The sequence below is a fragment of the Lolium rigidum genome, chromosome 1 (genome assembly GCF_022539505.1).
Source record: "Lolium rigidum isolate FL_2022 chromosome 1, APGP_CSIRO_Lrig_0.1, whole genome shotgun sequence".
In the NCBI taxonomy this organism is placed as follows: domain Eukaryota; kingdom Viridiplantae; phylum Streptophyta; class Magnoliopsida; order Poales; family Poaceae; genus Lolium; species Lolium rigidum.
In genome coordinates this window covers 268,582,823-268,654,253 of record NC_061508.1, presented here as the reverse complement: position 1 = coordinate 268,654,253, position 71,431 = coordinate 268,582,823, and the positions used below count along the sequence as shown (strand labels likewise).

The following is a 71,431-nucleotide window of genomic DNA, read 5'->3' as shown; positions in this document are numbered from 1 at the left end:
GATTTTAGAAATGCACAAGCCTTTGAAATTGAAGTAGCAGATGATTCAAAGTCCGCACATGAGTTGGCTAGTCGCCAATTTGGTGGGACAATTAATCTTTCCTACACTTATTGTGATCATAAAAACCATTTGCAGAGGAGTCGTTAGGGGGAGTAGGCATATGGTCAAGAAGGAAATATGTTGAAGTATTTTCAGGATAAGAATACCGAGAACACTTGGTTCTAATATACTTTGCAGTTGGATTGTGAAGAAAACATATTCACCATATTTTGGATTGTTGCCAAAATAATCATTGATTATGCACACTTGCACATGGAAGCGTTCGTGGTTGCACACTTGCATATGGAAGCAGACAGCTCGCCCACCGTGCTACTGCTAAGCGTAGCCTCGTCAGTGTCTTCAGGGATGGATCTCACTCTCAGTCCCCATCGCCGTGCGTCGCATCTCATATCCTGCTGGTGACGGATGAATGGACGGACGGATAAGTGCAGCGCCGTCTAGAGACGATAGGTGCTGCGGAAAAGAAGAACCAACGTCTCACGTAGTCACGTTTCAGTTCAGCTTTGCCTTCTCCTCCAACATCGATCGTAGCCTCGTAATTGGCATTGCTTATTCTTGGGTACAACAAAGGAAACCAAGATTTTGTCTAGCCGACGTTAGCTAGCTGGTCAAGTCGCTATCGGAATATCGGCAACCATAGTTTCTGTTCAACTAACCATTGAAATTTCCCTGACTCGAAAGAAAAATATGTATGTTCGTTTAGCTTGTCATCATTTAAGGATCTTATGAAATCCTAAAGGTACCCCTCATTTGGTCCTAAATGCTAGAATGTTATGTCATGTGACTGGTGATGCTTTTACAAGAGTTTCTATTAGCGTCTTACAAGAGTTATACTAACAACCACATTCAAGAGATGGAACTGATGGATCGTCGAATTTTTTTTGGGTTCTTTTGTGGTACCCTCAAATGAATAATAGCCATTAATTTTCGTGCATCCGATGGCTCAAATACTTTCATACCACAGTCCAAAAGTTGAGAGGTATGTTACATACCTGAGCAAATTTTCGCATATACATAAAAAAGAAGAAGATGGGCCTGGCCCAATAGACGGACCTAGCCCAGTAGACTGGTCCAGTCCCCATGTTCTGCCGAACACAGGGTGGAGATTGCTCGTTCTTCCGTGACTTTGTTGCGAGACGTTCCGCCGCCGTTCTCTCCATTCCCCAACTCCGGCGCCACCGCCCCAGATGGAGAGGAAGACGACGGTGTGCAGCGACTCCTCGGCCAGCTTCCTCACCATCGCCATGGAGGATCTCTGCCTCCTCGTCCCCACCCCGACTCCATCGTCTGCGCCAACTGTCGGCGTCCTGGTAGTCCTCGCCATGGACGAGGCCGACTGCTGATGCGCCATGTCCTTGACGAACCTAGCGCTAGCGACGCCCTCCCGCACGGCCTGCATCACCCGTGCGCCCATCGACCCCCGTCCACCGTCCGCTGTCCCCGTCCAATTACTGTTCCGGCGGCGGCGTTGGCCCCATGTGGATCCAAGATCGATGACGTCGTCCTCTTCGCTCGCCAAGGCCAAGCCCACCAGGCAGTTCCGTGAACGCTGCCTGGCTATCATCGCGGCGCGCCGCTCATGTCGTCTTGGCGGTGGCTATCGTCCCGGCGCGTGTTTGGGTGGTCGCCGGCGCGTCCATGTTCTTGTCTGCGTGCTGCTCCATGTAAGTGACTTTGTGGTGCCAGTTTTCCATTAGCACATAAAGCATACACATCAACAGCTTGTCAATGTGGATCCGAATGGCCTAATTGCACTAGTTCTAGAGTTCCAGGCCTCCCAAAGTTTCCTATAGGTTCTATCTGTTGGGTTACTTGACAATTTGAGATCAAGGACAACATAGGATTAGGCAGCAAGTTAGACTCACACTTTGCTCCCAAAACAGTTGATTAGGTTTTTGAGGAATGAATTCAGATTGCATATTATGCAAGTACTAGTAATCTTGCACGCGCAATGCGCGCGTCACTAATATAAATTCTGCAAAAGCAAATTATATGCCCATTAGTAAAAATATATCAAATTAACCATCAATGTCTTTGTGAATCTCATGCCTTCTGGTGGCACTTGAACAAAGATGATTTGCACCTTCTTTATTATACAAGTTTCATGTATCATCTTATATCAAAACAAACAATAAGTTATGATGATGAACAACTATGATATGCTCTTATAACTTCAAATCTTACACGTAAACCCACGTACTATAGACAGGTAATCACTTTCATATGAACATAATATCGTTCTCTTGGTGACATGACAGAATCTAAATGTCCATCCAGAGATAGTCAAAACATGAAGGAAATAATCAGTTTCACAATACAGCTGTAAAAGAAATAGTCTCACAGCAAGATGCATAAATGGAGCAAATAATCAGTCTCACAATAAGATACAACATGTTTCAAGTAGCTAAGTATTTGTTTTGATGCATTTTGGTTCAACAAAGCTAACAAAAAGGCTGAAATAAACCCAAATGAGAAAAATGGCAGTTATATTGTGTGCAAAGTGGGAAATACCAAAATCCCAAAATCCTGAATGAAGAATACACGCCCAAAGAAAAATAAATCTGTCTGGTATAATCTGCAATAAAAATGTATAGTCCAACTACCAGCTAAATGATCTTACCTTTTTTGCTTGTACATTGCATGTGAGACTCAAACCTTTCATTTGTTCATTCTTCTTTAAGTTATAACCTGCATCTAGGAAGGGGCATGACTTAATGTGAAATGGATGAGCGGAAAGAGCTATTTCTGAAAGTAGGCTACAACCAGGAGGTGCAGTTCACCGCCCAACCTCCCTTACGCCTCTTCTATTTAACACCCAACATAATATGCTGCACCGGTATTGACAATCATAGGGCGCACCATCTTGCAGTTCAAGAGGCTCTTAATATGAATGAATCTGAACTGCATGGTCGTCAGATCAAGCTTAGAATTATTCAGCAGACTTTCATTGAGCCTCAAGTTCCAGTACCTCTTTTGAACAATGTCTTGCTCTTGAATTAACTCAACCTTCACTCTGCTCAACAGGTTTCAGCAAAGAGTACCAATGTCCCTCGGATGAAGCAGCATCCACCACGCGGAGCATTTAATCCATACCATGGATACCCTTATTGATCATATGGGTTACCATATTTTCCACCTTACGGTGGTTATGGGTGAGTTTTGCAGCCTTTGTACAATGTACATGTCCAATTGTATGTTCCTTTGTAACTCTCATCTTCTTTGTGCCCTTTCAGGAGAGTTCCCAGATTCCGTCAGCCAACCCGCTAGAGGCCTTACTACTGAAGTATGACGTTTCATGAAGCGCTATACCAACCATAGTCGATGTGCGGAATAATTAGTCTACATGCCGTTTAGATAAATTTATGTGCAGCCATGGCCAACTTAGCTTCTTCAGTGGTAACTGAATGCAATCTGGCAGCTAAGTTAGTTATGTTGCTTGATTCAGAATACTCTTTATCCTGCTTTTTTAATTGTTCAATTTATCATTCTGGTTTTAACCGAGCGTAAGATCACCAAACTAATGCGAAGTTCTAAACCAAACTGATGCAAAGTTATGATCAACTGCAAAAGTATGGAGTTTTTTACCAACCGGAATTTTATCGGCATTACTTTTTCTGCTCGGAGAAGGCTTCTCTCAAGTAGATAAATGACATCTTTGAGTTTCAAGATTTTGTACCATACCAAAACAGGAAAATATAGTATGGTATTCAAGAAAAAATGGGAGAGCTAAGAGATATGAGCGTTTTTATTTCTTTCTCGTACACTGATTGCTAGAAAGCACAAGACAGTACCGATCTGCACTGTTAAATTCCAAAAAAAAAAAAACAGATACAAGATTTCTGCTAGCATTTCTCTAGAAACAATGCATGGTGATTGGAGAAAGTAGTTTTAGGAGCTGGAACTAAGCATCGCGCTACTGGAACTTCAAGTACTATTGGCAAGTGAGGACATGCAGATCCACATCAGAAGCAGAATGGTAAAGATCCAAACATCATCTAAGCACTGGGCTTCTGGAACTGTAATAATCAAACGGAGCTCTTCATTAGGTAAAAGTAAAACTGGCATTTACATCAACCAGGGTCACAAAACAATGAGAAACCACAGCACCGCAAAGGTACTAGGAAACAAACTAGTCATACTCAGATACAAGAACTCAACCGACGGACACCTAGACCACCGGTTACAAATAGGTCAGATATCTGTCTCCCTTATACACCAGTTAGTTACCGGTTCCTTCGGGTCCTTCCACGAGTCAGCAAAACCCTCTGAGTAGAGATGGTACCAAGCTGAGTACTATTCCTTCTAGTCCCACCAACTTGAGCGGAAAGATGATGATTTCTATTAGTAAGAACTTGTGGGGTCGCATAGGCTTTGTCAGGGTTAAGCAGCGACTCGACATTATCCATATCTGTTCAGACCAAACGTGTCTACTGTTATTTCCCTCAGGTTGGAAACCATCTTTAGCTTGCATCGTCCATCTGAACCAGGTGTGTGCCTGGCAAATATTTCACCTCCTCCTTCCTAATACTGAACCCTTTGACCTTTGCATAATCGTTATAGAACTCATATCCTTCATCCTCACTTCTGAAGGTCTTACTAAACATGAGGTGATACTCTTCACACTCCTCGCTAGCGCCTTGACCATCCATGTCTGAAAATCACAATTGTAAAAATAAGATTCATCTTACTAGTCAAATAAACTCATGTCTTACAGATAAAGATGGCGTTGTGGATAAACAACAATCAGTAAAATGGATTTGTTGTTTCACTCTCATAAATTCACCAAGCATGAAAATTCATGGCATCAAGATAACATCTGAAGGCATGACATCATCTACAAAAACAACAGTATCATATTCAGGTGCAATTCATGGCATCAAGATACCACAAGGCTAAAGCTTCAATTTTGACAACTTCATCAAATGAGTATGCGCACAATAATTCAGCAGCGCATAAATTTGATGAACAAGTCTAGTTTCATTTTCCATCAAGTTTAAATACTATACATGGTTTGATTTCTTTGATTTCTACACCGCGTGCATTTGTTCTGAAAATAGCATGCGTGGTTACTCCATACATGAAGAATAGCAACGTGCAATTAAGGGTGTGGTTGTGTGTGAGCATTCCAAATCAATAAAAAATTTAGTCCATGCATGTGCCCAGGCTATATACTACTAGTATGCATCATCATAGATAGAATATGCAACAGAGTATATATGTGGATTCACATATACTGGCAGCAACAGAACACCTCTAGGCTACCCTGTCTATGCTGAACTTCAGGAAAGCCCTTGGACAGCCTTGTATATGCTGAGCTTCAGGAATGCTCTTGGACAACCTTTGTCTATGCTAAGCTTCAGGAAACCCCTTGGACAGCAATACCAAACCAAACCCACCAGTGACCGTGCCAAGGTCTCTGAAAATTTTGTGTTTCAGAAACCTATCTACTCTTGCATCTCAAATTGTTCAGGAACAGCTGAGCAATGGCACGTTATCGCCATCGTTTGGTCGGAGGGAGTATATGAATTAAATGGATGCTGTGAACCACACTCACTATAATTTGTGTTGCATAGTTTAGTCACTTTATTTCCAACTTGAAAATGTTCAAGTGGTCAGTGTTTCATGTCGCTTTTGTGCTGTGTCCAGTGCTCCAGAACCTCAGTAAACTATTTGATTTTAACACCTGCTGTATAAGTACAACTGTAGTAAAACGGTCAAAGAATGAATGAAGATTTTCCTTCCCTATGTGCAATCAGCCTTGTTTCCACTCCAGATTGTGCTACTTATTTATATCAGTGCCACTATGTGTGAACAGAATGGTTCACTTCGAGCGCCCTTAGTACTTCATCACTAATTGCACTGGACGAATAAAATTACAAAAAAACTAAGCTGCAACTGCAACGAAAAATCAATGTAGACATGAACTTTTCATCCAAATATAGTGAACTCCAATCAGGCAACAGTTCAGTACAAGGACGGTAGCAGTTCAGCATTGAACTTGCAGCCGTGACCATACGCTCGATTTTTGCATCAACCTTGTGCTCATGGGGGTCCAGAGTGATGCTTGTGGTATTCCAAGCTGGTGCTCGCCGGAGTTCACGACGAGAGCAGCCCAGCGGCGCATTTTGTGGAGCAAGCTGCCAAAAACCTAGGATGCTTCGGGTGGACGTACCTGGCGGCGTCTCTGGATGTTGCGGCGGCGTAGAACTGGTGGCGGCCTCGATGTAGTGGCGTTGCCGACATGGTGGCGGCGTAGCTCGCCGGCGATGCAGGACTAGCCCGATCTGCTGGCGGCTGCGGTAGCCCGCAATAGAGGACAGGGCCGACCTGGGGGCGGCGTCGCTCGCCGGCGATGTAGGATCGGGGTGATCCGATGGTGGCGGCGGCGGTCGCCTTCGACGCACACGGCGCGTTAGTTCCGGCGGCCGCCGCCCTCGACCCAGAGACGGGGTTGCTTAGCTCTGGCAAACTCTATTATCCAATTGTTGGGCCAGGCCAAATACTGCTAACCTTTTTATTATCAACGCTTTACTGGGCTGCTGGGTCTAATTTAAATCAGTTAATCCTGACCCTTCCTCAAATCATACCTCTCTACTCTCTAGCAGTGGTAAAAGGTACCGTAAAAGTTGCCATTTTTTTTACCATCGCACTTTAAATTTAGGGTGAATTTCACCTTTCACCCTGCGAGTTTATGCATTTGCATGATGTTACCGGCCTCAGTTTAGCATATTGCTTACTACCTTTAGATATTACCGGCATGTTGCATCGACGTGGCACGAAAAATTGCGTAAAGATCGGATGGTTATCGCCGTTCATGTCTAGACTTGTGTTATCTATATGTTTCATTCCTTGTTGTCGTCTTGCTTTTTTTTTTCTTTTGGACCCGACGATCACTTCACACCTTGCTCAATGTACACGTATCAGAAAAAAATGGGTCCAAAGCTTTTAAAAGAGGTAATCTACGGAGATGTTAATTCGACAGGATAACTTGTGTCACAAGTGCATTACTAGAAAGTAATTAAAGAAAAGATGCGAAATTCACTATAAATCAAAAATGTAGGGAGCTTCATTTTATGGCTCAAAGTGCTCCACCGAGCTCTCACCCAGAATCCTAGAACAGCAACGAGGTACTAGTAGCAAATAATGTATGCAGTACACAACAAGATCTTCCTCTGGGTCACACGGCGTACCACCTCTTCGCCCATCCATCGCTCCGTTGCGCTTGAGATTCGTTCGGACGTTCATTTTGTGTCTGCTTTTCAGACACCGGCAGCAGGGGCGTAGTGGCAATAGGCGTGTCTGTCCGATTCGGGCAGAACCACAGCTGTTGCCTGAATTCCCCGTCAGACTTTGCCCTGTTCCTTTCTCCTCCAGGTTTTCCGTCTAGAAAGCGAGATCTACTTCGATATCTCCGGTTTGCTGCCGATCTTGTGTTTGGATTTGAAGCGATATGGCCAGCTGATTTCGTTTCTATCATTGGTGAGACTGAGACAACTCACACGTGGTGGTTGATGTATCTGGGGCAAAGTTCGGTTGGTCAGTTAGTGGGTTGCCTGAGCTTCATGGCACTGGGGTAGGTTGGTCTTTTACTTCGATTGTAGCCAGCCAAAATACATATATAGTGGTGTTTTATTCTCTCGAAATGACCTGACATAGTTTTCTTACGCATCCCACATTGTATCCCTGATTTTATTGGACGCTTGGGAGATCTGTATCCCATATCGTGATTATCAGAGCAAGTATAATAAGTCCTAGTCAGCTGGCTATAAGGGTTAAAATAATATATTCATGCTTAGTTGGAGGAGAGAGAGGAGGAGAGAGAAGAGGAGTGGGCTCTCATGCAAGAGCCAGCTCTACAGACGTGCTTCCTGAGGCACTTTATGAGAGTGAAATGTGGGCCATCCATTGATAAAGTAGTACATGATTATAACTCACTATTATACATGTTGGCTCTATGTTAGCTACAAATGACATGGCACATGGCTTATAGTCAGCAGCTGGCTATACTATTAAACTTGCTCTCAATCTAGAGTAATGGTGGTCTTGAGTATTCACACGCGACGTAATGCATTTGACCAAATTGATGATATAGCAGTTTGGCTTTAGGGTAATAATGGTGTACAACCATAAATCCACATCAATGCACGTGTCACGAGCGAAGAATGTTGGTACTCCACCACCGGGGTGCAAACACGATGGTACAAAGGGCTCTCCTCCTTGATGTTTTTTTTTGCGGGTAATCTCCTCCTTGATGTTGCTCGCCGGAATGATCCCAATGCACGAGCTTTTAGGAATTTCTCGCTGGTACCTTCTGTAGTTTTGTTTGTAGAATATTAAACGGGATGTCACTCTTTGAGCGATAGGGGCAAAGCATTTGAGCTTTGTTTCTAACTTGAACTCCTCGTTCTTGATCAATGAAGTAGGCAAAGCTTTTGCCTTGTTTTTTGAAAAAGCAGCATGCACTATATCGGGATTGTTTTGTATGTTACTATGGTGTACCCGATAACAGGTTAAGTTTTCCAAACCAAGAGAAAAAACAAATAATTTGACCTTATGAACCAAAACGCCACCTCCCAAACTGATGAACAAAGCATATATAGACATGGAACTCCAAACACTTTAGAGTGGCGAGATGAAGGTCATGGTCTCCCGCGTTGAAGTGGGAGTAGACCAGGTCCTGCATCGCCGTCTTTATCATAACGGGAGAGGATGTGCATGATTCAGGATGAGGTAGCGCACCCGTAAGGCACCTTGAATCTCAAAGACCTTCGATAGTTCCATCGGCACGTGCTGGCAGAAGCGGTCGACGAGGATCAACATTTGTTCCTTGAAGATAATTCTCCACCTCAGAATCATCCACATGATCTGGTGCAAATTCAATTAAGGTTGTCCGTTAAAGATCATCACATTACGAAATTTTCAAATGCATCAAAGGGTAGTAGCAAAAACAGAGTTAAAAACTGAGCGTTTTCCATTTGCAACCAAAACCTGGCAATCGATAAGTAATCAATCCCTAATTGGATATTAAATAAATCAGAGATGATATGCCAGGTTTGTTTCGTTACGATTTTCCTTCGAAAAACAGATGATCAATACTTTCATTTTTGTTGCACAAAATACAACTAGCGGAAATACTTTTGTACACCCACGCATGGGTGTGGGTGTTTCCATCACCGTCCATTTATTCCTTAAGATTCGTGCCCACCATGGTAGATGGAAAGATTTCTTTCTCTCTCCTCTTTTTATCCGAATCTCAAAGCACAATGGACGGTGACGGAAACGCCCACACCCATGCGTGGGTGTACAAAATCCACTCTCATACAACTAGCAGGTTTATTTATGTGCCTCTTTAGCAAGTTATCCCAAGTCATCTAGTCTTGCGAAATGTTAGCATGTCATAGATAAGTAAAAAAATTATGTAAAATGCATGTTTAGAAGGTATCCTGGTTTAAGTAGGTACTTTCACGTTTTTAGTCTCTCAAGTTTTGTTGGATAGATCAGTTAAAAAAAAAAAGTTTTGTTGGATACATAGCAGTCCTTGTTTGCTCAATGCTATCTGAATCATGTAAAGACTTGTGAGACATCTCAGTCGTCTCGTCGGGGATCTCACTCTCGGTCTCAATCGCCGTGCGTCGTATCTCATCTCAATATCTCATCTCCTGCTGGCATTGGACGGATGTAGGGACTCGGGCCGTGCTGGCCGTCGCTTTTGGCTTCGCGTGACATCCTTGCTGGTTTCGGCGCATGCAACCAACACAGAGGTGCGCGCGGATCGCGGCGTTCGCATCGTGCCACTGCCATGCCGACATGACGACCGGCGCCGGGGAAACGAAGAAGGAAACTTCTGACCTAGTCGCGTTTGTTTATCTCGCCTTTGTTTCCTTCTCCTCGCGCATAGTAGCCTAGCCTCGTAGTCGGCTTTGCTTATGCTGAGGAAGAGGAAAGGAAATGGGGATTTTATTCTAGTCGACCTCAACTAACTGATCAAGTCCTTTTCGGTAGGCAACAAAAAAAAACTGGTCAACTAGCTATTGATATACTAGATTTGATTTGTTGCATGCATCTCAATATCTGCACTTACGGTTTTTAGAGCATCTCTAACCGAAAGAAGACAATCTCTCAGCGTATGTACAAACGGGTGATGTTAGGTTATTATTGGAACTGTTACGTAGGATATTTGCTGAGTTAGAACGTGCCTTCTCTATACATGCTCTTAGAGAAGCAAAGTTAGGAAAGTATTACCGTTTGCTACGCTAAGCAGTCTCGAGCTCAAGTTGCAAAGCTTTACATGATCAAAAAAATCATCGGTCTCCGTGACGCGTATAGTTGCTTGGCCGCAACACGAGAGCAAAAAAATACTCCTCCCTCCTGTGCCGCTGCTTCGCCGCAAGCTTCCACCATCGTTCACTCCGTGACCACCTATTGCATTCGCCGCGAGCCCGAACCCTCCTCCCCCACTCCACCGAGCTCGTCGGTGCCTGCCGTCACCGAAATTGGGCCGGAAACAGGCCGCTGCCGTTGGAGATCCTGCCGCCGATTTGTGGTATTTTTCAGCCATGGCGAGCTCGGTTTGTTCGAATATGACGCGTCTGGACGTCGGAGATTTCATAGATACACAACAGCGGAGATAGGCGTCACCGGAACGGAGCCCTCTAGTCTTTGATGTGTGTTACAGCTGTCCGAGTGCTTGCATATGGGTGTCCAGCCGGCGTCATTGATGATTATATCCTCATCGAAGAGGATGCGGTTTTGCAGTCCGTGAGAAGGTTCACAAAAGCCTGTGATTGATGTCTTTGGGCAGAGTACTCGAGGGAACCCAACTGATTTGATTCGAATGCTTAATATTTGGTTTAGATGATTTGATTAACGACAAAACAATTTTAGGCGTGTAAGTATAGCACATCCGCTATAGGCAGCGAAATTTTATAGCAGCAAGTATATATGGGGAGTTAGGGTATAGGGAGGTCTCGTTTGCTCCGCTAACTTTTGCTCTTTCGGTTAGAGATGTTCTTAACCGAGTAATTTCTAGGTTCGGGTATCTACTGAAAACTAATGTCGACAGATAGAACACACGGATCGTCGAAACTTTTTACAGTATAAATCGGACACTTTCGACGGAGCTTCATTTTCCGGCTCCACCGAACTCTATCACGGCTCGGTACCCCACCCACATGCCAGCCAAAGGTTGATCCTAGAAGAAGCAAAATAAGAGCATCTCCAGTCGCGTCCCTCAAAAAGCGTCCGACACAAATGATTTGGGGGACGTTTGGGACCGCGCCGGACAAAAAGAGATAAAAAATCTGTACAAAAAAAGGGCCCTTCCTAGCCGCGTCCCTCAAACAGCGTCCGGATGCATGCATTTTAATAGAGGGGACCACCCCATGTGGGAAAAGTAGGTGAGAGAAAGTGTGGGGAAAGAGAATGGCATGTGGGGAATAGGGGCTGCATGCATGCATGTGGACGCTGATTTTGTGTCCGGCGTCATAGAGTCTCTACCGGGGACGCCGGACATAAAATGAGGCGCTAATCAGCTTTGGGGGACGCGACTGAACAGTGTTTTTCCTATTTCTTGTCCGCGGTCCCCCAAACCTTATTTGGGGACGCGACTGGAGATGCTCTATTATTTGTAGTACACAAGCAAAATCTTCCGACGTTTTATTTTGTGTGGCAAAGGCGGGAGAGTACGTGGTGTCTGCTTTTCAGATACCGGCAGCAAGAGGATTTAGCGGGGCCCCGCTAGCTGAAGTAACTCGCCGAGGCGGTAGCTAGCTAGGCGTCGCACGTGCTACGCAAAGAGCCGGGCGTGCCGGCGTTGCCGTGTCTATCCGGTTCGGGGAGAACCACGAGCTGGTGCCTGAATTGCCCGTCGAGACTTTGCCATGTTTCTTTCTCATCAAGGGTTTCCGTCTAGGGCGGCGAGATCTACTTTGATATCTCCGGTTTCGTTGCTCGATCCTGTGTTTCAAAGCTGTGTGGCCTCCAGTGCTTTCGTTTCTACTAGTTTCTATCATTGTTCCAATTTTATCGGATGTCCCCGAAGGGACTAGTTTCTATCATTGGTAAGACTAAGTTTGGTTGGTCGGTGAGTGGGTTGCCTCGGTTCTATGGCACTAGGTTGTTTTTTGAAATGATAGGTTATGCAACTACATCTAAAATGTTCGACATAATCACTTGGTAAGACTAAGTTTGGATGGAAACGGAGTATCTTATGTGAATTTTGTGGTGGTAATGAAAATATTAATCACTTGTTCTTCGAGTGTCCCTTGGCAAGATATAATTGGAGTGTAGCCAGTTGTGCTTTAGGGATAGAGAATAAACCTGAGAACTTTTATGATCTTTGCTAGAACCGGTTACATAAATTTTTGGGTGTAGATAGAGTAGTGTTCATGCTAGGTGTTGCAGCTTTACTTTGGAACTTATGGAAAACAAGAAACTCCTCTTGTTTTCAAAGGAAAATGCCTAATAACTCTGCTGATGTTATGTTTCCTATGTGCAGCCTCTTGGATGACTGGTACATCTTTCAGAAAGAAAAGGTCAGAAGAACTGTGCCACGGGTGCCTGAGCGGATGAAACGGATTGCAAAAGAAATTTTTGGGAGGGGATGGGCTCCTGTGACAAGAAAAATCTGCGACGGTTGATAGAGCTAGCTCAACTATGTGTATGCATGGTTTTTATGTCTACCCCCGGAGTCTCTCTATATGCTTCTTCTAAAGTCTTAAGACCTTATGTTCTAAAGAGAAGTGGTAATAAGAATTAGCTTCAAAGTTTCGTGCTTAAACCTGTGTGGTAGTGGTGTCTTTGAGTAGCAGGTGATTTTCTGTTGTGACTCTCTGTTTTGTTACTCTACTTTATATGACAGACTCCAATTTATTCAATGAAATTGGGGGCCGTGTGCCCCCTTTAATTAAAAAAATGCTTGAAAAATTTATAACGATTTGATGATCCTTGTAGGATTTAGATACAAGAAGTAATGCTGTTAGAATTGGTGCATTCTCAGCCCCTATACGTGTCATCTCTGCGTTTTGTGTCTCTGAATGTGGGTTCCATGGGCTGCAGCGATTCTGCATGCGCTGGATTCTCAGCGTTCTGCCGCTCCAGCCTCCAGGTAACGATGTGCCGTCTCTGCTGATGGGCCAGTGGTTTGTGGGCCCGTGTAGAAACAGCTGCCTCACGCTCATGCTTTGGACGGTGCCGTCCGTTCCACCTCTTTCTTTTCCCTTGATCGGTTGGTCGAGTCTTTGAGTTTCCTCCATGCGGTTTGACCGAGGGCTGGGTTTCTCTCGACCGGGGCTAGGTTCCTCCGTGAGGCAGGGAGGAAGCCCGCCGCTGCTGCTTCTGTTAGTCTGATGATGGCGGGAGCGATGTCAGACACAGCCGCCGCGGGCGCATTCACCGCCTCTGGCACCAGCGCCAATCCACGGGGGCCGCCTCCGCGTGCCCGAGGGTCGTCGCCGCCGGTGGGCGGAGGCGCTGCAGGGTCGTGCACTGCGACGCCGGCGGGGACGCCCAGGCAGTCGCCAAGCCGGCCAGCATCCCCTCGCTCGAGCAGTTCAAGATCTCCGCCGACCGTGAGTCCCTTTCCACCTCTTCCGATTTCGCTTCCCCTAGCCCTGCCCTGCTTCCCTGGGCTCTGAAGGCTACACTGGTTTACTTAGTTTAAACTGCTCGAATTAGGGGATCTATGTGGTATTCCATGGTTGTTTTGGGAGTTGGCGTAAGTTGTCATGGCATGTGTAGATGCCTTCTTCGATAAAGATGTGTAGATTCCTGGGTGCCTGGACAATAGAAAAGGAGAGATTGCATTGTTGTCCCCCGGTTCTGTTTTGATTGATGTGAGCACATGGAGGATTTTTGCAGGTTATTGACCTTGTGTTCACAGCCTATCTGTTCAGCGGACCAAGCAGTTTGAGAGGTAGGATATGGGATACCAATCAGTTGTGATGGCATAAGAGCCAATTGGACATCAAGGTATTGAAAATGTGCGATATCTTCATGAAACCTTGATTAATTTTCTTTTTGCCCTGACTTTCGAAATATTGGCAACTTATAGTGGTAACTCATCTTGGAGCCATGCCCTTCGCAGATATTTGCACTTCGTATGTTCATTGCTGATGAATAAACGATATAGTATTTTTTATTTCAACAAAAAGATTTGATATACTTTGCTTAGCAAAATGGTGTTCTTACTGTTGCAGCATAAACTAAGGAGCCTGCCTGACTAATAATACCAAATACTAATATAAATACAAATCACATAATATAAGATTGTAAGAATAGACGGTAGTTGTCCCATGGTTTGGGTATTACATATTGGCCAATCACAGGAAATCTTTGATTCTTGTTTGGTATTATTTCGTTTTGTGCTTTAGTCCATCCGATGCTTGTACTGGATACCAGTTTCTAAACTATGACACTGTATGTGCTGATCTCAAATTGGTTACGAATCAGCAGGGTGAAGCTTCGGCACTGTCCACATCTTCCTATCTCTACGCGCTCTCCCAAGGAACTCACCATGGTATGGTTCTCCTTTCCAAGTAGCATTTTGTCCGTGTTAGTTTCAGAACAAAAGATAAACATGCAATGTGCTTCCTAGAGATCTCATGCCATATTGATTGTGCATGCATCTGCTGAATCATTAAAATTTCAGACTTTTGATCGAATGATGTAGCAGAACGGAGATGGAAGAACGATTCAGAATTCTGGATATTTTTTTTGATATTTGCCTTCCCGCGATTTCATATAATTGCGAATGTGTCACATTTCATTGGTATGCAGAAATCATCACTCATTCTCATCTTTATGTAATAGCATGCTTTTGTCAAACTAAGGTAAATAGATCCACTATAACTTCAATACTGAAATTCCATTCGGATTTACTATGGCATTTTTTTGCTAATGTTTAGCTCGCTGGTATTTCCATTCACCAGTTACTGTATTACAGTACCTTGAACCTTCTTCAACATACTGTATCTCCCTTCTTTCACACACATTTATGTGGCTTTTGCTCTGTAAGCTTTTACATTGCAAGTCTATTTGCTACTTCTATGTTTATCAGTAGTATATATCAATGAACTTACTTGAGGACTATAAGTGTGTAATTAGATAATTAATTTACTATATTTTAGAAGGATTATCTTATATACTCAGATCGCAGCGTTCTGAAGAATATTGCTGCAGTTGGAAACTGATTCGTAGTTCAGTAGCCGTGTACTTCAAAAGCTGATCTGAATATGATTTTTAGTATGTTATGGTTCAGGGACCAATTTGTGTCTTCATTTCTTGAGTAACGGAAAGCTTGAGAAACTTGGATTTTGTCTTAATTACTCGACACATACTCTTTTTGAATCATTCAAATTTAGTTTCTCTTTTACTGCAAAAGAACCAATTAGGCTGTATCTAAAGCTAGCCCGCTATCTAAAAATGATTCACATAGATTTCTATATGATTACAAGATTTTTTTTAATGTTAATCTGTCTTGGTTCATGTATTTCAGGTTACAGATCCATCGACGCTTTTGTGCAGTCTCTTATCTGTTTCTTCTATTATTTTGACAGCCCTTATAGAAGGTGACACGCTACAAGAGTATTGGATATTTTGTTGTTCCTGAGTTCATTGTATATGTACCAAAAGTTTGAAAGGGTCAGCTATTTTCTGTTTCCTCTTTGCACATGTACATGAATACTTCTCATTATGTGTGTATATTAGTATATAGTACTACCTAGCCATGTTCATGTTTCTGTAACAGTAGCATCTTTTTTTGGTGGGATAGTAACATAACATGTATTCTTATACAATGCTAAGCTGCGAGGATAGCCGCAATTATTTACTTTTGTATGAGCAAAATAAATGTAGTTTGTTGTTTACTGATCTTAATATTGTTAGTTTACAGGGTTATCGTGAGTTGATGGCTAATTTTGTTGGGTTTCTTGCTTAAAAGTATCTCAGAGAATGCAATTTGGTCATGTGCACTCCCCCTAAACTTGACAACAGTTGTTTTTGAACTATCAAAGTAAGATAATTGGTTGCAGAACAAACTCATTTCCCGCCCTTCAATTGTTTCATTAGATGCGTTTGGTTGAGTATTAAACTAAGCTTTAAGCGTGGTGAATACCCAGCCTGCTGAGCCCCTTCCCGCACGAGCTCCATGGGCCATTCAATCCAGAGTAGGAGTTATCTTGGACGTTAGTTTGGGCCCCATTGCCCCTAGCCGGAGAGCCAGTTGGTTCTGTCTATCTCCGTCCACCGCTCCAGCGATGTGGGTGGAGGCACACCGGTGCTTCCACGGTGGCCAGCGGTGAGTAGGTGGGAGGTGTGAATCTGTAGAGTTAGGTTGGAAGCAATTTTTGCTTCCTTTTTGCTCTTTTTGGCATGGCCACGGTGGCGTGTCACCAGAGGCGGGATGGATGCGGGCCGCCGATCTGAGGTGTGCTGGTTTTCGGATCAGTTTCTCCCATCGCCGCTTGCGCCATCTTCCCTCTGCTGCAGAGGAACCACCATGTTGATGGCCATGGGGCTGGAGGCAGTGGGTGCAGTGGGCTATACCTTTATTTGTATATTAGCTCTATGAAACAAGCATATGATGATCTGATTCAGCTATCTGAGTTACACACCATATCGCTGCAAGTTACATCTCCAGATTCATTATCGCTACAATTTATGCCGTTTTTTAATTTCCCAGTCGGCTCTTACATTGGATTTGACAGTCTATCTTCCCATTTTCATAGCCAAACGGGTGGATTTGGACCCACCTATGTCTCAACTTGGAATTTTGATTTTTCAGGTTTTTGGATGTACCTATTTCATATATGTGTACTTCCCTAAACGTGTTGGAACACATGTGATCCATATTTCATGTGCCGATGTGCCTAATGTTTAGTTTTAGACCTATTGTTATTCAAAACTAATTATTTTCTCTTACACTGCAACCTAAGCAGCTTCATGACATATATGGATAGGTCGAGCATGTCTTTTTTTTTCACATTTTTGCTTGACCGTTGCAGGCTTGGTGCAAGGGACACTTTCTCCTATGTTAATTGCTCTCCAGTTATACCCCTTTTGTTACATTTATACTGGACACGATGTAGCTATAGCGCTCGAATTTTGAAGTATTTTTTTATTAAAGCTTCCTCATTATTAACTTTATTCCAGTGATATTAGTCTGATTGTTGGGTATAACAGCATTCTTTGTATGTATCAATCTTATCTGCAACATGTTTCCCATTGTGATGTGTTATCATATTAAAATATTTTTGGGTAGATACTAAAAAGATTGTGTTCTACAAAACTACACCAGCCATCAACACATGAGACACGTAGAAACCATAATCACAATCAAAATTGTGAACACATTGTGCCAAGTTCCATGCAGACCGAGTTTTATGTATGTAAAGAATTCACCAAATACAGCGTACAAGCCCTGTTGTGTGACAACCCCAGGCAGGCGGCGAGGCGAAGCTCGCGTGTCCGTCTAGTATCGGTCTAAAGTGATTGTGATCTTGAGCATTTGCACATGACGCACCACAGTTGACCGAATCCAAGACGGATTCGATTTAGGGCAATGATGTTGCGCAACAATTAACACTCAAGCAGTTAAGCACACCTCCTAACATGATTGGTGTCCACGTACGTATCATCCTCTTACAATCCTCCAATTCTAGGACTAGTAGGAGTAACAAGACTACAAGAGAGCAGAGAATCGATCCAATCATTCAGCGGCGCCCGCCAGAAAGCATCATGTGTTTGTTAGGGCATTTCCAGCCGCACGATGCGGCCGTGATCGGAAATGCGTCCGCGCCACCTCCGCGGGACGACGCAAAGTGACCAGGACCGTCCGCGGAGACGCAAACCCGGCCCAAATATACGCGCAGGATGAGTCTCGCGGATGCTGCGCGGACGCGGAAAGTGTCCGCTTGCGTCCGAGTGGACGTTTTGTCGCCCGCCCGGCGGTGACCCGGCGTCGATGTGTCTTCTCCGCTAGTGCGGCGCCGAGGCGTCGCCTCGGCGATCGCGGCCGCGTAAATAGCGATGCCTCGCGTGGCGCGCGGCCGTCGCCTATCTCTGCGCACGAAGTAATGGCGTTGCCACGCGTGCCGCGGCCGTCGCCCTGCCTTTGATCTATATAAACAGGGGCGCCAACATCTCATCTCCTCCCCACAAAACCCTAGCCGCCGCACAACCTCCACCGTAGCGCCGCTGACGCTCAGACTCCGCCGCAACCACCATGAGCAACGCCGGCCGCGGCTAGGCTGCCGCACCTCCACCTACACCTCCCACTCCACCTCCCCCGGCCTCGAGCTCCGACGAGGAGTTCGACTCCGACGACAGCACGGGCGACCTCCTCGACCCGGTCGGGAACACCAAGTACACGGCTAACGCGGAGAAGGAAGCGACGGAGGAGCGGGCGGCCCACGCGGCGTTCGACACCCGGATGGAACAGGCGCAGGCCGGCGGGCTGCCGCGGCCGCGAGGAGTCCGACTCCAGGCATATCATGGTCTTCCGATGACCACGATGTGCCTACCGGAGGAGAGGGCAGCGGAGCAGAGAGCAATAGTCGAGTCCTTCGAGACGCTCAAGGACGACGCCGCGAACGCGAGGCTGGAGCAGTGCTTGCAAGAGGACGCGGCGGCGCACCGAGCCATAGCAGCCGCACAGGAGGCGGCTGAGAAGCAGGCGATGGAGCAACGCAACGACGGGGCCGACCCGTCTGGAAACAAGTAGTCTAGGTTTCTAGATCTACATTGTATAGTTTTTATGCATTTAAATGTACTACTTTTTATATTTTTAAATACGTTGCAAATCTAAATATGGGTCGCCCCGGTGGGAGCACACCCAGACGCAAACGGACGCGCGGACAAAATATATCCGCGGAACGACGCAAACGGACACTCGCAACCACTTTTGGACGTTCGAAATGCGTCCGTCCCGTTTGAAATGCCCTTAGTAAAAAAATACACCCTTCATGCCATTTGGTTTTGTTGTGTCCAGGGCATCCGATGTCTACGCCTCGCATGTGCACCGCACATTACCTACGTAGGGGAACAACAGACGGGGGAGTATCTAGCTGCCACACATACATACGTACAACCAACCACAGTAGAGCTGTACGTAATCCTTGTGACTTGACACTCAGTTTAAATTGTGTTTCTTGTACTGTACGAGAGAAGACTGAAAGAACATGCAGAAGTGACCTCTAAATAAAGTGAGAAAAATTCAGAAGCTTAATCTGTGTGACGGGATTTCTCAGCAGACTGTACTTTGTACATATATGTACTCTTCCACCCGATTGAGCTAGGCGCAAATCTAATGGAGCAGTCCTTCTAGCTACACAAGCCCAATGTGATAAGTGTGACTGTTCTTATCTCCCGACGAAATGCGCACGTCAACTTTGGAGATTCATAATGGCTGCGGCTTACGGCTTTTCATAAAAACTTTATTATATCAGCCTGATGTTAAAGCCTAAGCCGATACAAGGTGTCCGCTAGAGATGCTCGTATCACCGGATGAAATGCTCGCTTTCAGCTTCGGAGATCCATATGAAACGGAGGCCCTCGGCTACAATCAGGATGTGCTTTTTTTTCTCACAAAAGTTGCTGAGATAGTAGTTCGGAACAGCAGCGGTACAGCACGCAGCTGGGTGCTGTCTGTCGATATCGCACACATCGCGTTGGGGGGACCCGATCGCTCTACCAAACCAAAGCCACAGAGATATTCTCCTCACGCTAAACCGTCACCTAACCGTATTTACAACCGGCGCAATCCGCATCAGACGCCGACCGCAATGGCGCAATCCCATTAAGCTAAGCGCAACCACGCAGGCAAGCAGCAGGCGTCGCCACCAATGGGCAGTAGATTAAGCAAATCTGCTGCGCTGGGCGTCGACGCCATGTGAAACCCCCGGACCGTCCAGGCGAAGGCGAAGGCGAAGGCCAAGGCGAGTTGAATAAGGGGAAAGCGACCGAACACGACGGCGTAGGGTAGACCGGTCGTTGCAGGGGACACCTCTCCGCCTCAGCCCTCAGGACGTGTGGTGACTGATGACACGCAGTAGCAGCAATACCATATGTGTGTAATTTAGCGAGTTAACCCTGGCCGTGCGTACCATCCACAGGGATCATGTACAATGTACTCCTAGAAATCTAGAACTGAGGGCTCCTTTGATTCAAAGAATTTGCATAGAAATTATGTAGGATTTGCTTCATGGGAAAATTTTCTATACATGTTGTTTGATTCATAGGAACATATCTTATAGGTAAAATTCATATAGGAATCTTGTAGTGTAATTCCTATAGAAAAAAAGCATTAGCTCATACCTCATGGAAAAATTCCTTTGCTACAATCAAACAAACTTCATCTTCCTATACGATTGAAGTAGCCATGCCATTCAAATCATATACCTTTCCTATTCTTATGTTTTTCCTATCTTTTAAATGAAAGGAGTCCTGAATATGAACTTTCCAAGACAGCACCATGCTTTGCTTTCTGATCGGCGACGACTAACCACGCATGTCGTGTCTTGGTAACAAATCGTTAACCTAGAGTGTCAGCAACCTGCAGAAGACTTGCTCACGGAAGGGCAGGGGAATTCGGTGGTGAATTGCAGCGCAGTGCAGACAGGACTGTCATTGCTAACTAATGGCTGCAACTGCACTATGTTTACTCCTAGTAGAAGCCTGCAGAGATGGGTTAGTTCATCGGTCACGGTTGCACAGAGCTAAACTGCTGGAATCTGGAGGTCAGGGCAACAAATTTACTCAGGCTTTAAGCTACCAATGTATTTCCCTCGCAGAGCTCTACCCACCTGCCTGCCAAAAGGTAATCCTAGAACAGCCATGCAGCAGTAGCAAAATCAATACGTAAACATTTATGAGTTTTAAAATAAATAACTTCGATGTACACAAGCTAAGATTCTCCTCAGCCTCAGGGCATATCTAGCAGGGCGATTCAAGACCTTTTCTATGTTGTATGTTGTGGATGTGATTTCTTCCCTGTAATGTGGTTAAAGAAATATTAAATGCTAATTTATTACGTCTATCTATTGTCGATGTATTTTTTGTTCCTTTTACATTCAAGAAAATTAAAAATTCTATTATTTTTTAGATTAAAACTAGCTTGAGATTGACTTAAAATCGTTATTACATGCTAAGTAGGAACAAACTTTTGCAGGTTGGGTCGGAGGTTTATTCTTCGACCGGTACGTGCTCATCGATGGTCCGGAGAGTACTCCCTCCGTGCCATCAAAAATATCTCCATTTTATTAAAATTTGGATGTATGTAACTAGTAGATAGTGTCTAGATACATATAAATTTTGATAAAGTTGACACACTTTTATAGAACGGAGGGAGCCATGGGTCATGGTGTCTACTTTTCAGACACCGGCGGCGATGGGGAAAGCGAGGCCCGGCCGCACGTGCTACACAACGAGCCGCGCGTGCCTTCGTGGCCGTGTCTATCCGATTCGGGCAGAAGCACAGTTGGTGCCTGAATTTCCCGTCAGACTCGCCCCTGTTTCTTTCTCCTCCAGGGTTTCCGTCTAGGGCAGCGAGATTTACATTGCTATCTCCGATCGTTGCCGAATGCTGATCCTGTGTTTTCAAGCTATATGGGCCAAAACTGCTTTTGTTTCCATTCTATCAATGGTAAGACTAAGACAGCACGTACGTGGTGGTGGTGGTTGTGTATGAGTGTCTCTGGCCAGAGTTTGGTTGGTCAGTGGGTTGCATGAGCTTCATGGCACTGATCGAGTTGGTCTTTTGCTTCCGTTGCACACAGCAAAATTATACTCGTATTTTGTATTTTATTTTGAATTTATGCATGTCACAATGTTGCCCTGATTTTGCTGTGCTAACGTCGGGCGAGTTGAGCACGGGCGATTGAGGCTGCCAAGCTTGTCTTCAAACAACATAGGGTCCGTGTGCTTTGGCCTTTGGGGATTCACTTCACTGTGATTCAGATGAACTCGGTTCGGTTCAGTCTGACCGTCTGACTAGGAGACTGCTTCCACATTTGGAAAATCTGTAACTCAACTCGTGATGTACTTGTTGGGACCGTCGATCTAGACTGATGGTGGTATCGAGCATTCGCAAGAGAGGGATCGATTGGAACATGGAAATGAACGTGCAATATTTGAAAAGCAATGTGGTTATCCTCTTGTTCTAACATGATGAGATTGCTGTCCACGTATCCTCCTCTCACAATCTTCCAATCCTAGGACTAGTAGGAGGAGAATCGATCCAATCATTCAGCAGCACCGGCTACCTTTCGCCAGAAAGCATCATGTGTTAGTCAAAAAAGACACCCTTCATTCATCCCATTTGGTTTTGTTGTGTCGAGGGCATCCGATGTCTACGCCTCGCATGCGCACCACACATTACCTATGTAGGGAAACAGCAGACGGAGGAGTATCTAGCTGCCACACATACGTACGTACAACCATACACAGTAGAGTTGTACGTAGTCTGAATCTGTGTTTGTATACGAGAAAAGAGACTGAAACAACAGGCGGAAGTTACCACCAAATAAAACGGGGGGAAATGTGATACGTGCGACTGTTCTTATCTCCAGATGAAATGCGCACTTTGGACTTCGGAGTTTCGTATGAACGGAGGCACTCGGCTACAATCAGGATGTCACTTTTCATCAGCAAAGTTGCTGCTAGTTTTGGAACAGCGGCGGTACAGCACGCAGCTGGGTGCTGTCGATGTCTACCATCTCGCGGGAAGGGGGTCCCGGTTACTCTACACCAGCAGCCACTAGCCCACTAACCAAAGCCACACAGATATTCCTCTCACGGTTAGCACCACCTTAAACGCCTACGTAATTCTTCGTACGATACGAAACATGTAGGAACGGAAAAAACTTGGATTGCAACAACATATAGGATTCCATATGCACCGCAATTCGTTTGATTCCACTGCACGCGCGAAAAGCAAATGGGTACTGAAAAGAGCTACGGCGTGTTTGATTCAAAGTATTCTAGAAACAGTGTGTCATGTCATGTTGCTGGTAACAAGGTCAACACCGCAATCCATAAAAAAAATTGGAGGTTCCAATCCTACGAGATTCTTCTGAAAATCCTTCGAACAAAACATGCTTAAATTGCCTTTGCTCATTGCTGCTAACCTTGCTCCAACAATCAGGCAATTGTCAGGTTAGAAGGACAGTGAATGTTAGATTTGCTACGAAGTCTACTGATTGGTTAGAAAAAAATTATATGGAAATCAATCGTACAAATCAGACAACCATCATAGGATAAATTTTTAGAGGAGGAGTACTTTGAGTCAAACGGCTAACTGTATTTAGAAAGGCCGCAATCGGCATCAGACGCCGACCGGAACCGCATTAAGCTAAGCGCAACCACGCAGGCAGCAAGTGTCGCCACCAATGGGGCTGAAGCGTTGGGCGTCGACGCAATGTCGACCGTCCGTCCTTCCATGTGAAACCCCCGCACCGTCCAGGCGAAGGCGAGTAAAATAAATAGGGGGAAAGCGACCGAACACGACGGCGTAGGGTAGACCGGTCGTTGCAGTTGCAAGGGGACGACACCTCTCCGCCGGAACGGGATCCTCTGACGTGAAGAAGACAAGTCAGGGAAAATAAGGTTGGGAAGTCAGGCCCCTGTATCATAATCACCCTGTTTTGCAATGTGATTAATTACTAAAGGTAAGTACTGTAGATATTTAAAAAATTAAACTAAATTTTATTACATCATAATTTTCTCTGTATGTAATTACTTCAAATGCATAACATTAATTTGTATTATGCAAACTAAATTAATTTATTTGGATTTTAATCATATGGTTTGAAAGAAGGAAAGTTAGAGTACTGTAGCTTCTCTAACTTTTCAGCTGCAAGTTAGAGGATCCAGCTCCCTCTCCGCCTCCGTCAAGCAGCGTAGCAAGGAGTAAACTAATGGAGTTAAGCTTGTCCGTACCTTCCAGAATCCAGAGGGATCATGCACAGTGTGGCGCTACTAAAACTGAATGAAAACTTTTCAAGGCACCAGCAATGATTTGTTGTTCTTTTAAGAATCTGTGATTGATGACTTGCAAAAACATGGCGTATCTTGGTGAAGAATCGCTGAACAAGAGTGTCAGCAACCTGCAGAAAAAGTTTGGGCTGGGCGATCGCTCACTAGCACGTCTGCGCAATAGGAAGAACGGATGAATTCGATGGTGATTTCGCGAGAAGATTGCTATTGCTAACTAATGACAGCAACCCAATGTTCACCTTAACTTTGGTCATACATACAAGCCTGCAGAGATGGGTTAGTTTCACTGGACACGGTTTCAGAGAGCTAAACCACTAGAATCTGAAGAACAGGGAACAAATTTACACTACCAATATCTTTCCCGAAGGCCTCCGCATATAGCTGTAGTAATTCACAGGACATGATGGTACCACATTGCGGAGCTTTTATCCAAAACTAGAACATGTTACTAGCATCCAATCCAAGGTGAGGGGAGAAGAAACCAAAACAGAAGGGGGGAAGGGGGGAAGAAGGTACCAGAGACCATGTCGGCATGTCCTCTGCTTCCTCCCCGGATTTTTTTTCTCAGTCTTCCACCTAGCCCCACCCCCTCCCCGGGTTGCTGCTCCTCCGGGTTCCACCGCTCTACTGCTGGGTGGTGGCCTGGCCGCGGCGGAGCGTGTCCCGGTAGCGCATGAAGGAGTCGATGCGCTGCAGCTTGAGCTGGTGGTGGAACTTGTTGATGAAGTCGTCCGCGCGGGCGTCCACCTCGCCAGCAGCCTCCTCCGGCTCCTCCTCAGACACGGGCTCCTCCGGCTCCGCTACCACGAGGGGGCGGCGGGGGCGGTCCCTCGTCGTCGCCGGCCTGCGCGCCTCCACCGCCTCCACGTCCTCCTCCACCACGAAGTGCGCGAACGCGGACTTGTCGCTGGCCGACTTGCGGAGCCGCGCCGGGAGCCGCGGCAGCTCCGGCTCCGCCGCCGCCTCCGACATGCTCCGCTCGATGTGCGCGTGCTCCTGCTCCTGCTCGACCTGATGCTCCTCCTCCTCCAGCGCCGCATCCTCCTTCTCCAGCGGCGGCAGGTACTCGTCGAGCCCCAGATCCACAAACCCGGCCACCGGGGGCTCGGGGACGGCGGCGGCGTGGCGGGAGAGCCGGAACGACCGGAGCCGGTCGAGCGCCATCGACGGCACGCGCGACAGGCCCCTCTTCTCGCCGCCCGCCGCCGCTCCAGCCGCCGCCTCACCCTCAGCCCCCTCCGCGCCCCCCGCCGCCGAGGTGACCTTGGAGCTGACGGCGATGGTGCCGATGACGATGTTGAGGACGAGGAAGAGCACGGCGGGGGTGAACCAGCCGTGGACGGTGCTCCACAGCGCCGGGATCGCCGACTCCAGCATTGCGCCGCTTCTTCTCGGCGGAGTGGGGTTTGGGTTTTGGCGTTTTGGGGATGGGAGGTGGGAAGGGAAGGGAAGCGGTGGTGGGGGAGTGGGGTGGTGGTGGTTATTTAAAGGCGCCACCACGGAGGTGGGGACGGTTCGTGCACATGGGAGGAGGGGAGGGGCACGCCAGTTTGTGGATTTCACATTTTCTGTCTATACATTTTTTCCTTCTTTTTATTGAAAGAGAGTTAGTTTTTATGCCACTCTTATCTTCATGACTGTGTATTCATGAATAAGAAGTGTAAACAATTCAAAAAATGGTTGGTTTAAGGGAAGAAATCAAAGTGCTCTTTTTATTTTATTATATAAGTGGTTGCGTGGACGACACCCAGATGCGAGTGCAGACACTCGAACCTCGGCGGATCATCCCATCCCAACCACCGGCTATGCCTCAATTCATGTGTACACAATTCTAACCGTTATTGTTAACATTTTGGAAAGTATAGGTGGCAATATGATCGGTCGACGAGTGGTGATACACGTGGACGGTGTCCTGAGAGATGTTCTTTCGGCGCTTGGACGGACGCAAAAAGAGGCGGGCCTTTTCATGTTAGAGATACTATCTTCCACCGATTTTCTGGGCTGGCGGTGTTGCTACGGTGTTCAAGATCGCAACAAAACGTTGCTTGCGCATTGCTTTTGTTCTGATTGACGAAACCAAAATTTGTGATGGGGCACCATGACAGAACATCTAAGGTGGGGACCATAGCCAGAGAGGTTCTATGGAGAAAGGCGTACGCCTCCTCACAATTCTAACCGTTATTGTCAATATTTTGGTAAGTATAGGTTGCAATATGATCGGTCGACGAGTGGCGATACACGTGGACGGTGGCCCGAGAGATGTTCTTTCGGTGCTTGGACGGACGCAAAACGAGGCGGGTCTTTTCATGTTAGAGATACTATCTTCCACCGATTTTATGGGGCTGGCGGTGTTGCTACGATGTTCAAGATCGCGACAAAACGTTGCTTGCGTACTGCTTTTGTTCTGACTGGCAAAACCAAAAGCTGCGACGCACTCACCATGACAGAACATCTAAGGTGGGGACCTTAGCCAGAGAGGTTCTGTGGAGGAAGGCGTCCGCCTCCTCACGGCGGTGCTAGAGATGCATCCATGTACCGTGAGAACTGGAATTCGATTGTGTCTAGTGAGAACAAAATTACAATAACCTCCTTAGGTGGCGTGTAATTTAGAAGATTAGTTTGCATTCTTCGCGAGAAACATTGTTGTCGTTCTATTCTAGAAAGTATTGGTTCAGAAATACATCAGTTGGCACATACACGTGGATGGTGATCCAGCAAGGGTTATTTTGGTACATGGACGGATGCGGAAAGAAGGCATAGCTTTTGATGTTAGAGGAACTGTCTCACGGAATTTACGTACCGACTTAACATTGTGGCATGATACTCAAGACCGCGAATAAGGGTTGTGTGAGTATTGCCAGTATTTTGATGGGTGGAGCCGAAACTTATGACATATTCTCACCATGAAATATATTTGAGATGTGGACCTTAGTCGAAGAGGATTCTACGGAGAGAAGTGATCCTTACGGTGTCGCTACACACGCATGCCTATCTAACACTAAGGGTGAGTGATGGCACACGTGGATGATGATCCGGCGATTGCTCTTTCGGTGCGTGGACATATGCTATGCAAGGCACAACTTTTTATGATAGAGATATTGATGAACACACTTTATGGAGTGAAATGCTGTTGTTTCTTTTATATTGATCATGACAAAAAAAAATATATGTCAAAACTTATTCTTATGAGGAGTGAAATTGAAAGTTATGAAAAAGTATCAACAAAAGATGTCTAAGGTGGGACGAAGGAGGTGGTGAAGTTTCGCGCACATGGGAGGGGAACGTTAGTTTATGGATTTCAGAGTTTGTGATTATACTTTTGGGTATTTTATTAAAAGAGGGGTTTTATGTGAATCTTATCTCCATGGCTGTAGACCCTTGGGCGTGTTCATTGTGTGTATTCATGAATGAGAAGTGTACACAATTCAAGTACAAACTTTGATGCAGTTATTGTTAATATTTTGGACATTATTGGTTCTGATGTAATCGGGCGACGACTGTTGTTACACGTACATGGTGGTCCGGGAGTTGTTCTTACGATGCATCGAAGTATGCTAAAAGAGGCGGGTATTTTCATGTTAGAGATACTCTTCCTTCAACTTTATGGACTAGGGTTGTTGCTATAATGTATGGACCAAACTAATGTTGTGGTGTGATACACAAGACCTCAGGGTTGTGTACATACTACCATTATTTTGGTGGGTGAAACCAAAAGTTATGACAGATTGTCACCATGAAAGATATCTGGAGATATTAGTCGACGAGGGTTCCACGAAAAAACTGCTACATATTGTGTCGCTACACATGCATGCCTAACACTAAGGGAGAGTGATGGTACACGTGGATGTTGATCCGGCAATTATTCTTTCGGCGCATGGACGCAAGCTCAGGAAGGCATAACTTTTGATGATAGACTTACTGATGAACACATTTTATGGAGTGAAAATGATATTGTTTGTTTTATATTGATCACGACATAAAAAAGTATATGTTATAAAAATTTAGTCTTATGAGAGAAGAAATTAAAAGTTATGAAAGACGTATCACTAAAAGATATCTGAAGTGGGACCTTAGGAGAGAGTTCTACGGAAAGAAAACCCGCTCTTTATGGTGCATCTATAGATGAATGCTCAAACTCATGAAATTCCTTCCTAGTAATATGAAAAATATTTATTGTGAGAACCCATTTTTACTATATCAATTTTTAATATGATCAAACATAACGGCTATTGAATATTTCCTCCCATCTATCATAAAATAGACTTCTTAACCCTTAGGTGATGGCTCATTTAAAAGATCGGACCTATTGTCATATTTAATTCTAGATCTTTTGAAGTTGCGCCATTTTAAAACCAGTGTTCCGTCATTTTTCTCTCGAAATATCGTGTTCCATCATTTTAGAGTTAAGCTAAAAATAGCATAGTCACAATGTTTTAAGAACTTATTCTAATATTGAATGTTTGCCCGTTGGTGCATTTATTTAATCATAAACATTACAATTCCTATGTCCATGACCGTATTGCATTAGATTTATGGACGGGAGGTGTTTATATAGGAATGCAATGATGTGATGATTGTTCATTTTTCAAGAAATTTGATTCCGTGATACCTCAATCACTAGTTGATGGTACACACGGATCCCGACCTTATATGATCGGTTATACTCAATCTTATCTCCATGTAACCCTAGACCGGGGGTGCCCATATAAACCTCCGGGCTAAACCCTAGAATGGATCTGATTCCGCCCGATCCAATCTCCACTGCTCCTAGTCGCCACGCCAACTGGATGAGCCCCCATTGTAATCAATCTCAAGCAATACAATCTAGCAGGGCATAGGCCTTTTACTCCTTCGGAGGGGCTGAACCTGGGTAAACCCCGTGCCCATGTGCACCTCGATCCTAAGATGGCTACACTTTTCTTGCCCCGCATCGATGAAGTGCTACACCATGTAGTACATGTCGTGGTCATTCCCACGATATTAGGACATGGTAGCTAACTTGAACTACATGATCTACAACTACAATGATGTAGAGGCTCTACAAATGCTCCGGATGAAAGAGCCCCATTCTTTGAACTAGTGAAAAGGCTAAGTGGTAGCGGATTGTTGAAGGATAGCATCCACACCTCCGTGGAAGAACATGTTGCTATGTTCCTTAGTGTTGTCGGTCATAACCAAAGGTTTACAGTCATCCACAACACATTCAGGAGATCCATGGAGACAATATCTCATTATTTCTCTCGAGTGTTGTATGCAACTGGGGAGCTCAGAGATGAGATGATCAAACCCCCATCATGCCAAACACCTCTGAAAATACTGAACAACTATTGGTGGATGCCATATTTCAAGGTGACCACGCGTACAATTATTCTCATGGTTTCACATCTATATAAATGGTCCAGAAATATGACTTCAATTTGTTCATCTTGCAGGATGTATTGGTGTTACTGACGGTAGTCACATCACTGCCAGAGTTTTGAGAGCATAGGCCACAGCTTACAGAGGCAGGAAGAACTACACAAGCCAGAAAATGAGCTTGATGCTCTTGACTTCGACATGAAATTCACATACGTACTTGTTGGTTGGGAAGGATATGCGCATGATTAAACCATCCTTGCGGACATCATATCTAGACCTGATGGTATCAATATTCCTCGAGGAAAATTCTACCTTGGTAATGGTGTTTATGGTTGTCGCCGTAGGATTCTTCCTCCCTTCAGGTCAACAAGGTATCATCTCAACAAGTTCACCACCACCAGCAGGCCGAAGAATCCCAAGGAGTTGTTCAATCTCCGACACTCAAGCCTAACGATCACCATTAAGAGAGCATTCGGTGCTTTGAATAATAGATTCAAGATCCTTGATCATAATCCTTTCCACCCTTAGCGCACCTTGGTTGCATTCTACATAACTGAATATTGTGGTTTGGCCTAGATGACCATGTACCGGATGAGGAAGATGTTCAGCCAGATGACATTGATGGTGGCCACGGTGTTGAATAAACTGACAACGAAGCTTGAAAGGACAAGAGGATTGAGTGGGCACAGGCAATGTGGGAAGACAAATGTCACGCCACCATCTGAGAAGAACAACAAGAAGAAGAGCCTCTAGAAGAAGAACCCCCACAAGAAGAAGAACACCACTCATGATGAACTGTGTGTGTACTAATACTTCATTCGTAGTAGCTAGGGTTGCGATGATGACATGTTTGCGCACAATATTTTTCATAGTAGTTAGGGTCGCGACGATGAACTGGTTATGAACTGTCTATTATAATAGTTATTATCTTCTTAGTGTGATTGTGATGGGGGTAAGGTTGCCACTTCGGAGCAGTGGTTAGCACACACATGAGAGCCGGATGCACCCAAGCACACAAATTTGCATCATACATGATACATGTCAATAGTTCTTCCATGTAGGCCACCATAGGTTGCACAAAATGCCCCAGCTAATACTTCACAGGCTATAAAACGGACTGCAGAATATAGCCCGGTGCATATACGTGGTTAGCACTGCCCATCGATTCCAACACTGCCTAAATGTTACAAACTACCATTCTACCAAACACGTACTTTACTATAAGCTGTATAATGATCGGCGCTACCAGAGGTGACGGGAGGACATGGAGAATGCATGTGAGCTCACTAAATAAAAGAAGGTGCGGAGACGCTCGTTGCTCTTCGAGTTAGTCGCCGCTCCGCGTTCACACGAAACGGGGACATTGACCGGCTTAATCCTAACGACGTGGTGTTAGAATTTCCTCCTAGTTTACGCGCCATCCTTCTCCATCGACAAGGTGTCAGTTTGTCTTTGACCTAGCGGTTCACGAGCACGGCTAATCGCAGATTAAAACTCACGAAAGCGGCTGGTGCTTGGTCGGGGGTTCGGCGGGCCAGGCCCCCAGGGGCCATGTTACGGCCACGCGTAAACCTAGCCGTAGATCAAAATGTTACTAGAAGTCGTGGTCCAGCTCCACATGTCCACGTAGACCAGCAAGGCGATAATACGTACACTGTCGAAAATAAGAGTGTGGCCAGTGACACAGCGCGTGGTTGTACATCTACGTCGAGAGATCCCAGTGACGCCTACCGCGCGCGCGTGACTCGGATTGAGATTGATCGATCGAGACCTGCCGCTGCCGGTCGGTCAAACCAGGCTGTTCTTGTCCTTCTCGTGGCGCGATCTCCTCCACAGATTTGTCAGAAACTTCTGGCCAGGTCACGCGAGTGCGCCGACTCTCTTCCCCTCGCACGTACGTACGTCCAGCCTCCGTGCTTGCTCAGGCGTATTCGTAGATATAGGGTAGCTAAAGCAGCGTCGACCCTTCGGCCGGCGAGAGATTGATTTCGCTCGAGCCCGGCGGCGCCGCCTAGCGTGGAACCGTGTGAGAGGCTTGGGTGGTACACGTGCGTGCCGGCGTCGGCGCCGCTGGCTGATGTAGCGATGTTATCTTCCGGCGCCGGTATCAGTATGACGAGTTGACGACGATATGGCGGGGACGGCGACGGGCGAGACGAGACACGTCAGCGCATGGGCGTTCCTGATGGTTTGCTAAAAAAAAAGTTTCCAAGGAAGCGTTTACTCGTTACCGAATAAGCAGGTCGATCGCGCGTCTTGCTCGAGTTCAGTGAGCTGGCTGTAGATTAGTAGATGGCTGTTCAAGCTATAGCTATTAACTCTATGAAATTTGTCAAACCCTTTTCGAACAAAAGTATATTGGCCTGAATGCATTTTTTCGCGGAAACGCAAAAGCTTTGTGTTTCGATGCATTGATAGAAAAGAATGTTATATGTATAAGTCCAAGAAATAACCAACACCGCACTGTACAACTCAACCCAGAAAAGCTAATCTAGGGGGAAGCTGGCGAATACCCCGGGCCCCCGCATCCGCTCATTGCCGCGCCTCGGCCTTGATGTCGCCAAGCAAGGATGCCACCCAAGAGTCTCTTATTTTAGGGTTGGTCTTATAATGGCTGTGAAGTTCTTCTTTCCATATGAATCTTTCTCTATTACAGATGGATCGGAAATTTGATTCTGAGAGGATAGATGGCCACACAATGCCACACTCTGAGGGCAATGTTTGACATTATACAGCATCGTTCGGCACAAGAGCGATACACTCGCTAAGGTGTTGGAATCTTCACTCCTGAATGCAACGTTCGGAAGAAACCTTATTGGTCCTAGGTAAGCATTATGGAATGAATTGTTCTAGCCTCTGGATTCGGTCCATTTGACTCATGGATCCGGTGTATTTCGCTGGAATCTTATTGAGAATGGTATTTTCACGGTAGCTTCGATGTATAATGCTCTAATCCAACATGATATTTCGGTCGATAGTAATAAGAAAATTTGGAAGATGAAGATAGCGCTTAAAAATAAGGTGTTTGCGCGGTATCTTCATCGAGGGGTGATTTGTACCAAGATAATCTTGCAAAACGTAATTGGCAAGGAAGTAAAACGTATGTCTTCTGTCACCATGATGAGGCTATAAATCACTTATTCTTCCAGCGAAAATTTGCCGGATCTATGTGGTCAGTCATTCAGGTAGGTTCTACCTTATATACACCACGTAGTGTTGCGAATATATACGAAGAAATTAGACATCACACACGGTCTTTGTTTCCACAAAATCGTGTGCGGTGTGCACATTTAGCCTTTAAATAGCGGGCCCCTTCCTTCATCCTTGTTAGTCATTTCTAGCCGTTACTTTGGGTAATATGCTTTGGGACCCTGTCGCCAAATCCCTACTAGCTGGTACTGCCGAACGTCGCCATGGTCATGGTGCTCGCCGGATCTATCGGTAGCGACGACACCACCAGTTCGACCGAGGTACAGTTCGATACGCTCTAGTTTGGGATTTGGTTTTTCTAATTCCGATCCTTTTCGTTCTAGCATCCCCAGTGCGACTGCGAGGATTTGCATGCTAAGATAAAGCTACGTGTTGAAGGGCTGGACATCGGTGCTGTAATAGCAATTTCAAGTTTATCTAGGTGCAAGTAATGGATATTTCCGAATAATCGTGATGGTTGAAAATTCAAAATAATGTAGCGGCCAAAAAATTGGGGAAAAAACTTGAAAATAGTTCACACGATTAACATCGAAAAGAACGTTATGAGTTGTACAAAACACAAACAGTTTCTCTATTATTGATCATGTGCCATTTTGCAGGCCCATTGTGGCTCAACAACTACAAACCCTACAAATTTTTTCATATAAATAAGGACCAGCGACCTTATCCGGTCTCATTCCACTCCACAACCGCCTCCCTCTAGTCCCCGAAAAACTCACCGGGTCGGCGAGGCGGAAGCTAGCTTTTGGCTAGAGATTTTCCTTGACGAAATGCCGATGATGTACTAGACAATATGTTGGCCGGGCCTGCCGCCGACAAAACCGGTCAAGCCACCTTGTCTTGGCCCTCCTTCGCGGACGAACGCGTCCTCGCACACCACCTCGACCGGTTCAGTAAGGTTTACAATCTTATTGTCAGCAAATTTACCTTATCTTTATATCATGGTTCTACTGTACGAATGGATCAATCTATAGCTTTATCACAGATCTACTCTAAGCACAGTTGGATGTTTATATCACATACCTATTACTCTAGGCACTTGCATGTTTATAGCACGGCTCTACTCTGTAATGAATCTTACCTTTTGTTCGATCTATATATGTTCTATTGTGTAAGCTAGGTAGTTCTATCGATAACTACTTTTTTGTATATGTTTGATGTTATTAACTTGAGCTATGTTCTTATAATAGCAATGATAGTTTGGTGACACTGCATAATAATTGGACAGCCTTAGCTGCACAATCACCTATGAGTAAGAAGACAAATAATTTGAAGTTGAATCTATTTAATTTTAACTTGTCTATGCTTATGTCTAACTTCAATGACTATTTTCTGCAGTTTGTCGGTCTTGTGCCATGAATCTAGCGATGTGGAGCGTGAGAATGCACGCATTCAGGGTGGCGATGCGATGTGTGAGTATTGCGCCCAATCTCATCTTCCACGTATGACAGAGGCACAACAAATAGAAGGCGGCAGTAGAGGCGCGGTGGACGAACTACATTGTTGCAAGAGGCACTATTTGTGTAGATATCTCATTTTTATAGCTATAAACCAAATCTATGTTGTGATACATGTATACATGTGCTATATGAAATGTATAATTAAATGGTATTGGAAAAAAGTCTACAACAAATGCTAAAATCAAACGACTAGTTGAAACAAAGGTGTGTAATCTCCGTTCAACATATACGCCTAAATAAACAACATCGTTTACGATTTTCTAGTTGGATGGTGGTCCACTACGAAAATCATGTGCGACGGTGTGTCCTTTCGCACACGATTTCTTGTAGAAAACCGTTTACGATATTTCACCCTGCCGCACACGGTTTTGAAAACCGTATGTGCTCTGGAGGAGGATCGTCTACCTTTGCATAGCGATGATTAGGTTTATCGTGTGCATCAGGCGTCAGCCTATTTCAGCCAGTGCGACGGCCCGATCTGTACTAGTGCATGCTTCTCTTATGTTTCCACGACAAAACAGATTGAAGCTAGGTTAGATTTCTCTCTCAGATATATTAGTGAGTGTAAATTACATATAAAAACGTAGTTGCTCTTATCATTAAGATGATAAATTGTTTTAAACTTTCGTTGTTGCAAAAGCCATTGGTTGTAGAGCACGGTGTTTCAAATTGCACCTAGGAATGCTTGATGGCGCTGCGATGGTCTTTTTTACCGGCAATGCGTGTCTTCATCGACCGGCTTATTTTTATAATCCATCCATGAGAATAGTGACATGAGGAACCCTCCCATCCAGCGCAGCCACCCCTTAGACCGCCGCCCCACAGGCCGCCGCTGCTGCTGGCCCCGCCCTCGGCCGTGGCGGCGGTGGTGGCGCCCCTTCCATCGAACGATGATGGAGAGGAGAGGGTTTCCACAGCGCCGTTTCATTGGAGGTGATGAGGCGCCGGTAGAGGAAGTCGGGCGGCACGGCTGCTTGGTCGGGGCTGATGCTCTTCATCGATAGATATGGAGGAGTGGATGGAACGGTTGCGGCCTCCACCACCAATTCGACGGCCGGTATATATTCTGTAATCAGAGAGTTTTCTTATAATGAGTTTAATTACTGGTATCATTGATATATGCATTAACAAACTTAACCACATGCAGACAAGAAGATGAAGATGCTTGATCGAAACAAATATGCATCATCGCTCTAAAAGTCGTCGGCCCGCGTTCACACACGGATCGAAGTATCGAACGTGGACATTAACTGACGAGAATCCTACTTTTATGTCTTGCTTGCATACATTAGATTAGAGTATGCATACCATAATAAGCACGTTTATGTTTTCATAACAAAAGATGTAGTGAATTGATTTGCATACCATAGCCAGGTGCCGCATCGTGGAACACGAGCGGATTGTCTGGCTGTCCCGTCGCCGAGATTAAAATCTATAGGAATCAGTTGGTGCGTACGTAACCGAGGGTTCGGTACGGGGCCATGTTACTACCACGCGTATCCTCGCCGTAGATCAAATCTTGAAATCTCGTGGTCCAGCTCCACATGGCCACGTAGTATATAGACCGGTTGACGCGAATGTGGCCGTAGATGGTTCCAGCCGAAAGACCATAAAACCGTGCGCCGCTGTACACGTACGTCGTGATCCCAGTGGCACCTACCGCGACTTGAATTGATCCATCGGTACTCAGGGTCGTATACGTACGTAACCAGTCGAGAGAGCGCGCCTGCCGGTCGGTGAATTTCCGCATCAGTCGCCCGTACGTGCGACAACCTACGTCGGCCTGATCGATTGACGCTGGTTCAGTTGTCGTCGAAAAAACAAAAAAAATCGTTGTCCTCCTTGCAGCGAGCTTTTTACCAGGCCAGATCTCTGAGAAATTTCCGCACGGTCACGCACGCGTACTCTGTTGCCGGCTCCGTGCACATGCTTCACATTGAACCTACGCGGTTCCCAAGGACGGAGGCGGCGGGATCTCTCTAGTGCTGCTCGTTTGACCGACGGGTAGCACACCCATGTTCGATATATGGAGCTGCAGTCCCTGATCTAGCTTCGGTGGTGGTGATGGTCCAGCGGACCCCGGCAGTGGAGGCACCCATGGGCTTCATATTGTCACACAAACATGCTCAGGAGAGAGAGAGAGAGTACAGATAATTGGGTGCCACTCTAGATAATTACTATCAACTAATTATTTGTCAAGTCTGATCAGTAGAGATTTATGTGTTTTGTGATACAATTACTCTAAATGTTGGTGTTCTGTAAAAAGAAAAATTAGAGTTATGGTTTTACGATAAAATTTTCTCAACTAATGGTGCTAAATGATAAAACCTCTAGTGAGACGTTCCGGCGGGAGATTATTAAGTAAGCACCAACTGAAACCGTGCTAGACTTTTTCTTCTGGCTGGGGGCAAACCGTGTGTGAGATGCTGGCACACCGTACGTGCCATATCTCGCCGCCGTCGACTCCGATGCGAGCTGCCGGTCGGCCCGCCGTATGACGACGGAATGCATGGCCGGGCCGGTCATCGGCGCGTCACGTGAGTGATGCACGAGCTACCGTCTCAGCTTTGCTCTTTTCGTCAAGGAGTAGTAGTTTATTTGAAGCTTCTGGAAAGTCAATCAAGTTGCACGTCCTTGTAACCTACAGTTATTGTAGAATTTAAAAGGAAATAGAGTACGTGTGGTTTAGCTGACAGTGCAACTGCTACTTGAAATCAATCAGGTTGCACGTCCTATACCCCACAGTTATTACAAAATACTAGATTTTGATGTGCGCCTTGGCGCACGACCCCGTGAAGGTTGTACCTATGTTTTATTTTGTATATATTTGTAAACATTGAAAATAAGCAAGCATTAAATAAATAGTGAATAAGGGAAGAATTATGAGTTGAGGATGAGGAGCAAAAGAACACAATATCATGCAGATTAAACACAACAGCAAATTAGAGAAATACACTACATATAAGTGTCAAAAGTAAGACAATTATAGTGCACTTGCCTCATTCGTTCAATCTTGAAAGCTTAACTCTTTGCATCTCTTTATCATATATACATTTATCATCCCATCTCTTTAGCATTTTCCGGCTTCGATGGGATCAGTTCAAAAGGCTCGAATTGCATTGTGTTTCAACTCAAAACTTAGTGCGATCGGCAAGAGCAGGAGATAACACTCGGCAAGAAGCACATGCACCTCTACAGGTAAAACAAATACTATAGCTTTAAGACCCTGTTATCGTCTCAAAGTGTCAGCTTGAGTATCTACTAAGCATAAAATTCAAAAATAAAAGAGAACAACAATGAGAGAAACAGAAAAGTATTCCTCAAGCCCAGAGTGCTAAAATGGAGCAATTCATTCAGCTTTCACAAACACCACTGCTCCAAACTTCCAAACGGGATTGATCATCGCATTTGCATGGGACTCGTAATTTTGTCATCTATAACTAACAAATTATTGCAGAGGTTCTTCCGCTTGATCATCGAACTCATTCATGTGGTGCAGGAGATAGTTTGCAGCCAGCTGCTCGTCCTTGTTGCACGCAAAGAAAACCTCTAGAACCAGATTGCGATTCAAGCGCCACTTGTTCAAGCTGCATATAAACAACCAAGTACGATGGTATGACAAGGGCAGCTCTGTGTATAAGTAAGTCCTGTGGATCAAATTGGACATAATTTAAATATTGGACCGTGTCACGGAGAATCCATTGAGGGAGGGAGAAGAGAGAGAACCTGAGGAAATAGGTTCAAGGGATTAGCACCGGGTCCTGATGGAGGGAACTGCAGCTTACTGTGGAGCCTGAACTGGATCAGTTTATTGGCCACTTGCAGAAGGTTCAAAAGGGGCTCTGCTTGCTCTGGAATCCCCTATATCAAAAGACAAAACGGTATTAGAGTAAATAACTGTGGAACCATTTCATCTGAAAATTGTACCAGAACAAGAACTGAAGTTCGGCACATATGAACTAAAAAAGAGAGAACCCATGCAATCAGTGTTTGGTAAAGCAGTGAACAACAGTATGTTTCATTAAAATAAATAAAACCCCAGAAAGATTGAACTAATCTTAAATGAACAACATAAGTTCAGTCAAATTTAGTCACGGAAAAAGAAGGGAGGGGATGTCCGATCATACCATCCCTATACATATTTAGGACAATGCATGGCATATGCACCTCAAGTGTAAGTATTATTAATACACTAATATCTGAGTTTGCAGAGTTGGCCCAAATGAAGTCATCCAACTTCTAGTTTGCATGACATACAACAATACTTGTATAAAGTCCATTGATTTAGGCAAGGAAAACTAAGGAATAGCAAGTTGTCCATAAGCGGGAATCAGAGGAGGCGGAGGCTAAATCTGCACTTGACGGTATCAAGATTGCAACCAACCTAGGGCATACAAAAATTGTCATGGAGCTTGACTGCTCGGCTGCGGCAAAGAATCTTCGCTATCAAGAACCTGATAGATCAAAACACTGGAACATGTATGAGGAAGCCAAGAAGAACCTGAAGGCTTTCCAGGATCATACGATTTTCCTAGTCAAAAGAGATTCTAATAGATGTGATGATGCTCTTGCAAAGCATGCCAGGTCTTTTGGTGTCTCTTTCCTACTCAAAAGGGAGCTTGTAACTGAACATAATTTCTCGGGTTTCCCCAGCTAATATAAGCGCTCTTTCACTCAAAAAAAAAGAAAGCTGTCCATAAGCATGCTGATGTAAGCATGCAATTAGCTAATGTTATCTACATATCTGAATGAGCCACAATAAATATCTTTTCCATGGTGGGTTCGCTGAAAATGAATATAAATTTGAGAATGTGCAATTTAAACCAAAAGGAAGCTACAGGATATGGAAAGCAACATGTAATATGATAGCCAACATGTTACTTGTATACCCTTTTTTCTCAATTCAGTTCATAATTTTGTAATGTTGTAGCCATTCCGGAAAAGAGCGAATCCATCAGGATATCCCACTCTGGTCATCAATCATATCAGCGTTTCCTTTCCTGCAAGTCCAATATCAGTAAGCTCCATCTTCTTATGGTTCGTGGTAACTGTAATAAACAAAATTTGCCAGCACAAGTAATCTAAGATTGTGATAGTACAAAACTATAACTAACGTGACAGAACTTGTGTTCCAGAATGCAACTACAATTAGGCAACCAGGAAAGTGTAAAGATTTTGCAACAGAGTTTGAAGGAGATATATTGGGAATAGAAACATGGAAAGGAAATAGAGCACATATTGTGGATATGCCCTGAATATTCAAGAACCAGATGCATTGCATGGTTATAGGGAGGATTTTCAATTGTGAAACAACTGATGGAAGTACTGAGTACATGCAGTTGCTGATTTCAACGAAGATATATGCACAAATAGCATTGCAAAAGAGAAGCTCCAAGAGAATGTAGGATTCTAAAAGAAAACTTATATAAGATAAATGAGCTAACGGAATAGGGAGGTGCATAGAGAAAAAAAATTGTCATATTAAGCAATGAGAAACAATAAGGTAGTGTGAAGCAACCTTTTGTCATGACAAACAAAAATTGTATAAATTTCCATGCTAAATTAAACAATGAAGTGCGCAAGAAATGTGTTGAAAACTATGTCTGAAAAGACCTTGTTTCAGATGCCTTCAGGTGATATCAGCAAAGTGGTGAGCATGCAGATGTGCAAAAGAAGGAATTGACCCTCATGGCAACTGAAATCAATGTACATTTTTTTTGTAGAGGGAGAAGATATGGGCATGGACTAAGTTTCAGGCCTTGAGGTATATCTATCCACAAGTAATCATTAGGTTCAGTTGTGTGCTCAAACCTGGAAGAACCACAAGATCAGATAAATCCACACCTTCAGAATTGTTTAGTTCGTATAACTTAATAACTCAATAAGACCTGATGGCCAAAGAAAATTCCAAGGTTGGATCTCGTGATTAGAAAAACATATATACAACAGCTTCAGCTTATATAACTTGGCTTTGCGCATCCATGTGATTTGATTAACTGGATAATTTAGGAACGGGACAAATAAAAATAATACGATCAATGCTTCAAGATAAATCACTGGGCCTGTGGTTACAAAAAATAGGAATTTCCATATTTCAATGTCGAGCACAGGGTAGGAGTAAACTTATTTCTCATCTCGTGTGAAAATTTATTACCGATTAGGTATGGCTAGAGCATGTGTGCCTTTCGTGTGGTTTGTGTGCTACTAAAAATTATGCCATGTCAAAGATTACTCAAAAACAAATACTACTGGAAATCCAACTTTTCCACACAACATTCCACAAAGAGAAAATATATTAGGTTGGCAGCGCATGAAACAATTGATTGAAGATGTGCTTCAACCATCCATTAGAAAACATGCTAATAAATTCTAAAATATTCTACCTATTAATCGAGGTGCACTGCCGGACCACTATCCAGCAACAATTAATTATACTTATAAAATAATTAAATATTCATTGAAAATGTAGAATAAACCGCCACACTTGAACCAAAAAAATTGGATATAGTAATAAGCTGGGTAGAATGGAAGTCAAAACCAGGAAATGGTATTCACGTGCTCGAATATCTATTGATCAGAGAGTCAGGAGATGCAAATAACAGAGTTGGAATTAAACTGCACCTGCAAAAAGGGGGACATACACTTCAATGAGAGCATAAGAGCGACAACGAAGGACACTTTATCACTGGGATGCAAACATATATGTAACATAGGAACTTTTGTGCATTTTTAGTGATGTGCCAATACATCTTTTCCACACGGTAAGCAAAATTAGCCAAAGGTATTTCACTAGCAAGAACAAGGCAAAAATATGTTCAGAATAGCAGCATGCGGTTCTTAGACATAACTGAAGTTCCCTTTGATGAAGATACCAACATATATATATACGGTTTCTTTTGTTTCCCAGAAAGCACAAAAGGGTAGAAGTACTTCCAAATCAACATGTAGAACTATGGTGTAGTTACATGTACTTTAAAGCGGTAAGAAATAATACCAACAAAATCAGATATTTATATAGATATGGATATAAGTCTTTTGCACGATTCTAGAAAATAGATGCCACTATCATAGGTATGGTAATATTTTTAGGGTAGCGTGTCTAGATACACTTCGCACATAGATGTTACCTTTGAAAAGACAAGCACAAAGGTATCCCCCAAAAGAAGAAAACAAAGGTTATCCACAGAGAAATAATTTGCATCCCCTGTGACTATGAAGTGTGGTAAAAGAGGAGGTAATTCACAAAACTACAAACTACATAAATAAGAATTTAATCAGGTCCTACAAAGCTGCTATATAGATGCATACAAGTAAAACCGATACGCATGGCTTTACCATAAGAGGGTTAAATGCAAATAGAAATGCAAATAACCAGGCCTACTTTCTGATGTGCCACAATGTTATAAAGACACATAATAAAAGCAAGCCCCTTTCAAAAAAAATGAACGTAAAAAGACATCAAATAAATAAGATGAAAGCCTGCAAGGGACATACATAGAGGTTGAGCGAGAGCGGCATCTGTCCTGAGCAGTCTTTCTCATGCTGACATAAATTCGAGGCTTCAGGTCACCTGCATAAGCATGCTAAAGAATAAGTGGCATGAGTAGTGTACTAACCAAAGTGTAGAAGTGAATTGATCATGTCTGCTGTTAATAACTATTATCCAGATAAAATTAGCTGAAGCCCAATACAGTAACAAATTCGATGTCATGTGCGGAGCAGCAGAGGGTATAGCAGAGGAATGTGATACATAAAAGGAGCGAAAATAGGTATGCGTGCCTTGGCACACGGCCCCTATATTTCACGCTGATAATCATTTTGTTAAAGGCAGGTTTAAAAGAACACTTCATCAAGTAATGTATTAAGCATTTATAAAAAGATAAAGACAGCAGCAAAAGTGATGCACAATCAGCAACAAATACACACAGATCAGTCTTTAGTAGAGTGGGGTGGAGATAACACATGGAGTATTAAAATCAACTGAACAATATTTGAATCCATGATCTCATTATTTCGGCGCCTAATTCCTTATTTCTCCTTGCTAATTGGTCGTACAAAATCCAAGGCTTCTTGGCCAACAAACAACACCTAATATGCAAGAACTAAGAGATCCATCACATGAAAATATTTGAATCCATGACCTCAGTGGGGTGCTTTATATACACCAATCTGACACCTAACTAATAATATGGATAAACAACACATAACTAATATGTGTCCTAATCAAGAGATGCAGCAGGTATAAATAATTTGTCTCATGCAACAGGGGGAAAACATGCTCACCGTCCGACATCACCATGTGCGCCTTGGAACTATCCAATGCTGCCATGAAGTCCTCTGCAGCAGGATCAACCACACTAACATTGCCAGTCTACCCATTTAGCACACAAGCCATGGTCTTGTCCCCCACTCCCCCTTTTGAAGCCACGGCTGCAACAAAAAGGTGCCGGTCAGCAGACACACAAAGATTTTAGCACGTGTGAGAGAGATCAAAATCATATAATGCATATGACAAAAATACACAAAATATCTTAACAGAGAGCTGTGTTAGGCAAACATAACTTATTTATTCCGAAATCAAAGACACGATATAGTCCAAATAACTCAGTTTTGGTTCTTCAACTCTGATCAACATAAATATCCAAAGAGCCATATGTAGATTCAGTTTAGACCATCATCATACATTTAGGGCATGCCATAAAGATGTAATGCTCACCTTGCACCAACTGATTTGCATGATAACCTCAAATCCATGTGTCCGCTTGGCTCAGTCAAAATAGGCAGACAATGGAAAATAGCAGTAAGCAATCTACATAATTGTGAGAAGATCACATCCACACTGAAGTCTTAAGCCACTATCAACTACAGCTAGCTTTAAGGCAAAATTCGTAACATGTAAGAAATAATGAAAACAAAATAAACCTGCATCTTTACTGCATCCAAAAACTCTTCATCCGTGCCCAATCAAGAGATCAAAAGGGTGAATAACCTTCTTGGACTTTTGTCAAACATTATGTTGGCATAGATAAGCAGATCTGCACAAACAAATAGTACTTCTAGAGATTAAAAATTGAGAGAGGGAGGAGGGAGAGAGAAACCATAAGGAAGAGTATAGGACTCTGGGTACCTGCGTTCCATGCCAGGTTAGCTGTGTTGGCGGCCCCTTCTTTTCTGCAGCATGCGCTGGTGCAGGAGCAACACGAGCACGATGGCGGGGAGAGGGAACAGTGGGGAATAGAGAATATTGCAATCCTGCCCAACGAAGCAGAGGCGGAGCGGTACGGCCCACGCGCGGACGGCCATGAATACGATGACCTGCAGAAGGATCTGAAGCATCTCACCTCGGATTGGCGTCCTTGCCGAGGACGATGATGACGGCGGCGCCATGGATTCCTTCTCGAGGGATCGCTCTCCGTTGCGATGTGGATGACGACACCTTCTGCTCCGGTGACCAGCAAAAAGGGGAGGGGACGGAGGAGGGGATCGCGACGGCTCGATGCGGCGGTCGGTGCTCGTGCGGTTCTCCGCGCCGACCTCCTGGCGGCGGGGCTGGGGGCGCTGCGAGGCGAGGCGACGATGGGGCAGAGCCGGGCGAGGCGAGGCAGCATGGCTGGGGGCGCGAGGCGAGGCGGTGGCGCTGAGGCGCGCGAGGATGGCAGAGGGAGGGAGGGGAATCGATAGGGTCTATCCCGTTTTTGTCTCATACGGGCCGTCCGCGCCCACTCACGCAGCAACACGTGGCCCAACTGCTGAACAGGAAACGAGCCGCTCGGCCAGCCCTTCCGCGCCTGGTGGCCTATCGTGGATGGTCTCTCCATGTCCCATGGGGGTGCAATAATTATACCTTTAGATAAGGGAAAAATATTTCGCGTTGTTTCGGGTCGTTGAGGTATCTCACAAGATCGTCATAGTTCCGTTGCTGTAACTTCAAGTAGCCTGCGATCAAAAGAAAATACAAGAAAAATGTATTACTTTACAACCGTAGAATTCGGCGAGATCGATCCAGGATCGGAGGCTACCTGGCAATTCACTGCTTGCCGCGTGTTGACCTACTTACTTGACTCGGTGAGGTCAAGCGGGCTGTACGCTTGTTTATAAAATTCCCTCTCCTGGATCAAGTACGATAATCGCAGATTAATTGAGCTTTCAGCTGATAATCATTGTCTGCACATGTCGTGGCGTCACCGTAAAGGTGAATCTAGTTACAGCGAACCCGCACAGTTTTTTCGACGTACAACAGCGACGTCGGCTGTTTCGCGTTCACACCCTTCTGCCGCGGGTGCACGCACATGCGGTGCACGAGTCGTGAGCCTGTCCATCTTGCAGCGCCGTGCTGCGTTGTGAAAATCTTTGCTCGCCCTGCCTTTTTCCTCCGGCTAGTGCACCGCAATTTTGATTCTTGCGATGTATAATCATCTGCAACGCATTTCGATATGGATGCCACAGGGAAACCGTTCCGGCCCGACCTATCGCTACCCGCGGGCGATGATAGGAGCGGCGCAGACTTCGGGGCGGCTGCCTCAGGTGGAGCGGCGTCGTCGAGTTTGGCGGCTAGCGTCCATGGGTGCACTTCATCGTCCTTCGTCGCGCGGCGTGGCATGGCGGAGGTGTGTGGCGGTCGTGGTGTGGACGCGTGGTGGCGGCTCCAACGCCCATCCGCTAGATCTGAAGGTCAGCGGTTTCCCCTCATGTTGGAGAGCTGGTCGCCGGCTCCTGTTGAATCTTGGATAGTTGGGGGGTGGTGTTAGATCGGGACAGGGAGAAACCCCCTAGTCGGATGGAACATCACAACAGTGTCGATGCCCCTAGGTGTCGTTTATCCTCTTGAGGCGTTGTTGAGGTCTCAGTTCTCCCCACCCTAGCCATGTTCCCGGGTGGAAACCCACAATCCTTTGGACTGGGCGACGTCGGCGTCATGGGCGTCGATTCCTCCTTGGGGTGTCGCGTGGCGAACGATTGCCGGTTAAGGGTGGTTGAGGTGGTAGTTGGCTGGTAGTGGTGTTGCCCGAGTGCTCCCCGGTGACATGCTCTTTCTTCATCATCGATTGTTGCCCCTGTTTGTGTTCTTCGCGGCAGCTCCCTCAGATTGGTGTTGTTGTTGTTGCAGTCCCCTACCAACTTGTGTTGCAGATGATGATTTTCCTCAAAGCAGCAAGTGGATCCCTCGGGCATGTGATGTGTCTTCCTTGGTGGCTCCGCGAGGAGGCTTTGACATCGACAAGCTATTTTGTTGTTTACCTTGTGCCTTTGTTATTCGTTGTGTTGTAATCTGGTTTTGCAACTTGTAACAAATCTTAGCTGTTTGGGGCTTTATTAATTTTAAGTTGGGCAATTTGTGCCTTATGATTAAAAACAGGAGTTGGTATATTATTGGTCTACTATCGATCTCCAGGAAGCACATGGAATGGATGTGTTAATGTCGGAAGCATGAAATCGATCTACCGAGGACAATCAGTCACATCAAACGACACCAAGATTTAGTAACGCAGTTCGGCGAACACCTACATCTGCGGGGCATGTTTTACGAACGCTCCTCCCCAAATATTATCACGGTACCGCCAATGACAAGCCTGTCGAGATGATACAGACACTTCAGATCTACAACGCCAATGCGATCCAGCTCCCCTACCACGGGCGTTGGATCGTCTCCAAAAATTAATTTTGTATCTAACCTAGCTTTCGTCTAGTTTGTTTATATATTAGATCAAGTTACAGAGTTTAACTCTAACATCGTAACCTTCCGTTAATTACAAATTCAATTATATCACTATTGATATACATATTCGACATACGTCTCAATAGGGTGGTTATCTGAACAGAGTGTGAACGCAGTCTACGTCGTATCCAGTGGGAAAGGAGATGACATGTTGCCTCATTTTGCTAGGACGAGGGCTGGCAGATGCAGTAATCTGATTCCACAGCGCATTCCACGGGCCGAACGACACAGATCCGAAAGCCAGGAGAGGTAGATACGTCCAACGCCACCACCTCGTTTTTCCTAACAAAGATTCCAGAGCCATGCATACTGCATCCATGTGCTATATTTGTTTTGTTTAGCACGAGCATTTTGCTCAGTCAAGCTATTCGTGAAGCTCTACTAAGCTTGAACATACCTCCGATTCAAGGAATAAGGTGTCCTCGTTTTACGTGTTTTTTGTTTGACTAAGTATTACTTCAAATATATAAAGATTATTAGTATAAAATTAACATCATTAGAAAGTGCTTTTCAATACGAATTCAACGATACTAATTACATATATATAATATAACCAAGATTTTGTTGCTCAATTTTTATGGTCAAAGTTCATCTTGGAATACGCGTGCGCCTTATTCCTTGGGACGGAGGTAGTAGTATATTACAGTAGTATCTTGTATCCACTAGTCCAACGCGGCAGAGCTCGCGAGCATCACGGAGCACCTGCGGCCGCCGAATACGCCAAGTACGTGTGCCATCACCTCATCAGATACTGCCACAGCTCTCGGCCTCTCGCCATCTCATCAGAACCATGGTTTGATCTTCGCCTTTGTATCTTCTTGGACTGGAGGTGGCATGCTTCTCCGAGCCCAGACTGCGAAGACACCAGTAGACATCAGAATCTATCTCTGAACGAACTCGAGGCTATGACCTCCATTGTTCTTGCAGTTCATCATGGCAGGCTGCCACATCATCGCACTGCTCGGTTATTCCTCCACGGGTACTGACAGAGGGAGATGATACCATTCTGGTGTTGCAACATATCTCAACAAGTTGCCACTATCGGTAGGCCAGAGCGTGGAAGGTCACTGGCACATGATCGCACGGCAGGACAGAGATATGCGCTGCTATCTGAATGTATTGTGGCTCTTGCTCACGAGTCCTGAGCCATCTCTGATCAGCAATACAAAAAAAGAGTTAGAAGAGGAAGGAAAATGTGCAATTTTTCTTTAAGGATGTGTGCTGGCATATGAGATACGACACACCCGTGCTCTTCCTTGACACAAATTCGAAACCCAGGTGCAGTGTATCATCCACTCCACATGCTGTTTGTTTGGCTCATCGTGAACAGCTAGCTTAAGAGCCAAGCTATTTATTCAGCTCTACTCCTTGGTAGGAAGAACATACTACTGCCACTAGGATACGCAAACGCAGCAAAGCTCTCGATGAGCCCAAAATGCCAGCTGCGCCTGTGGCACTATCACCTTATCGGATGTCACAGCACTCGCCATCTCATCAATCAAGCCCAGCGCTCCAAGATGCAGGCAGGCAGCCCCGCATCGCATATACAGAAACACTGGGTTCTTAATCGAAAAACAGAGACACTGACTTAAGCTTCTCCTTTATATCATCTTGCAGATACGATCTATTTATGGAGGTATCTCCACGATTGGAGAATACGGCCAAGGACTTTATTACCCAATATGGCCGTAGGATAGAAACCAATGAAGTTGTCGACTAGTTGGCTTTTTTCCTTTTTTCCTTTATGTACTTGTTTTGATTTGGATATAGGATTCATAAACGGCTGTGTGCATCTTAGCTATGCAGAGGCTGGATGTAATGGTTGATATTTCGAGTAATAAATCGTCCTTTATCAAAGAAATGTAGCCCAGATGACGTGAAAACGCCAAGAGAGGGTTCAGACGCAGAACCTCGAGGCATCGTCCTTGAGGTTCATGATGGAAGGCTGCCAAATTTGCTACTGACACGCGCACACACTTCTCGTTGCTCCGTGCTTAAGGCCTTCCACAGTGTAGGCGGTGCCCAAAATCTGAAACGAGCAGCGATGCCCTGACAAATAATTCTGGGCACCGATGCCACAGCGTGTTGGATTCCTCCTAAATAGATGTAGGACCCATGTTAGGATAGAAAATTGAGTGAGGCCAACCTTTTTTGTCTTTGTGGCTGTCGTGGAGCTTGCATAGCCCCGGGCAATGATTGAGATGGAGCGATGCTGCCGTTTGCAAGTTCCATTGATTTAATATTTTATTATCTGCTAAGTTGAGGCATCGATGCCTCTACATGCTCCGATTCCCTAAAATTTTTTTGAGGCATCGCCTGGGCAGCGTAGGGCACCGGTCATTGACGCCCGAAAACTGTTTCGGGCACCGAAAAAAGCACACGCTGTGGAGGGCCTTATATTCCTCCACGGGCGGGTCAGGGAACATGTCTCTCGCAGTTGCCACAGTCGGTAGACAGCCACACCTTGGCAAATTCACTAGTCCCGACTCCCAAGTAGCAATGGCGATCATGGCTGGCTAGAGCTATCGAGTACCGAAAATGCTCAGAAACCAACAGTCACTTGTATAGCAGAATCTATCCCAGGTTCATGATGGCAGGCTGCCACATTTCCTTCTGACACACACCCGCACTTCTCGTTGCTCCGTGCTTATATTCCTCCACACGGGTACTGAAGAACGACAGAGAGAGATGATACCATTCTGGTCTTGCAGCAAATCTCGGCAAGTTGCCTTAACTGGTAGGCCACACTGTGACAGGTCCCTTATCGTCAGCGGCGATCATATCATCCTGTCTATGGCTACGGAGCTCTCGGTCTTCCGGACACTGGATTATTTCGCTGCGTTCACTCTGTTCTTGTCCTGAATAGCGAACTCGACTCGACAACCGCTGGACTACCTTGCAGCTCCCTTAACTATCACCAGGTTCATCGAATATGCACATTTGAACCCGAGCCCAGATGAACCTCTCGGAATGGATTATGGCCAGCTACAGCCTGCAGTGCTTTTTTTTTATTACTGTAGGGGCTTTTCTGATGCAAGTAGCCCCGCAGTTTTACCAGTATCTCCAATCTCTGTTGCAAAGACTCACTTGTGTCAGTGTAGAATTAACTTGCAACTGATCAAAGTAGCGTATGTGGCCCAAAAAAATCCCCTTACTTAGCCGTGGTCATGGACGACCAGCACGAGGAAATCTGGTAACGAAGATGCTCTCCAGGCTTTGCAGGATCCGGTGTCCAGGGTGGTAGAGGCGGAGATCGATGGTACGACGTACGGCGGCTTCTTGAACTTGATTGCTGTTGCTGATGATGAATTCACATGCCATCGTTTGACAGACACTGCAGTTCACATCGAACTTACAACTGATCAACGTAGCCTGTCCTAGACAGTTCACTTTTTTTTTTTTTTTTTTTTTGCGAATTTCCTAGACAGTTCACTTAGTCCTCGTTGTGCACCAGCAAAGCTGGTAACAAAGATGCCTTCCAGGCTTTGCAGGATCCGGTGTCCAGGGAGGCAATGACAAGAGCGATCCCGGAGACAGAGATCGATGGTAGCATCACGGCAGCCTCTTGACCTGAATTGCCCATGATGAACGAGCGAGCTTCACAGGCCATTATTTGATAGATAGACTGCAGTCCACATACGATCGCCTCAAGTTCGACATCATGACCGCTCGCCTTCGCAGTACCCTATTTTTGGTGGGAAGACCTGTTTAAAAGTCCAGTATATAACACGAGGCATACAGGAACAATTGTAGATACATAAAGTTCCCCAATCTGAATCCTGCCTCCGAAATTACAGTCTGTTCACCTTTTATCTATTTCTTTTTTGAGTCTGTCAGAATCTACATCCAAACCTATAATAGCCTGTCTGAATCCTGCATCCAAAACTATAGCTTGTCATTGCTCTTCATTAGTTTGAGGAATTCAGTTATCGCAAATTGATCAATCTGCACATATTACTACTACCTCAGAACAATAAAAATATACAGTAAATGAGTTTTATACTGTAAAGTGTAAACTGTAACACAAAAAAGCTTTGTGAAAGGTAAGATTCTCCCATCGTCCTCTTGTAACGTTATGTAGCTGTAGGCAGTAAGAAGATCCCGTAACAACCATTGAAGCGTAACTAGATAAAAAAATACAAGAAGTAACTCTTAACTGAACTTCAGCAAAGCTAAACTGATCCTATCAATAAACAGCAAGTCTTATTTAGCCAGTTGCTTATCTGCGTAGTGTGATTAAATTCCCCAAAGGGGCTATCAATCTTATCAATTCTCAGATGGCACATTGTTTATGAGATGAATATGAGGGGCATCATAAGTACCACTTAGCTAACTGGAATCTTTATGATCAAAATTTTGAGTTTGGTGGGTTAGGATTTCCAAGTTTGGTTGATATGAATATGTGCTTGTTAAGCCTCTTGGATCAAGAGGTATATATAAGCTTGATGATCATAAGCTTTGGAAATATTATTTGATCACTAAGTAAAGGACTCTTGAACCAAATGTTTTTGTCTGTCCTGAAACTGGCATTTTTTCGTTTTTGGAAATGGGTAACGTGGGTTGCTAAAGCTGCTAAAATGGGCTATCAGTAGAACGTTAGCAATGGCAAAAGAACAAAGAATTGGGAACGTCACTAGTTTGTCACTTGTAGTTTAGCTATCTCAATTCTGGGATCTTTATGTTATTGTCAATTAGCATAATATTTCTATTGCTGATGCTTGGTGTTGAAGAATAGAGAGGGAGAGAGATTGGCGGAATATGATGGATGTTGTATTGAGCCTCTCGGGCGAGTATATATAGTGGTACAAGACTTGGAGGCTAAGATAGCTCTCCTAGAGATATGGTAGGTAGAGATTACAAATCCTAGACTACCTAATATACCTATACCAAATATATCTCTAACACTCCCCCGCGGTCGTAGCGGTAGTGACGTGAACAACAGTAGCGTCGCGGACGGTCAGACTGGAGAGAAGCCGAAGGTAGGAACCAACGGGCTGACACTCCCCCGCAGTCGTAGCATGAGGGTCGTGGACGATGTCGCATCGCGGATGCTTGGACTGTAGAAGAAGCCGAGGTGCTCATGCGAGGTGATAGCCCTTGTGCCGATGTCAAGGTAGCTGAGAGCGTGGGTGCTGCAACCTTGGTCGAGGGAGCCGCGCGGGGGATTGCCGTGGTCGATGTCGTGGTCGGGTGCCGGTGTCGAGGTAGCCGCACATGAAGCCGCAAGCGCATAGTGCGCGAGGAGAGTGACGGAGACACGTCGAGGCAGTCGTGGAGGTTGTCGATGCCGAAGTCGATGCAGTCCGAGCCGTCGAGGACGAGGTGCTACCCTAGTTTTGCCAGAACTAGGCGCACATCGGGGACGAAGGCATACTCCGGTTTGCCAGAGCCGAGTACGCAAGACGAAGTCGAGGAAGGCGAGGCGCCGATCCGAGCTTGCCAGGCCCGGGGACGCGTCGGGGACGAAGGCGCGCGGCGGTGTTGCCAGCACCGTGCATGCGTAGGACGGGACCAGTACAAATGGCGCGTCATGTCGGAGTAGACTTAGCAGAGGAAGACTCAACGACTGTTGTCGGAGTAGAGTAGCAGGTGTCGTAGTCGGGGAAGATGCAAGGACGCTGGCGGCGGAGATGTAGTGGACGAAGACGTAGAAGGCGGCTAACCCAGCGGTGACCCGGGGTGGTCATGCTGGACGCCTAGACGGGCGTTTGCGGTGGTCGGCGAGCCCAGCGCGACCTGGAGTGGTTGGCGAGCCCAGCGGCGACCTGGGGTGGAGGCGCGGCGGCGGTACACGAAGTAGGCGAGGAAGACCCGGCGGCGTGACGAAGACCATGCGCGGACGGAGGTGACCCGCGCCGAAGGGGTGGCGCTATTGTGGCCTCGGACGTCTGTGCGCGGGGGACGGCGAAGTAGACTGCGTGCGGTGACGTCACGGCCCGAGGGGCCGGCGTGGCTGCAGGGCGCGGGTCGGTGCAGCGGCGGGAGGCCACCGGCGACGTACATGCCTCGGAAGCCGCGTTGGAGGCCGGTAGCATGGACCAAAGGCGGCGGCGCTGCGGCCCGAAGGGGCGACGCAGCGGCAACCCGTGGCTCGATCAGTGGTAGGCGCGTGCTCGGGGACGTGCTTGACGGAGACGTGCGCGCTATCGGTTGATCAGACCGACGGCAGCGCTGTACGCGCCATGGCGTGGACGACGCGCAGATCGGAGTCGATGGCGGCGTTGTCGATGTAGTCCCGGTGATGACGGCGAAGATGAACCGGCAATGGAGACCGTGCAGGCGAAATAGCCTGCTGCATCGCACGTAGGGGCGCCCCGTGTGCGGCGCGTGCGGCTGTGCCGTGCGGTTGATGGCCGGTGCAAGTCGATGCCATTGTTGGAGTAGAGGCGCAAGTGGACGACGGCGATGGGCGACTCAATCCGATCTATGATCGGTAAACCAAAAAAGAAAACGCCGGCGAGCGACCGGCGACGCAAAAAAAAATCTACGGATTGGAAAAAAAAAGGCTCGAGGGCAGCGGATCAACGGATCGACGAACGAACCCTCATACGGGTTGCGCGGCCCCCGGAGTAGATCATGGAGATCGACCTCCCCGGGGGCGGCGCGGCGCGGAAACTTTGCGGCGGCTAGGTCAAAGAGCGTGCCGCTCTGATACCATGTTGAAGAATAGAGAGGGAGAGAGATTGGCGGAATATGATGGATGTTGTATTGAGCCTCTCGGGCGAGTAGTGGTACAAGACTTGGAGGCTAAGATAGCTCTCCTAGAGATATGGTAGGTAGAGATTACAAATCCTAGACTACGTAATATACCTATACCAAATATATCTCTAACACTTGGGATCGGCATAATCTCAAGTTTACTCTCAGGGGGTGTGCACAGTGTAGACCAACATATGTTGTTGAGATGGTATGATCTTGTTAACATCTCTGGGTCTATTCCATTTCCTGATAATGATGATGCAATAGTATGGATGCTATTCCCTCCGTCCCATAATATAAGATGTTATTACAACCTATATAATAACATCTTACATTATGGGATAGAGGGACTAGAAGTTAAGGACCTGTTTATTTCTTGTGGATTTGAGTGTACTCAAGAGGATTGGAAGAAATTATCATGAATCCCGAAAAATCCTTCATTTACTAAGCAAGGTTTGGATGGACTAATCCCAAGACACCCCCCACGACCCCCCTTATTATTGTCTAGATTAAAAACTCTTCACCATACTTGTGTATTGAGGTGGAAGAGTATTTAAGGGGATTGGAAGAGATTGGGTGAAATGGTGGGATTCACCAAATCCCCTCCAATCCCAAAACTCCTTTGGTGTGAAAATACGATGGAAGTAAACAAGGGCTAAGGGGGTTTATTGTGTTAGCTCCTTATATGCTATTGTCAATTTTAGAGGGGTTATCCCTGTTCATGTCCCACTTTATGAAGGAAAATTTCAGTTCCCCCAAGATTCCATGTTTTTCTGTGGCTTCTGGGTGATAATAAGTTACTGACCAGAGACATCTTAAGTAAGGAACAGCACTTCTCCGATGTCTCTTGCCTGTTTTGTCTAGAATCTGAAACATGTGTTCATCTATTCTTTGATTGCACTGTGAAATTGTAATTGTGGACGGTAATGTCACCATTAACAGGGTTATCTGGGCAAGTTAATTTGCTGCCGATAACGAGTTGGTGGATTTGTTATAAGAAACAGAAAGTTCTTAACAATGTTCATACAGCTATCTTGTGGACGTTATGGAGGATGAGGAATGACTTATGTTTTAATAGTGGCTTGGTGTGGAAGTCAAAAGGTGGTTTACACCCTTGCGCAATGGAAAATCCCGTGTCCCATGGATGCAAGAGACCGTCTGGACAACGTGACTGGGGGATTGAAGCAGATTGTGCGCGAACATCTTCGGTGCAGCCCAGAAACAGGGCATCAGTAGTAGTTTTTCTCAGAGTTGTTCTGTCTGTTGAGTTCCCCCTGTTTTGGTCCGAGATGTTGGACCTGCTACGTTTAGTGTTGTTCTGTTTTTCCTATATTTGCTGGAGATAGCAGATGTAGCTGTTCTCCCGAGAACATGAATGATGTCATTCTGACCAATGGTTTCTTTAATGGAATCCTGGTGGAGCTATGTTTTTGTAAAAAAAAATACTGAACTCCGTCTTACTAATCAAAGGTTTAACTTAGAAATTTGCATCCCCTTCTACTGTAATGTCACTAAAGTACCAGAAAAACTACCTAAAAACCTAATAACTACTACCTCCTTTCCAAAATATAATCCTTTTTAGAAAAAAAAAATTGGAAAAAGGCTAAGTTAGCTTTCTAAAAAGGCTTATATTTCGAAACGGATGTAATAGATTATAACTTGCAAGACAATAGTTTAAGAGCTCAGAAAGAAACCAACAAGTTTAGAGCAAGACTAACTACAAAATATTTATAGGTAGCTAGGTTACCTTTGTTCACAAGCTGCCCTTGAGTCCAATGTTTGCTCCCTGCTCTCTGCTGGAAAACCAAACAAAGTGCTCTGTATGCAGCCTCTCAGATCATAAATCTTACACTATGCATAATGTCATCAGCGGGCAGCATCCAGATATCGTTTGTTCATCAAACAGTGTCGCTACTACGTATGTGCTGTGCAGTACAAGCAATACAAGGAGTCAAGGGTCAGGTTACAACAAGTTGAAAATTTTGAGAGGTGCTCCAGTACATCTACTGAAATCATCCAGCTCATTAAGTCATGCGGAAAAAGAATCCAGTATGCAATCAAAAATATGTAGATGAATGAACTGTATTCCAACAATATTTGATCGTGATGTACAACTGAATTTGCACTCCAGCAACGACCATGTCAACGAACTGCTTCAGTTCAAGTGGTTAACCATGTCAGTTAATTACAATGCCCAAAAAGGATAAAGGATGACCGCTGTAACATATTTACTGCTCATATGATTGGCATTCAAGTTCAGAAAGATCAGTAACCGCATTCCATATGTATAACCAAAAGAGTAACAAATGGTCAGGGGAAAGAGTTGGGTGTGAGTTCATAACCATCCTCATTTTGAACTGTGGCTGGCATTGCATTCAAACAGTTAAATCAATTGTCGCGACACGTATATGCGGAAATACTTTTGTACACCCACGCATGGGTGTGGGTGTTTCCATCACCGTCCATTTATTTCTTGAGATTCGTGCCCATCATGGTAGATGGAAAGATTCCTTTCTCTCTCCTCTTTTTATCCGAATCTCAAAGCACAATGGACGGTGACGGAAACACCCACACCCATGCGTGGGTATTCTTGAGGACAGACAAGTCCTCTTACCTAAAACCGAAGATGAAATGTACATTTGCAAAGACTGGTGGGACTCAAACACTCATTATTCCCTGAACTAATTCATCCATATTATCTAATCTCTATTCACCATGACCAAAAGAGGGATTTATATTACAATGAGAAGAACAAACAATAGAATGAACAAAGAAAGAAGAGCCTCCATCTTACTGAAGAATTCCCGGCAGCAAGGAACAGCTCTTTGTGCTGAACGCCAAACAGCTTGTCTAAGCCTTCATCTTACTTCAAGAATACTCACTAACACTAAGCCCAGATAGCAAGGGATGACATGGCCATAGCCCCAAGAAACAAGGCGACGTATAAGCACACTTGAAGCCTCGGGTTGCAGCTCATCCTCCGACTAAGGAAATCAGCAGCAATTGGACCCACTAATGCCATATAGATCAGTATACCAGCCGACACTGAATCCAGAATGCCCTCCACTACCAACGCCCTAGGGCTGTTGGGGTTGTAGAAGGACGCGATCCCTGCCCCCACAGTAATCCCAGCCGGTGTTGTGATAGCAAAGAAGAAAGCCATCGGAAGTGCAGAGAAATTCTTGAACTGAGCCTGCATTCATGAGATGAATTGATGCAATTAACATGAAGGGTGCTAGCTTCAAGTGAGGAACTGTTAACCACAAAGCATAAATAAAGTGGACAATAACCGGGGAGGCAATTAATTTCTGAGATAATAATTGAACTTTGTATGGTTTCGTTTCTGTTTGAGATGGAACCGGGGAGGCTCTCCTGTGAATCTAAAAAAGAAGTGAACAGTAACCTCAGAAATACAGCCACCCAACTCAAAACCCTTGAAGAACTGGTGGAAGGAGAGGGCAGCAACCAGAGGTTTAATGGTGCATGGGCTCTGTGAAACGCCCAAGGATAGCCCTACGATAACTGAATGTGATAGAATCCCCAGCTCCAGAATCTTGTCGACAATACAGAAAATCATAAAGTTTGCATATTTTGCAGATATTCAACTCAAACATCTATCGAGACAGTATGTTTTATAGCATTGCTCATACGTGCAGTTGTACAAAGATTCAAATACAACCAATGGCGGAGAACACTTCGTGTTTTATTTGATGAATCTTGACAAGGATATTTTGTGTCGCTTAAGGACAAGTGAAAGGGTGAGGCTCTGTTTCTATCCAAATATATTTGTTTATATATTGTACTAAGTGATCATGTTTAGAAGCATATGAACTATTAACGTGTCTTGACTATTTCAATTTTTTTATCATTTTTTAAGCTTTAGAGTACGCCCAACATTAAATTTTTGCCATACTTTGCGAATGCTAACACTCGATAAAATATCTCCAGACTAACTTCACAGGTTTTGTAAAAAGAAGGGAAAATTTTGCTACAGGACAACCTTATTTTACGTCGTTCGCTAAAATACACCATCCAATTGTCTTTGTCAGATACCATTACAATTTTATGACACATTTGCCAAAAAACATCACCTATCCAAAAAGGGGAGGTTTTGCTATATGTACTGTGTACACAACCAATAAAAACATCACCTATCCAAAAACAGAAAGTTTTGCTATATGTACACAACCAATCAACAGCAGCCAATCATTAACCCACTCTACCAGACATAACTAAATCATGATGTAGCACCCCACATTCCCACAATGGAAATTTGGAGTAGCAAGCATTTTGGGATCATAACTTCCTTCTGAAAGACGACTAATGAATTTCAGAGGCAACAAGCACCAACTCCAACAGCACCATGCTACTAGATGCCGCTACATACATAGTCATACATAAGGGCATATAGCAACCTAGCAGACAAAGAAGGAACAAACCACAGATAAAAAAACAGCCAAACACTTGCAACACAACATGGAGAGCTCAAATCATGGAAGCCTGAAGGCTCTGCATGATTTTGAGAGATGAAACAATAAGCAAGAAGAACAGCAATTTAATCTAACATTACCAAACTGATGTTACCACAATGTTAGCCGCTCAGTGACAATGGAAAGAGTAATTCTAGGTACAAGCGGGGAAGGACAGCACCCGCCAGTGGCGCCAACAAGGAGCTCTATCCGTTATATGACGAGAGAAAAGGTAAAACATCACAATGTTGAAGCGAAACTGGATAATTCTAGTACACAGATGGATAGGCTCCTTATGAGGCCAGACACCACCACCACAGCAGGCCCCTTGCAGGGAAGCTCCTATCTTGTCCATTGGAGCACCGTTTGAGAGGCTTCACTCGTCATCGTCCTCATCCTGCAGAGTGGAAGCAAACTATGTTTAGATATCTAAACAGTCTTGAGAGGCTTCAATCGTGTACCAACTATAGTTAGGATTCTTTTATAGGCTACAGGATCAGTTCAGTACAAACTACAGTTAGTCGATTTTCAGGTCAACCAAGTACTCCCTCCGGACGCTTTTAATCGACGCGGGCCTTAGTTTAGGACATGGATGCAGCTAGTTTACACCCACGTCAATTAAAACAGACCCGAGGTAGTACATGTAAATCAATGGAGCATCATGTCAATCCAATCTAGAATGTTAAGCAATCAGTGCATGATATGGATGCATACCTCGTCGCTACCCTCGTCGTCATCCTCATCATTAATCTCGGACTTGGACTTGTCGGATTCCTCCTCATCGTCGTCCTCCTCCTTGGCAGCAGGAGCAGCCTTCTTGGCGGCAGCAGTGCTCTAAACAAAATTAGAGAGCAACAATTAGCACCCTCTGTTAAGGAAGACAAGGAGACGGAAGGTTCAAAGAACAAAGAGCTAGGTCTGCACCGTCGATACCTCGCCCTTGTTGTAGGCGGCAATGGCCTTGTTGTACTCGCCCTTGAGCTTGTTGGCCTTCGCTACGTAGGGAGCCTTGTCCTGCGAGAGAGCAACCAACAGCAAGCCGTGTGAGCTTATGCGTCAATAAGCCAGCGGTTTATTAGTCAAACCAAACTAGGTATGGCCTCAGGAAGGAAAGCGTACCGAGTCGCTCAAGCTTTTCCACCTCTCACCAGCTGCTTTACCGACCTGAGAAAGTTTCACCAACCAAGTAATTAGTTCACGGATCATGATCCCATCGTCGACACATAGTACCAAATCGGGAAGTAGTATTTGCGTGCTGGTAAATAAAACAGGTTGGGGGAGGGGAATTTTCTAGGAGGAACTTACGGCAGCGACGGATTTATTCTTGGGGTTCTTCTCGTTGAACTCCTTGCGGAACTCGCCCCTTCCGAACAGAAGAATCACTAGGTCAAACCGAGCGCCCAGCAAAAAAAAAAAAAAAAAAAAAAAAAACAGAGCAAAGGGGATCTGCGAGGCTGCTCACATGAAGACGAAGAAGGCGCTGGGGGCCCTCTTGGGCTTGTTGGGGTCCTTGGCGGGCTTGCTCTTCCTGCCCTTGGGCGCCGGCTTCTCCGCCCCCTTGCTCTTCACCGCCAACCTAACCAACCACAGATGGCGAACAGGTCAGCTAAACCAAATCGGCCACGAACGGATCTGCCACGGAGAGGGAGAGGGGAGCTCGACGAATCGACCGGGGGGGACGGGGTTGCTTACTTGGTTTCGGCCTTGGCGGCGCCCTTGGATTTGGCCCCCTTCATGGCTGGCTGGTTCCTGCGTGGAGTAGTAAGAGCGGAAATCAGCGAGCGCACGGGTCAGATCCGGCCGTGGCGCGGCGGAATCGGTCGGAACGGCGGCGAATCGAGGCGGATTCGAGCGGCGGAGAGGCTCACCTTGGGGGGCGGAGGAGGAGGCGAGGAGGGGGGCGGGCGGGCGGGTGTGGGGAAAGGAGAGAAGGAGACGGGGGTAGGGCAGAGAGGGGGGAGCGGCTGGGGATAAGAAGCATAGGCCTGCCCTGCCCCTGCCCGTGGAGGGGCGTATCCGCGATTCTGCTAATTTGAATTTTCGGCCCGATCGCCGCCTTCCCTCACGCGACTCGCCCTACCCAACGGTGCGATGGACATTGGCTCTGGGCATCCGCGAGTTGTGGCTGGTTTAGGGCATCTCCAACCGGGCGACCCATCCCGCGCCCACGCGTCCGGATGGGTCGAAACGGACAAAAACCCGGCCCAACGCGGGGACGCACCGCAAAAGCGGACGGCCGCGGCGTCTGGAACGACGCAAATCCGGCCCAAATCTGGGCCGGGTTTGCGTGGTCGCGGATGGCACGCGGCGTCCTCGCGTGTCCGCCCTGTCCGCCCGGCGGCCCACTCGTCGGTGCCCCGGTCCTATTAAATGTGGATCGGGGAAGGGGACTGTCCCTATCCGGTCCCCACTTTCCACTCCGGCCGCACGCGCGAGCTCGAAGCTTCCGCGCCGCCATGGCCCCGGAGCGCGAGTTCGAGCCGTCCGCCAACGACCACGAGGCCGGCGGCGGCCGGCAAGTCGCGCCGCCGGCGTTCGCAATGGGGCCGCCGGCGCCTCCCGAACGCGACCGGATCTACATCACCGTAGCGGTGGCGCGGATGTTCCGGGACACCGGCGTCCCCAATGCGTGCGGGGACGTGCACCTCCACCGCGGCCGGCACCTCGAGCCGGCATCGGGTTCCGGTGCCGCCCATCCCGGCTCCGGCCGCGCCCGCTACGCCGAGATCCGGAGCGCCGCGCTCGCCGGCCGGCGGACCTCCGCGAGGACCCCGCGTGCGGCGACGCAAGTCCCAACCGGGACTTGTGGTTCGAGGTGGAGCACGATGCGCGCCGGCGCACATGCTTCACATCCGCGACGCGCGCGGCCTCGCGCGCGGCCGGCCACACACTCGCTAGGCGGGCTGGCCGCCGCCCCGGCGGCCTCTACATCAACGAGCCCGCGCCCCGGCCCCAGCCGCAGCCCCGGGAGGAGGAGAACGACCCGGAGGCTGCAGGCGGCGCTCGCGGCGTCCCGCGAGCAGCGAGGACCTCGACGAGCCGGCCAAATGGTCGCACCTCCGCGCCGGAGGAGGCGGCCGGAAGGCCCGGGAGGACGCCCAGGCGGAGGCGTGGGCCTTCCTCGAGCTGGCGCGCCGTCAGGAGGAGGCTACGCGTCAGGCGGCGCTCCGGGAGGAGGAGCGCCGGGCCGCGCGCCTGGCGGAGGAGGAGCGCCTGGCCACGCGCCTGGCGGAGGAGCAGCTCCGGCAGGAGTCCGCGCGCAGGGCACGGCTGCGCAGGCTGGCGAGCCCGCCGAACCCGCACTCCGCCCGGGAAAGGGCGCGGTGGGAGCCCCGGCCGGAGTCCCGGTGCCCTCCGGCGTGTCGAGCCGAACGGCGCGTCGCCACCGGGGGCGTCGTCGTCATCGACGCCGACGATGACGAGTACTACCGGGGGTAGTACTGCCGGCGGCCACCGTGCTCGCAAACCTCGTGTAGGGTTTCTTTTTTTAGTTTAAAGCCCATATAGGGCTTTCTTTTGTGTAAAAATTGCCCAAAATAGGGCTAAGTTTAATTAACCACTAGTTTAATGTTTTTTTTGGCTCGTTTTCCTTTTTTATTTTTATTTTTGTTATTTTAATTACATATGCGGTGCGTCCGCGCGTTGGGCGCAGCGTGCGACCCAAACGGACACGCGGACGCGGGGCGCTGTCCGGGTGTCCGTTCGGCCACCCAAACGGCCCAAAACGGACGGTCCAGCGCGTCCGTTTGGGTCGCCCGGTTGGAGATGCCCTTAGGTCACAGGTGCCTCCAAGTACAGCTGGGCATGGGCAGCCCGGCCCGGACGGCCCGGCCAGAAAATCCCGGGACGGGCCAGATCGGGTCGGGCTTGCACATCAGGCCGGATTCGGGTCTGATTTTCGAGCCCGAACGTGACCGGGCTCGGGCTTGCATAAAACACAGTTTAAGCCTAGTTCGGACGGGCTTGTCGGGTCGGCGGGCTTTTGGTAGTTCGGGCCAGTTTTGGGCCTAATTTGTAAGCCCGAAGGTCGGGCCGGGTCGGGATTGGGCCTGGGAATTTCAGTTCGGGCTTTTTCGGGCCCGGCACGGCCCGAGAAATGCCCAGGTGTACCTCCAGGTCCCACCCATGTTGCCCTCTTCTTGTTAAGGACGCTCTGTCTCTAATGTTGATGTGTTAATGGCACTGAAAGTGCGGAACATGGATGATTCGTGCGCTTCTAATTAGTTCCCGCTCTCGGTGGCTCCTATTTCCCTTTCTTGGTGGCTCTTGTTTCCCGCCTCGGCTGGAAAACACCACGCGCTTAGCAGGTGGTCGTTTCTTGCCCAAGTTGAGGTCTATAAAAATTGCCTATGTTGACTAGCTGACAAGGTATCAACTTGTCAATGCCTACAAGTTGTAGACTTGGGTTTCGCAGAAGTAGAGGGCAAGTAGATCTCGAAGGTTTCAACCGAAAAAGGTACTCGACTGCTAAAAACTAGGGTTGCGTTGACAATGAGATTGATCATTTCTTCCTCCCTCGACTCCCCTTTATATAGGAGGCGGAGCCGAGGGTTTCGTGATGTACAAGTTACAAACAGCGGGAGACTCTTTGAGTTCGTCCTGTACAATTACAAGTCTATTCCTAATGCATCTCCAACTTCCATAGTCGACGCCTCATTGGGCTTCTGGGCTTGGTAATCTTCGGATCATGGGCCTTTAGTAAACTCCGGGTACCATCTTCGGCAGGCCCATTGGGGATACCTATGTCAGTAGCCCGCGAGATTTTACTTGAATCATAGAAACGAGTAAAATCTCCATCATTATAATTTTCTCGGGTTCGTTAAACAATTCTTATAAATAGTTATATATTGCGCAGGGATAATGGTAAATGGGGCTGGTTCATCTGATGGATCAGGTACCAGTTAACTGCTCTCATGGCAATCCCGCAAGAACCTACTTCAAGGAAAGTCCCTGGACTCGACCCCGGTATACTGGCGTAATTCGACATGTGCCTCTTAAGGTCTTACCATGATCTGAATTCCAGTCATATTTTATCGGGTACCTAACGCGTCCGTTAGGATTTTTCTTCGCATATGTTGATACGGAAAAAAGTGTTGGAGATATGCCCAAGAGGCAATAATAAAATGGTTATTATAATATATCGTTGTGTTTATGATAAATGTTTGCATACCATGCTATAATTGTATTAACCAAAACATTGATACATGTGTGTTATGTAAACAACAAGGAGTCCCTAGTAAGCCTCTTGTATAACTACCTTGTTGATTAATAGATGATCATGGTTTCATGATCATGAACATTGGATGTTATTAATAAAAAGGTTATGTCATTAGATGAATGATATAATGGACACACACCCATATAAGCGTAGCATAAGATCAAGTCATTAAGTTCAACTTGCTATAAGCTTCCGATACATAGTTACCTAGTCCTTCGACCATGAGATCATGTAAATCACTTATACCGGAAGGGTACTTTGATTACATCAAACGCCACTGCGTAAATGGGTGGTTATAAAGGTGGGATTAAGTATGAGTTGAGGCATATGGATCAAGAGTGGGATTTGTCCATCCCGATGACGGATAGATATACTCTGGGCCCTCTCGGTGGAATGTCGTCTGATTAGCTTGCAAGCATGTGAATAAGTTCACAAGAGATGATATGCCACGGTACGAGTAAAGAGTACTTGTCGGAGACGAGGTTGAACGAGGTATAGAGATACCGATGATCAAACCTCGGACAAGTAAAATATCGCGAGACAAAGGGAATCGGTATCGTATGTAAATGGTTCAATCGATCACTAAGTTATCGTTGAATATGTGGGAGCCCGGTTGGACTCCACCAAACCCAACCAGCCAACCAAGTGGGAGGGTGGAGTCCATGGAGGACTCCACCTCCTTGGCCAGCCAAAGAAAGGGGGAAGGGGAGAGTCCCTGTCCCTCTAGGTTTCGTCCAAAAGGCAGTTTTTGAATTGGGGTCTTATTCGAAGACTTTGGACAAACCCTTGGGGTTCCACCTATATAATGAGGAGGAGAGGGAGGGGCAGCCCAAGCCTTGGCCACACCACCTAGGGCTCCCATGGTCGGTGCCCTAGCCCCCCTCTCTCTCCCAAACCCTAGCCGCCCTCCTCCTCATACACCTCTAGTAGCGCTTAGGCGAAGCCCTGCCGGAGTTCTCCACCACCACCGCCACCACGCCGTCGTGCTGTCGGGATTCCGAGGAGGATCTACTACTTCCGCTGCCCGCTGGAACAGGGAGAAGGACGTCGTCATCAACACCGAACGTGTGACCGAGTACGGAGGTGCTGCCCGACTGTGGCACCGTCAAGATCTTCTACGCGCTTTTGAAAGCGGCAAGTGATCGTGCAACAACGAGATCTAATCTCGTAGGCTTTGGAAATCTTCGAGGGTTAGTCTCATGATCTTCTCGTTGCTACCATCTTCTAGATTGGATCTTAGCTTGTTATTCGTTCTTGCGGTAGGAAATTTTTGTTTTCTATGCTACGAATCCCATCAGTGGTATCAGAGCCGTGTCTATGCATAGATTGGTTGCACGAGTAGAACACAATGGTTTTGTGGGCGTTGATGCTCTTGTTGTTTTTTGGTTAGTGTACTTTTCATCTTGCGGGATGGTGGGATGAAGCGGCCCGGGCTAACTTTACATGACCGCGTTCATGAGACTTGCTCCACGCTCGACATGCAACTTGTATTGCATAAGTGGCTTTGCGGGTGTCTGTCTCTCTCACCATAGTGAAGATTCAATCTACTCTTTCTATTGACAACACTAGTATCACCGTTGTGGTTCATGTTCGTAGGTAGATTGGATCTTACACGAAAACCCTAAACCACGTAAAATATGCAAACCAAATTAGAGGCATCTAACTTGTTTTTGCAGGGTTTGGTGATGTGATATGGCCATGATGTGATGATGAATATGTATGAGATGATTATTATTGTATTGTGGCAACCGGCAGGAGCCTTATGATTGTCTTTATATTTCATGTAGTAGTATTATTTCAAAGTAGTTGTAATAGTTGCTACATGTGGTGAACAACCATGAAGACGGCGCCATGGACCTTGACGCTACGCCGACGATGATGGAGATCATGCCCGTTGATGATGGAGATCATGTCCGTGCTTTGGAGATGAAGATCAAAGACGCAAAGACTAAAGGGCCATATCATATCACATTATGAATTGCATGTGATGTTAATCCTTTATGCATCTTATCGTGCTTAGATTGCGACGGTAGCATTATAAGATGATCCCTCACATTAATATCAAGATAATAAAGTGTTCTCCCCTCGTATGCACCGTTGCTACAGTTCGTCGTTTTGAAGCATCTCGTGATGATCAGATGTGATAGATTCTACGTTCACATACAACGGGTGTAAGCCATGTTGCACACGCGGAAATACTTGGGTTTGCTTGACGAGCCTAGCATGTACAGACATGGCCTCGGAACATAGAAAACCGAAAGGTTGAACACGAGTCATATGGATGATATGATCAACATGTTGATGTTCACCATTGAAGCTACATCATCTCACGTGATGATCGGTTTTGGTGTAGTGGATATGGATCGTGTGCCACTAAACAACTATGAGGGATGTTGTATTAAGTGGGAGTTTATTAGTAATTAGATTAAAATATGAACTAGTTATCATGAACATAGTCTGAATAGTATTTTGAATTAAATTTGTAGAATTGATATCCGTTTTCTACCATGCGCTAGTCTTGTAATTGAGATAGAAATATTGTTAAGTCTGACAAGTAACTTTACGGACTGGTACCATATTGTTAAAGAATCAAGAAATAATTAAGTCCTATTGCAAACTTTTAGTAAACCTCACATTACTGATTCAAAGAGCAATGGTTTCAATTAGTACCTAAAATCATCTTGTCTCCGTGAAACTTGAAGTTCAAATCCGTTTGAAAAGCAAGGAGCTGGAAATTTTGTTTTCAGAAATAAGCAAGGTATGAGATATATGTGATATCTAAGACCTTATTGCAAGATGATAGAATATAATTTAGTGAGACTACATAAACTCATAAGTTTTATGGGAATGTACGAAGGTTGAAGACGCTAGGCGTCCCAATCCTCCAACTAGTTGGGCACTAACGATATTCACATATCCATGAAGTAATCGTCCTTAGTATGCACCGTTGCTAAGACTCGTCGTTTCGAAGCATCACGTGATGATCAGGTGTTATAGATTCTACGTGTGCATACAACGGGTGCAAGCCAGATTTGCACATGCGAATACTAAGGTTAAACTTTACGAGCCTAGCATGTACAGACATGGTCTCGGAAAGTCGTCATGATATGATGGATAAAATTATGATTGAAATTGTTCATCATATTACAAAGTTACTAATAGTGAAATCTGGAACACTTGTCATATGATGATCAACTTGAAAGTAAGAACCTCAAGGTTATTGGTATTTGACCAATGGACCTAGAAGTTATTGAAGGTGAAGTGTTTTCACGAGAATGAGGAAAGCTAAAAGAGAAACTACAAAAGATATTTTGGCGAGAAAGAAAGAAAAGACTAGAAAGTCTAGCTCGGGTGTATATAAATGATATACATGTTATGAATGTATTCCTAGTTTGGTCACACAATGAAATTCTTGGGTATTCGTACCATATTGGTTGGTATGAAGTGTCATACAAAACAACGCAATACAAGAATACAATGGCCTAAGTGACTGACAAGGAATATGATAGGAATGCACGTCTGGAACAAAAATAAAGTGTTATTATGTTCGTCGTTGGCATTCTATCTAGCCCTTCAGATTTATAATAAAGAACTTCATAATTGTTGTTTTGTTCTAGTCAAATGAAAACAATGAATTGTTCAAATTTTGACAGTATTCCATGGACGATGGATAAGTTATTATAAATATTTATGGTGAAACACACATGCATAACACTGACGCTAAAATGCCATAGGGCAAATGATTTGAATTTCACTTATTTGTGGAACCGCCATTTAAGTCATGTTAGAAAGGAACGCATGAAGGAACTCCATGCAAATGGATTTTTGGAGTCATTTGATTTTTGAATCATTTGGCGCTTGCAAAACTCTTCTAAAGAGAATGACTGAAATACCGTTCATAGGCCAAGAGTTGAACGGGCAACTAACTTAGTGGAAACATACATGATGATATATGTGGTTCACTGGGCATAGTTGTGTGCGGGAGATTCTTCTACTTCATGAAAACTTCCAACAATGAATTGAGTATATATATGTGGATATATTTGATAAGGAAGAAGTTTGAAACATTTGAATGGATTCAAATAAATTTCAGCATGAAGTGGAAATCATCGTAATAGAAAAGTCAAATATCTATGATTGGATCATGGTGAAAATATTTGAATTACGAGTTTTAGCGAACATCTAAGAGAGTTATGAAATTGTTCTACAACTCACGTTTCTTGGAGTATCATAGTGATGATGTAGTATCCGAGAGCCTTATCCAAACCTTGTTGGATTAATGATGAGATAAAATGACGCCATTATATTTTTGTGGATTATGCTTTACCATTTTTACACTGAATAGAGCATCATCATGATCCGTTGAAATGACACCATATGAGTTATGGCATGGGTATAAACCCTAATAGTCATTTCTTAAATTTTTGGTATATGTAAATAAGTTTACAACCAAATTCGGATGAATGTCTTTGTTGGTTATCCCAGAGAATTGATTGGGAATTCTTTCCACTATGAAGTAAAAGACAAAAGTGTTTGTTAATGTTACTTGCTTATTTCCAAGAAATTGTTTTCTAGCGACGTATTTGAGTGGGAGGACAATAGAACTTGATAAGGTTTATGAACATCGAGCATAATGATCGAGTAGCGCAGCATCGGAAATTGGTTCCGGAAGCGGCCACGATGATCATGGCTCCCATGACTACAAAGTGTTTTAGCCATGAAGATCGAAGTACCTATTGAACCTTGTAGGTATGGTTTACTTTGTGATCAAATAAATGATTTGTGGACAAAGGATTGATTTTGAACAATGATAAACCAACTACATATAAAGAAGTTATGATGGGCCCTGACTCCGTTAAAATGGTTATGCGCCATGAAATCTAAGATAGGTGAATACTTTTTGAAAGTAAATGGATCTATAAAATTGATGGACTTGGATGGAATATCCTTGAAGAAGCTCGACTTATCGAAAAGTTATTTACGACAAAGTTCAAAGAGTTGACTACGATAAGATTAGATCTTCCGTAGCGATGCTTGTAGTCTATGTGGATTATTCTAGTAATCGCTACATATTTCTTTTATGAGATATGATAGTAGGATGGCAGAAATACATTCCTTCCCAGAAGTGTGTATGAAGGATGTATACTAGATACAAACTTTGCTAGTCCGTGGAATACTAGATAAGTATACAAACTTCAATTGTATGAAGTGAGTATCGCGGAGTTGGAATCTTCACCGGATGAAATAGTCAAAGAGTTTTTGATTTCATCAGAAACGATGAAGATGCTTGCATTTGCAAGAAATTAAGTGGGAGCGCTGAGACATAGTTATAATATTATATGTGGATGACATATTATTAATTATAAATGATGTAATTATATACTTGATTAAAAGGTTTCATTGAGAATTAACTTCAATGAAAGGATGTGGACAGAAACATATTTAGTGTAAAGATCTATGAAGATAGATTGAAACACATAATAAGTTTAAGTTAAAGTACATAGAATGAATATTGAAGTAGTTCAATATAAAAATATTAAGAAGGTGTTCTTTTCATGTGAAGGTTTAACAAGACTTGAGTGTATTTGACACTCGATGAGTAAAAAAACATGAGTGATTTTAGATCACGAATAAAATGTACACAATCAGATGTCCTATGCTCTAAAGTGTTATGAGCATGTACCAGAATGATTCATATGATGATCATTGGATGACAGTAAGAATATCCTTGAGCACTTTAGAAGAACCAAGGATATATATAGTTTTGTATGGGGTAATGACAAACAAATCGATGTAAGGTGTTGCACCGATATTAGTTTGGTCACATATAAAAATGAATTTCAAATCTCAATTAGGCTAAGTGTTCATTAAAAGGTAGCACAATGCTAGATTTAGATGAGATCTAAATATTGTGATGGATTCTACAAACGAAGGCAGAGTATGTCATTGTTTTGACAATGACTGAGAATGTTTAAGTCGAGGAGTTCTTTGAGAACTTGGTGTAGTTCCGATAGTGTCAGAACTTTGAAGCTATATTGTGTATGACAATATTAGTGACATATTTCAGACCGCGGAATTAAGGTTCCACCAGAAGACTGAACATATATGATTAATGCCGACTCATTAGGAAAATGAGTGATGCGTTGAGACGCAAATGAATTGCAAAATACATACGTTTCTGAGCGTGTCAGATCCGTTGACTAAAACCTCTCCCGTAAGCAAAACATGATAAACCTCTCCCGTAAGCAAAACATGATAAACCTCTCCCGTAAGCAAAACATGATAAACACAAAGATCTTTACAAATGTAAACTAGATTATTGACTCTAGTGCAAGTGGGAGACTGTTGAAGATATGCCCAAGAAGCAATAATAAAATGGTTATTATAATATATCTTTGTGTTTATGATAAATGTTTGCATACCATGCTATAATTGTATTAACCGAAACATTGATACATGTGTGTTATGTAAACAACAAGGAGTCCCTAGTAAGCCTCTTGTATAACTAGCTTGTTGATTAATAGATGATCATGGTTTCGTGATCATGAACATTGGATGTTATTAATAACAAGGTTATGTCATTAGATGAATGATATAATGGACACACACCCATATAAGCATAGCATAAGATCAAGTCATTAAGTTCAACTTGCTATAAGCTTCCGATACATAGTTACCTAGTCCTTCGACCATGAGATCATGTAAATCACTTATACCGGAAGGGTACTTTGATTACATCAAACTCCACTGCGTAAATGGGTGGTTATAAAGGTGGGATTAAGTATGAGTTGAGGCATATGGATCAAGAGTGGGATTTGTCCATCCCGATGACGGATAGATATACTCTGGGCCCTCTCGGTGGAATGTCGTCTGATTAGCTTGCAAGCATGTGAATAAGTTCACAAGAGATGATATGCCACGGTACGAGTAAAGAGTACTTGTCGGAGACGGGGTTGAATGAGGTATAGAGATACCGATGATCAAACCTCGGACAAGTAAAATATCGCGAGACAAAGGGAATCGGTATCGTATGTAAATGGTTCAATCGATCACTAAGTTATCATTGAATATGTGGGAGCCATTATGGATCTCCAGATCCCGCTATTGGTTATTGGTCGGAGAGAAGTCTCAACCATGTCTACATAGTTCACGAACCGTAGGGTGACACACTTAAGGTTTGATGTCGTTTTAAGTAGATATGGAATATGGAATGGAGTTCGAAGTTTTGTTCGGAGTCTCGGATGGGATCCAGGACATCATGAGGAGGTCCGGAATGGTCCGGAGAATAAGATTCATATATAGGAAGTCACTTTCCAAGTTTGGAAATGATCCGGTGCATTTATGGAAGGCGCTAGAATGTTCTAGAACCTTCCGGATGAAATCACCATGGAAGGTGGAGTCCCGGTTGGACTCCACCAAACCCAACCAGCCAACCAAGTGGGAGGGTGGAATCCATGGAGGACTCCACCTCCTTGGCCGGCCAAAGAAAGGGGGAAGGGGAGAGTCCATGTCCCTCTAGGTTTCGTCCAAAAGGCAGTTTTTGAATTGGGGTCTTATTCGAAGACTTTGGGCAAACCCTTGGGGTTCCACCTATATAATGAGGAGGAGAGGGAGGGGCAGCCCAAGCCTTGGCCGCACCACCTAGGGCTCCCATGGTCGGCGCCCTAGCCCCCCTCTCTCTCCCAAACCCTAGCTGCCCCTCCTCCTCATACACCTCTAGTATCGCTTAGGCGAAGCCCTGCCAGAGTTCTCCACCACCACCGCCACCACGCCGTCGTGCTGTCGGGATTCTGAGGAGGATCTACTACTTCCGCTGCCCGCTGGAACGGGGAGAAGGACGTCGTCATCAACACCGAACGTGTGACCGAGTACGGAGGTGCTGCCCGACTGTGGCACCGTCAAGATCTTCTACGCGCTTTCGAAAGCGGTAAGTGATCGACTACAACAACAACGAGATCTAATCTCGTAGGCTTTGGAAATCTTCGAGGGTTAGTCTCATGATCTTCTCGTTGCTACCATCTTCTAGATTGGATATTGGCTTGTTATTCGTTCTTGCAGTAGGAATTTTTTTGTTTTCTATGCTACAAATCCCATCAAAAATTAGCAGAGCGCATTCAGGTGCGATACCACGCCACACAGGACTGATCCCGGGACTTACCTTCGTAAAATATTACGGCATTCAGAGATATTTTCGCGGCGGACACGCTCTGAGAATATTTTGTCGAGTGCCTTTTTCGGCTGCTGGAATGGCATATTTACTCGAGTTATATATTGACTTAATCATCTTGACCTCCCGATGGGAGTACATGAGGAGTTATATTTTAACTCCAAAATGTACAAAATTACTCCTCATATTTCATCGGGTGCGCGACCAGGGAGTAACCCCCGAGGCTACAGCCAAGTGCTTGTACTTGGTTGTAGGCTCAACTTTTTGCTGCCTTGTCATTATATTGTCAACTTCCCATATTTTTCTTTTTCATCGGGTGCGCGACCAGCGCTCCTGATGGGGTAGCCCCCCGAGGCTACAATCGAGTATTTATACTTGGCTGTAGGCTCAAATATTGTCTTCTTCGAACGAGAACAACCTTATATACCTGGTCTGCACATTATCCTCTTATCAAAAGTAAAAACTTCTGATAAGAGTAGCCCCCGAGCATTTGGACAAATACTTGTATTTGGCCAAAAAGCTCTCGATGTTATTTTATTTAGGTCATCGACATTTTCCTGTTGCTATTTTCAAGGAAACCAGTCGCAATGTTCTTATGGCGACGTCAATGTTGACGAGGGCCATGACCTTTGTATTGGAAAGGCGCGAACCCTGTCACTTCTCTGATCTGTGGGTCCAAAATCCTACGTCGTTGACACGTCGTGCAAGTGGGGGACACACGTCTTCCGTAATTTCTAGCACGCGCGCTGTAACGCCTGTCCAGTAACTTCATAGTGAAAAGATGATTATACCCTTGTTGATACGTGTAGGGTGCCAGATCCATTTTCTTTTCATCCAACGGCGCAACGAATTCGTGGCTTGCTATAAATTTCCTCCTTCGTCCTCCTTCTTCCCCTTTGCTGCGCCGCTCACCTTTCTCTTCTCTCTCCAAAATCTCCATTGCCATCCTCCAGCTCCTTACGCTTCCGCTCATCTCCATTCTCCCCCAACGCTTGCCTTGATGCCACCGCGTACGAAGCTCACCAAGCACACCGCTCCAGGGACCAACACGCCAGCGGAGGAGATGGAGATCTCTGGGTGGGAGAG

General features: G+C 45.4%; 3 protein-coding genes, 2 long non-coding RNA genes and 1 pseudogene across 8 annotated transcripts; 2 read left to right on the top strand and 4 right to left on the bottom strand.

Moving 5' to 3' along the window:
- The first annotated feature begins 1,618 nt into the window (after window positions 1–1,618).
- On the top strand, window positions 1,619–2,978 carry LOC124683680. Its single transcript, XR_006996788.1, has 3 exons — window positions 1,619–1,724; window positions 2,742–2,829; window positions 2,913–2,978. It is a non-coding gene; the product is annotated as an uncharacterized LOC124683680 (long non-coding RNA).
- Window positions 2,979–4,082: 1,104 nt separating this feature from the next.
- LOC124658660 lies at window positions 4,083–8,922 on the bottom strand. Its single transcript, XM_047196813.1, has 3 exons — window positions 8,811–8,922; window positions 6,233–6,493; window positions 4,083–4,711 (listed from the first exon to the last, which is right to left on the bottom strand). The coding sequence occupies exons 1-3, from the start codon at window positions 8,920–8,922 to the stop codon at window positions 4,521–4,523; spliced, it is 564 nt and encodes a 187-aa protein (XP_047052769.1). The 3' UTR covers window positions 4,083–4,520.
- Window positions 8,923–13,543: 4,621 nt separating this feature from the next.
- LOC124683678 lies at window positions 13,544–15,869 on the top strand. 3 transcript variants are annotated; one of them, XR_006996787.1, is made up of 3 exons: window positions 13,544–13,628; window positions 14,509–14,575; window positions 15,615–15,869. It is a non-coding gene; the product is annotated as an uncharacterized LOC124683678 (long non-coding RNA). The 3 variants fall into 3 exon arrangements; XR_006996785.1 differs by lacking the exon at window positions 13,544–13,628 and adding an exon at window positions 13,738–14,028; XR_006996786.1 differs by lacking the exon at window positions 13,544–13,628 and adding an exon at window positions 13,738–14,039.
- Window positions 15,870–24,346: 8,477 nt separating this feature from the next.
- On the bottom strand, window positions 24,347–25,528 carry LOC124658644 (annotated as a pseudogene).
- A 29,850-nt stretch (window positions 25,529–55,378) lies between these two features.
- LOC124658628 (zinc transporter 10-like) lies at window positions 55,379–56,068 on the bottom strand. The gene is made up of 2 exons (XM_047196812.1): window positions 55,895–56,068; window positions 55,379–55,684 (listed from the first exon to the last, which is right to left on the bottom strand). The coding sequence occupies exons 1-2, from the start codon at window positions 56,066–56,068 to the stop codon at window positions 55,379–55,381; spliced, it is 480 nt and encodes a 159-aa protein (XP_047052768.1).
- A 969-nt stretch (window positions 56,069–57,037) lies between these two features.
- On the bottom strand, window positions 57,038–58,864 carry LOC124693839 (DNA-binding protein MNB1B). 2 transcript variants are annotated; one of them, XM_047227145.1, is made up of 8 exons: window positions 58,829–58,864; window positions 58,653–58,709; window positions 58,423–58,536; window positions 58,266–58,323; window positions 58,080–58,124; window positions 57,885–57,974; window positions 57,675–57,794; window positions 57,038–57,357 (listed from the first exon to the last, which is right to left on the bottom strand). In XM_047227145.1, the coding sequence occupies exons 2-8, from the start codon at window positions 58,694–58,696 to the stop codon at window positions 57,337–57,339; spliced, it is 492 nt and encodes a 163-aa protein (XP_047083101.1). In that variant the 5' UTR covers window positions 58,697–58,709; window positions 58,829–58,864; the 3' UTR covers window positions 57,038–57,336. The 2 variants fall into 2 exon arrangements, with proteins under 2 accessions (XP_047083101.1, XP_047083102.1); XM_047227146.1 differs by having other exon boundaries at window positions 57,894–57,974.
- Between the last annotated feature and the right edge of the window lie 12,567 nt (window positions 58,865–71,431).

What these genes read in the sequence shown, in the direction of transcription:
- LOC124658660 (XM_047196813.1), bottom strand. Translation starts at nt 8,922, where the DNA reads ATGTGGATGATTCTGAGGTGGAGAATTATCTTCAAGGAACAAATGTTG. An exon ending in GAAGGTCTTTGAGATTCAAG is followed by an intron (nt 6,494 to 8,810) that starts GTGCCTTACGGG and finishes CTCTGGGTCGAG; the next exon opens with GGCGGCGGCCGCCGGAACTA. An exon ending in ACATCCAGAGACGCCGCCAG is followed by an intron (nt 4,712 to 6,232) that starts GTACGTCCACCC and finishes TGTGATTTTCAG; the next exon opens with ACATGGATGGTCAAGGCGCT.
- LOC124658628 (XM_047196812.1), bottom strand. Translation starts at nt 56,068, where the DNA reads ATGATTTTCTGTATTGTCGACAAGATTCTGGAGCTGGGGATTCTATCA. An exon ending in TGGGTGGCTGTATTTCTGAG is followed by an intron (nt 55,685 to 55,894) that starts GTTACTGTTCAC and finishes TCATGAATGCAG; the next exon opens with GCTCAGTTCAAGAATTTCTC.
- LOC124693839 (XM_047227145.1), bottom strand. Translation starts at nt 58,696, where the DNA reads ATGAAGGGGGCCAAATCCAAGGGCGCCGCCAAGGCCGAAACCAA. An exon ending in GGAAAAGCTTGAGCGACTCG is followed by an intron (nt 57,975 to 58,079) that starts GTACGCTTTCCT and finishes GCTCTCTCGCAG; the next exon opens with GACAAGGCTCCCTACGTAGC. An exon ending in ACAAGGGCGAGGTATCGACG is followed by an intron (nt 57,795 to 57,884) that starts GTGCAGACCTAG and finishes AATTTTGTTTAG; the next exon opens with AGCACTGCTGCCGCCAAGAA.